Raw genomic sequence first — 72089 nt, forward strand, 5'->3', positions numbered from 1 at the left:
TAAGTAGGTAATGGAGGAATAAATGGGAGTTGTCATGGAGACGGAAAAAAATAACCTGGCAGATGGTTTATTGCAAGGTAACACAGGAGGAAGATATTTTCCAAGATGAAGAAACGTTTTGGGGACAAGTGATGCTAAGAGAAGAAATAGTAAATACAAGAGAATATTGGACATAGAGGTTCTGTCCTAAGGAGCTAAATTAGAAAAGTACTAACACTGGCTGTGCTAGTAGAGAAAAGGCTTGGGAGAAGGACTAAGCAAGGTGTGAGATGTAATCAATGGTGGCATTGATGAAAAGGTGCTCAACATCACTAATCATCAGAGAAATGTAAATCAAAATCCCAGTATCACCTCATACCTGTAAGAATGGCTTTTATAAAAAAGACTAGAGGCCTATTGCATGAAGAGATTAGTGCAATAGGCCTTCCCATCCCCTGGCTGCTGGCACCAGTTTTCCTCCGGCACCCGGAACCCAGGCCTTCGCTCTGGCCGGAGCCTTCAGTCTTCGTGGCTCCGGCCAGAGCCTTCAGTCTTTGCTCTGCTGCTTTGTGCCTACATATGCAAATTAACTGTCATCTTTGTTGGGTTAATTTGCATACTCTCCTGATTGGTGAGCGTAGTGGAGGGATGGTCAATTTACATGTTTATCTATTATTAGGTAAGATAAGTATTGGTGAGGATGTGGAGAAAAGAAAACTCTGTATACTGTTGATGGGAATGTAAAATGTAGGCAAAACCTACAATCAAAATGATGAATTTTGATATACTTCTCTCTGTATTTTTTATAATAAATAGGGCAAAATTAGTAAGAATACTAATGATTTGAATAAGTTTTTACAATTAATCTAATTGAGACATATAAAACACTATACTCAACAAATTCAAAGTATGCACTCCTTTAAAAAACATATGAAAATTTAAAAATGGACTATATGCTGGCAATGAGGTAAACTCAATAAATTTCTAAGAACATAAATTATTCAGATTATGTTCTCTGACCACAGAAGAATTTAGCTAGAAATCACTAACAACAACAACAAAAACAAACAAACAAAAAAAACCACACAAAAAAACAAACTAAAATCTTCATATGTTTGGAAATTAACCAATAGCTACCTGTAAAAAACTATGTAAATTTTAAAAGTGTATTGAAATAAATGATAATAGTACATATTAAAATTTATGGAATAAAAACTAAAGCCATGCCTACTGGGAAATACCTTAACTGTCTATGTCAGGAAATAAAAATAGGCTACAAAGCACTTATCTAAGTATCCATTTCAAGTACTCACAAAAATAACAACAAATTGAACCCCCAAAAATCAAAAAAGAATGTATAATAAAGAGAAAATATACAAATAGTCATATAATGAAGAGGATCAAAAGCCATAGTTAATTCTTTAAAAAGACTGAGAAGATTAATGAAGAAGTAAAAACATCAAAGAGACAAATAAACAATAACAGTTATGAAAGGGTAGATGACAACACAGATTCCACCAACATTAAAAAAATATTAAGAGGATATTTTGAAAAGTTGGGGTAAAAACACAGCTTTCCAAAAAACAAACAAAAAAGGAAATAGAAAATATGATCAGCTCTGTAACTACTAAATAAATTGAACTTTAAAACTCCCCAGAAAGTAAAGTCCAGAACCACAATGTTTTATCAGGAAACTCTACCTAGGATATAAGGAAGTAATAATGCCAATCATTCACAAATTCTTCCAGGTGGCGGAAAAAGAGAAAACATTTACAAACTTGTTTTATGATACCAGCATAATCTTCATACCAAAAATTGACAAGGATATTACCAGAAAGGAAGATTACAGATAATCCAGTCTTTCCAAATAGATCTATAGATTCAGTACAATCCCAATCAAAATCCAAGATGGTATTTTTTTTAAATTAACAAGATTGTAAAATTAACAAGATTATAAAATTCATATGGAAATCAAAGAACCTAGATTAGTCACGATAAACAAGGTGTGGCAAAAGTAGGTTTACAGTTGTTCATATGGAAAATAATACTATAATTGATAAATAATAACATAAGAATAAACTTTCACAGTATGCACAACTTTAAACCTACTTTTGTCCCATCCTGTATTGAAAGAACAAACTTGGAAGATCTATACTATACTCTATAGTTACAATAATGAAGACAGTGTTATGGTAATAGCACAAGGATAGAGAAATCCTATCTAATAATAGAGAAACATGGTAATTAACCGTAACTTCGCTACCCTTCCCATTGGCTAATCAGCAGGATATGCAAATTAACTGCCAACAAAGATGGCGGCCGGCAGCCACGCAGCTGAAGCGAGCAGGAGTCTTGCTTGCTCCAGTGATGGAGGAAGCCAAGGTTCCCCGCCTGCCGCACTCAGCTCTGAGCTCCGAGCTCCGGATGCAACAATGTTGCAATTATAGAAGCTAAACAAACCCCAGGTACCTGCTTTCAGCCAGCGGGGGCCTCAGAGCTTAGAGCGGCCAGTGATGGCAACAGAATTTCAATTATAGAAGCTAAGCAAACCCAGATACCTGCTTTCAGCCGGCAACGGCCTCAGAGATGGAGCGGGCTCTCAGCTCCAGTGACAGCTATAGAAGGTAAATAAATCCCAGAATAAAACAAAAAGAAAAAAAAAAGAGGCTGGGAGCTTCAGTCGCCCACCAGCCTGAAAACAGCCATCAGCCCGTCATCCATGTTGGCCAGGCACCCAAGCGGGACCCCCACCCTGATCCGGATCACCCTTCAGGGCAAACCAGCCGGCCCCCACCCGTGCACCAGGCCTCTATCCTATATAGTAAAAGGGTAATATGCAAACTGACCCTAACAGCTGAATGACTGGGAATGACTGGTCACTATGACACACACTGACCACCAGGGGGCAGACGCTCAATGCAGGAGCTGCCCTCTGGTGGTCAGGGCGCTCTCACAGGGGGCAGCTCTGCTCAGCCACAAGCCAGGTTGATGGCTGCCAGTACAGGGGTGGTGGTGGGAGCCTCTCCTGCCTCCTCAGCAGCGCTAAGGATGTCTGACTGCAGCTTAGGTCTGCTCCCCGCTGACAAGTGGACATTCCCTGAGGGCTGCCGGGCTGCCAGAGGGATGTCTGATTGCCATCTTAGGCCCAATCCCCTGGGGAGCAGGCCTAAGCCAGCAAGTGGTCACCCCCGAGGGGTCCCAGACTGTGAGAGGGCAGAGGCTGGGCTGAGGGACCCCCCTACCCCCGAATGCACAAATTTTTGTGCACCGGGCCTCTAGTAGACTAATAAAGCAGAATAGAGACCCAAACATATGGTCACATGATTCACAACCAAGACACCAATTCAATGAGGGAAATGCAGGAATTATTGGATAATCATGTGAAAAAGAACTAAACCTTGAACCTGTTAATCATACATAAAAATTAAGGTGCATCATAAATGTAAAAGATTAAACACAGTAAAACTCCTAAGAGAAGAAAATAGTCTGAATTTTCATGACCCTGAGATAAACATTTTTTTAAAATGGGACATAAAATCATTAAGCAAAAAATATTGATAAATTGGACTTCATTAACATTAAGAACCTCTACTCATAAAATGCACTATCCAGAGAGTGAAAAGACAAATCACAGTCTGGGAGAATGTATTTGTTATACATAAATCCAGCAAAAAACTCTGATCTGGAGTATATAAAAAACTCCTATAAATCAACCCCAACCCCCACATACACACACCACAAGCACACCGCACACACACATACGAATAGGAGCAAGGAACTCCTGGAGTGTCCTGTGGTTAATCTAATTACCGATCCATTAGGATCAAATAAATGCCTACTACACATAATGCATACTGAGAACACATTCCATCCTTGGCCTGGGTTCAAGGCCCTCACAGTCTGGTCTCCTCTATCCCTCAGGCTCTACCTCACACTGCACACCAGGTCATCTCTCTGCCTTGGCCATTTAATATGCCTGCACCACGTCTACCCCGGCATTTTGATGCTTCCCAGAAAACTACATTCAGCACTGTTTAGCCACAATAGACAATTAATATGCATTTGATGAGTAAAATGCATGTAAAAAATAAGTTAATAAATGCCTTCCTTCCTGTTCTCTGCCTTTTGAAATCCTACCTATCCTTTGAGGTCTACTCATATTTCACCTCTTCTGTGAAGTCTTTGCTAACCATAACAGCAAAAGTCATTTTTTCATGAGTTCTAATTCTTAACAAAACCATTCCTTTGATTCTTATCACATTCCATCCTGCATTATTTTAGCATATTCACAGATACTATTGTCCTATCAAAAGGAACATGCCTGACACCTGTTTATATTATTACAGAGTATCTGTCCAATTGCCTTGTAAATAGTGGTGCCCGGTATTTTTCAGGGATGGTATAGTGTAACTGACAAGTGCAATCTCTAAAGTTAGACAGACTTGAACTCCGGTCCTGGTTCTGCTGCTTCAGAGATGTGTGGCTCCGGGCAACTACCTGACTGCAATCGGCATCAATTTCCTCATCTGTGAGAGGCAGATAAAAACATATCCTCAAAAGGATGAAATGAGATAATATACAGAGAGTACTTAACATAAATAGGAAACGTGATAAATGATAGCAAATAGTAGCAGTAGTAGTAGCATTCACTATTGATTATGGCTGACTCTGAATTGTAAAAGCATTTACCCAGAAATCTAAGGGAGAAACAATCATGAGCACAGGACGACAACAACAAAACCAAGAATAATACACCAGCGAGGGAAAACTTCAAGCACATCAAAATGCCCAGCTTGTCTTTCTTCTACTGCAGACTATTCTACATGTGAACAGAGGTCTTTCAGGGAGTTCTGTTTCCCAACACTGCATGACTAATATGGGAGGCAACCAATTGATGTGTCTCTCTTACATCAATGTTTCTCTGTCTTCCTCCCTTCCTCCCTTCCACCTCCCTTCCACTCTCCCTGAAAGTCAATTGGGGAAAAAAAATTCTTGGGTGAGGATTAACAACAACAAAAAGATAGAAAAGATTGATAGATGAAGGCTAAGTCTAAAGTAAAGGCTGAGTCTATGTATAAAGTAACTATGCAATAATTCTTTATGAGCCATTGCTAAAATTGACATGAATGCCTGAGGATTCAAACCACTGTTTGACACTTGGTATCACACACGTAGATCTAGGATCTTAGCATGTGTTGAAATAGAATTTTTGATTGGGAAGTCCAGTGAAGGTACTTGGATAAACTGTCTGAAACTTGAACCTCCCAGTAAATGGTCTTTTATTCTTTTTGTGAACACCTCCAGTAGGTCCTTAACGTGACCCTGACTTCAAGGTAAAATAATAACATCTATGTTCAAGGCTGTGTTAGTTACAAGTGGATCGGTGTGAAGGAAATGAATGAACCCAGTACATTTTTAGACTAGCAAGATATTTACAATAGGAATTTATTCTGTATTTGTGCAGGTACACATGTGAAACTATATTTCTATATATACAAACTCCTTGAATCTTAGATAGTGGGACATGTCATGTTTTAAATTATAATCCTCAAGTGCATATTACACAATTTGGAAACTACCACCCATGACCTGAGAGGGAAGGAAAATTCTCTTTATATACACAGCCTTCGTTCACACAAGACATTTTATTTATATTACTGATTTAATAAAATCCCCCAGTGAGCAAATGTTCTCCATATGTGGAAACAGTGGGCTAGAATGCATAAAGCCAGTTCTTTGTGCTTTTCAGCTTTTAAAAAATTATGTACATATAATATTTTGCCTGTTTTTTTAGAAATGGCTGAATTTTGCCACTTTAAATTTGTTCTTGGTTAAGATAAAAGATCACAATATAAAACTCAGTTTTCAGAATCCTATTAGACCCTATATTTACTCTTAGGGGGCTTCAGTTTCTCAAGCAACATTTGTTTTCCGAACTGAGGAAAGAGTGAACAGAACAGTGACACAGGTCCAGACGCTGGGGGAGAGAGGGATTGGAGACAGGACAAAGCTGGTTCAGGAGTAGGTAAACGGTTAGGCAGTGACTGTGGAAGGACTTAGGAAGATAGTGGACAAGAATTGTAGCAGAGAAACAGAGAGTACAATGAAGGGGGTCTTTGTAACAAATGGATGTAAGACCAAATCCTGGCTGTGCCATCTATTGGCTCTATAACCTTGGAAGAGGTATTTATCTCTCTGAACTTCCATCTCCTCAATTTGGAAAATGGGAAAATTCCCATGCTCCGGAGTTGTGTTGAAAGGACCTATGTGAGACCCTGTAAACAGTGTTTCTGCATTTCCCTTTCAGCTCTTGCTTGATCCTCTCTTCCCTTAGCTAGAGATAGCCGTGATGACGATGCTCTTGATGGTGGAAGTCTACACATCCCAAAGTGATCCTTCCTTTTTTAGCCTTTTTACTATGGAGAATTTCAAATGTCTACAGGAAAAAAAAAAGACATAATGTATAATGAACCTCCATGTACATTACCCAGCTTCAAATATTACAAGTCATGGCCCATCTTTTTCATCTACATCCACTCCCTGCTCTCTGTGTTATTCGATTTTTTGTTTGTTTTTTTTGTTTTATTTTAATTGATTTCAGGAAGGAAGGGAGAGGGAGAGAGAAACAGAAACATCCCGCATGCCCCACACCCGGGACCAAGCCTGCAATCCAGGCACATGCCCCAACTGGGAACTGAACCGTGACCTCCGGGTTCACAGGTAGATGCTCAACCACTGAGCAACCCTGGTCATTTTATCTATAAACTAGTAGCCCATCCTGTGATATTGCGTGCAGTAGGCCGCCCGCTGCTCCCGTTCCCGCAACACGCCACCGGGAGCCACGCTGCTTCCACAGGAGCTGTGTGGCTTCCGCGGGAGGAGGAAGCCAGCCGCCTGTGCCCACAGGAGCCTGGAGGGAGCCCCGCCGTTTCCCGGGAGGCAGGAGGGAGCCACACTGCTTCTGCGGCAGGCGGGCCTGCCGTTTCATCTCTGGGCGGAGGCTGTGGGCCAGCCCCCCTGTCCCTGTCCATGTCTGCTCTGGCTCCGGGAGGCTTGCCAGCCCCCTCTCTCTGTCTCCATCTCTGCTCCCGGCCTCACCTGCACACACAACCTCCTCCTGTCCGGTCATGACCCATTATGGCATCCCAGCCTAATTTGCATATTTCCTCTTTATATATAGATGTTTCACTATGTATCTCTAAACAATAGGATTCTCTTTAAAATAAAGAAAAAGATGATGCCCAGATAGCAGTGTGGTGCTAGCCAGAGGGAAAGTGGGTAGGGAGTGGCTAGGAGGGGTCAAAAATGGGGGGTGGGGGGGGAATGGGGATGCAAAGAGACTTTGCTTGAGGCAATGGGGGCAGGATGCAGTGTGCAGGTGATGTTTTGTTGAGTTGTACCCTTGGAACCACTATGATTTTGTAAACCAGTGTCACCCCAATAAAGTCAATTAAAATAAATAAATAAAATGGTTAAAATAAAATAAAAATAGGTGATGCCATAACATACCTAAAATATTTGTTATTCCTTAATATTATTAAATACTCAGTGTGCTTAAGTTTCCAATGTCTTATAAATTTTTTATAGTTTACTTGAATTAGAATATAAATTATAGCCACAAAGTACAAGTTTTGTCTTTTAAATCTCTTAGTCTATTAGTTAACATGCTCTTCTGTTTTCTGCATTTTATGTAAATTAGAGGATTCATCAGGTTCAGGTTGATATTGTGGTTGTTGTTGTTTTTCTATTATTATTACCTATGTCAGGAAGTTACATCAACCACATAAATAAACCAAGTAATTTTTCCAAACTGAACAATTCTTAGAAAAGGTCTGAACAAACCAATATATTAATCTTCCTTCCATGAAAACAGTAAATAGTTACTTCTGGAAAACTGCTATGTAAAAGGTGCGCAAAAATACTTTATATTTATAGATAATAAAGAGTTAAGATTTATGCTCAGAAATTATAAACTGTTTTTCATCTGCATGAATCTCAGGCAAACCATGTGATACAGGGGAAAATTCTTTGGCAACTGAGATTATCTGCCACATTGCAGAAATCTTGCATCTCTGGCTCCTTCCACTAAATCCCAGCACCAAATCTTAATGACTTCTATTAATGTCTCCTCTTAGTGACAAAATGCTCCCTATGGGTCACTTCACCCCTGTTGCAAACCACATGCTTAGTTCAAGTAACAGGAAAAGAGGAAACTGGTTTTCGTTGCATATATGCTATAATTTGAGGGAAGGAAATAAGAAAAATATCCTGAATGGGGTATGACTATTAAAACATTTACAAAGTTAAAGCTTTCCAAAGTGTTGCTCAGTTGACAGAATTTTGTTTGTCCAAACTATGCTGGAAAATGTGAATAGGCTCTCTGATAAAACACATGTGGTCATAATGACTTCATGCTAATATATGTAGTTCAAATACAGACATTTTAACAGCCAGGAGACCAGACAGAGTTAGGGAAACTGGAATAGTGGCAAGAAATAAAAAATCCATTTTCAGTTCTTTTCTAAGTGTAAGTATACATTTATAAATCTCTCATTACTTTATTTTTGCTTTTCTTTATATTTATTTAAATTATAGTTTACTATAAATCTCTTTATGCTATATGTACATAATTGGCCCATAACACTGATAAGAAATTGCACTTCAGCCCTGACCGATTTGGCTCAGTGGATAGAGCACCGGCCTGCGGACTCAAGGGTCCCGGGTTCGATTCCGGTCAAGGGCATGTACCTTGGTTGCAGGCACATACCCAGTGGGGAGTGTGCAGGAGGAAGCTGATCGATGTTTCTAACTCTCTATCCCTCTCCCTTCCTCTCTGTAAAAAACCAATAAAATATATTTAAAAAAAAAAAGAAATTGCACTTCATCTCTGAAGAGAAAGTATACCTTCCTCTAGCTTACTTGCCTCATTATGTGATACACTTCTTGTCTTTTGATTTATTAAAATAGATACTTTGTTCATTGTTAGTTGTATTTAAATACTATTTATAGTTCTAAGATGGAAGTCATTTTCTAATCTAAATTGGAAGATGTTTTATCATTGTTCCTTGAAGTAGGAATTGTTTATTTATAATACCTTGCTTTTTCCTGCTACATAGTAGATTCTCATTTAAATATTTAAATTAACTTACCCATCCAGTAATCATTATCATATATCATATCATTGTGTGCAATGATGTACTTTTGTATGTGTTAATTTTATTCTCATGCCTCATTATCATAAACATTAAGTATAGATCGTTTACTCAAAGTGGAACCTATATTAAGTGATTTATTTTAAATCATACTGCTGACATAACTAAGAGAAGAATTTATGTCTCCTGGCTTCAATTTCACTATTTCTACCAGTAGGTTTCTTTTTGCCTTAAAAGTAAATGTTTTCTGTTTCTGCTTCCTGGCTGTTACCATGTGTCAAAACAAAACAAAAAAACAATACAAGAATTGTTTAAAATCAACATTCAAAAACAGTGATGAACTTTCCAATATTTATTGCATACTAGTTTTGAGCCTCAGAAATCCAAAATAGGATATCAAACATCCCGGTGACAAAGTTTGTCTGGTGGGAGATCTGGTTCCCCTAAAAGCAAGTTCCCTTATTTCATCTCTGCAAACGACAAAGCAGATGCAGCATCAACGTAGTCATTGTTTAGAGACTGGAACTTTGTAACTATGGAGACATTACCTCACAGTGTTCTGACCAGCAGCGTTGGCCAGATGTGAGAACTGTAGTCATAAAGATAGCTATGCTGGGTTACCACCCTGCCCCATGAGCTGCTTCGAGTGAATGCTTCACACCTTCACCTTGATTTGTCTGACAGCCTTAGCCAATAGCAGTATTGGCTATGTCAGGACTTACATATTCCCATTAGAATCCTGGTCCTGGCATCAGCATGGTAGAGAAATCATTAAGCCTGGCAAGTGCTTTAAGGTAGTTAGATTAACAGATGAGGTCACTTGACATAGAAAACCTGGCGTGAACTTCAGCTATAGTCGTGGCCTAATGTCATGATCTGTTTTCCCAGGAAAGAAGAGACTCTTCTTCTGGCCAAGATAAAAGACACACAAGCCACTCAAGAAACATCGACAGCTCTGCAGAGTCAAGTTCCTGAGCAGGAAGATAAAATGGAGAAAGACACCTCGTAAGAATGGCACAAAGGAGAGGCGGGAAGGGGCTGAGTGTTAGAGGATAGTGATGGAGCACTTGGCCTCTTGTTTCAAGACAGCTAATAAAGTAGTTAGGACCAGAATTGATTCCACACGTTTTCTAAGATTAACTATAACATGCAGTTATTTCCCACCCACTGTTTTATAAGGTTGAGTCCTTGAGGAATATAAAAATATACCTGGACAGATGTCCATCATATCAGACCTGGTTGAGGTTCCAAAGCTCATATCTAACACGTTAAAACAATTGGCAGATAATTTCCTTAGAATCACTTTACTGATCCAGGGACAAAGAATTACCAAAGAATTTTGGTTTAGGAAATGCCTGTGAGGCTATGAAATAAAAATTACAACTCCCTATTGTGACCACTAATGTAAATCATTCTATCAACTGAAGCATTAGCATTGATTTTCCAATGTTTTCTACAAAAAAAAAAAGTGACCCATTGTATTGAATATACACAATTTAAAGCCAATGTTACTTTGGACCAAGATGTCCTGTGTTTATTGCTCAGTTCAAGTTCATTTTTAAAATATTTTATCTATTAAAATAAACAGTTTAAATCACTTCTCAGGTGAACTGTGCATGGCTGTTGTCAGTATTACCAGTGCAACATCTCCCAAAATCACACTGAAATGCTGGCATTGAACTTTTGTAACTGCCTCTGGTTTAGTGCTAATCAGTTACAGAAGGAGCAAAATACCAAGAAGGGGGTTGGAAAAATTTGCATGCAAAGCAGTAGGGGAAGCTAACTACGCACTAGGATAAACCTCTCATCTTCCAAGAAGTCTGCTCGGTCTGTGAGTGCAGGGTTTTCAGACAATGGGCTGCATCACGCACATCTCTGCCTGAAATATTTCAGCTCTTCCAAAGGTATATGCAGCCAGTAGACGTTTCTTATTCAAATAGAAAAAGAACACCCTGTGGTCCTAGGGCAGATTTCTTTGATTGCAACCTTTGCCAAGGCTTATTGGGAATCTTTCGTGGAATTAAATTTATGTGGGAGCACTATTGTTTTACTGGAGGAAAATAAATACAGAGCTTATAAGATGAACATGCTGAAAGATACAGCCAGCTTGTCTGTAATGAAACCCAGATGTGAGGAACTTGGAAAGAGAGAAGTACTTTTCCTGCTTATTCTAGCCAGTGTGGGGAGAAGTCACGTCGTAAGGGCCTGTTTCAGGTTGGACAGAGATGGGATGTTTGTAATTTGACAACTGATCTCTATAGTCTCCACCCACAGTCAAACTCGAGCGTATCTTCATGGGTTTGAGCTTTTCAGACAAAGATGAGTGCTCAGGTTGTCAGCAGAATGGCACTGCTCAAGCTTAATGAGTACTGGGCCAGGAATAATACAATTTTCAAAGCCGATGCCTTCAATTATAAAAAAGAATAATAATTTGCCTGAGATGCCTGTGCCTTCTGAGAGGTACAGAGTTAGGGAAGTCTGCTTTTGAGAAACACTCTCCAGATTAATATTTCTGATGAAGGAACTTACAAATTATAAAACAAAAGGATTATGCATACCTGTTGGTAAACAGAGATATTGAGACTGACATCAGCAAGATGGCAGATCAGGAAGCTCCAGGCCCTTGTACCCTTTTTGGAAACATTAAAAAACACACACACACACAATACAAACAAACAAACAAAAAGACGGCAACAGAAAACTGGCTAAAATAACTTTATAGAAACTCTGGAAAACAAAGAGATCAAAATAGAGATAATCCATTGAGGTAAAATACTAAGTTCCTAAATTGTAGTGGATATGTGACCACCAGAAAGGGGGTCACTAAAAGCTGGCTGCTGCTTTGGCTCAGTGGATAGAGCGTTGGCCTGCGGACTGAAGGGTCTCAGGTTTGATTCCGGTCAAGGGCATGTACCTTGGTTGCGGGCACACTGCGGGTGTGCAAGAGGCAGCTGATGGATGTTTCTCTCTCATCGATGTTTCTAACTCTCTATCCCTCTCCCTTACTCTCTGTAAGAAATCAATAAAAATTAAAAAAAAACTGGCTGCTCATTTATCCAATGGTTCAGAGAGCCAAAAGGTTTTGGACCCCAGAACTTTGTTCACAACTCAAGCATTAAACACACACACATACACACACACACACACACACACACACACGGCTTTTAGTTTATTGAGGAGAGTCTCAATGGGATACATTAAATGGGGTTGTCATAAACCTTTTCATGAGTCTTGCCAGGAGGATACTGTTTTACTAGTACTTGTAAAATAATTGTACTTTAAAAAATGTTTGTGCGTTAGTTAAGAAATGCTTTTATATTTATGAAAAAGAAAGAAAGGAAAAGCTTTGTTCATAGTAATGTTTGCTTATAAAAATAGTACCTGGAAATTAAGTCTTTCTTTTCCTGCTATTCCCTTCAACATTCACACACACACGCATGCACACACACACACACAAAATACACACACATACATACATACATATATACACATGTGCTGTATTTATGGCTATTAATTTTCATAGAGTATTTGAAAGTAAACATTAACTATAGAATCTTAATATAGGAAAATTAATTCAACAGCAGAAGTCAAAGGAAAAGGATATAGTAGACAATATATTAAACAAGAATTATAATACTTTTATGTCAGTAGAAAAGGGAACTAGGATATAATGAGTGATAAATGTGGGATACAAATGGTTTATAGAGTCTCAATTATGTGTAAAAATATGCATTAAAAGGCCTACAATTCTTTTTTAAATATATCTTATTGATTTTTTACAGAGAGGAAGGGAGAGGAATAGAGAGTTAGAAACATCGATGAGAGAGAAACATCGATCAGCTGCCTCCTACACACTCCCTACTAGGGATGTGCCCGCAACCAAGGTACATGCCCTTGGCCAGAATCGAACCTGGGACCCTTGAGTCCGCAGGCCAATGCTCTATCCACTGAGCCAAACCGGTTAGGGCAAGCCTACAATTCTTGGTTGATTTTTATTTTCTTTCTATGTTTACACTTTTTTAAAACCATCTATAGTGGGAATTTAGTGATTCTTACATTTAAAAAAAATTGAGAAAATTTCTTAACTTGACACTAAAGTGTTCTATTTAGGTTGTTAACACTAGAGCTATAAGATGTTCTTGTGCTTATTTTAGATGCATAATACCTTTGAAAACCAGAACTCTAGGTAATAATGATAATTTATGCTTCTTGTGTTCATGGTCTATTCATTTTTACTTGCTTACTTTGTTTATTATACTCATTTTTGTCCACAGAAGAGAAACTACATATGCCAACCTCTCAAGGGCACACCACTCTTCAGTACGTTTCCCAAGTACTGAAAATTCCTATAGCACAGCACAGCCATTGTCACTGTCATCAACCAGTGAAACACCTCTCTGTTGCTATCTGCCTAACTTTGAGATTAGTGGAATGGCTATATTAAGGGGATCAAAGTCTTCTAAATCAGTTACAGGGGACCAATCAGAAAGCACCTTGGGTAAGCAAAGCCTGTACTGATTATTTTTAGACTATTTTAAAATTATATAGTTCAATAAGTTTTCTATGTGTCTAGAAACCAGAATGATGTTTTATTATCTGTGTTCGACAATGCTAATTTGTTAATGTCATATGACTATGCTCACTATTGATCCTCACACTGGAGTCATATTCCAGTTCCATAAATGTATGTGGCCAAGTATATCATCCCCATGATTAAAATATTGAGTTAACCAACTTACACCATACACAAAAATGAACTCAAAATGGATAAAGGACTTAAACATAAGACGGGAAACCATAAAAATATTAGAGAAATCCACAGGCAGCAAAATCTCAGACATATGCCGAAGCAATTTCTTCATCGATACAGTTCCTAGGGCAATGGAAACTAAAGAGAAAATAAATGGGATTACATTAAAATAAAAGCTTTGCATAGCAAAAGAAACCATCAACAAAACAACAAGAAAGCCCACTGCATGGGAGAACATATTTGCCAATGTTATCACCGATAAGGGTTTAATCTCCAACATTTATAGGGAACTCATACAACTTAACAAAAGGAAGATAAACAACCCAATCAAAAAATGGGCAACGGATCTAAATAGATACTTTTTGAAAGAAGACATAAGGAAGGCCAAGAGACATATGAAAACATGCTCAAAGTCACTAATCATCCGAGAGATGCAAATCAAAACGACAATGGGGTACTATCTCACACCTGTCAGAATGGCTATCACCAACAAATCAACAAATGACAAGTGCTGGTGAGAATGTGGAGAAAAAGGAACCCTCATGCACTGCTGGTGGGAATGCAGACTGGTGTAGCCACTGTGGAGAACAGTATGGAGTTTCCTCAAAAAACTAAAAATGGAACTCCCATTTGACCCAGTGATCCCACTTCTAGGAATATATCCCAAGAAACTAGAAACACCAATCAGAAAGGATATGTGCACCCCTATGTTCATAGTGGCACAATTTACCATACCTAAGACTTGGAAACAGCCTAAGTGCCCATCAGCAGATGAATGGATTAAAAAACTGTGGTACATCTACACAATGGAATACTATGCTGCAGTAAAAAAGAAGGAACTCCTACCATTTGCAACAGCATGGATGGCCCTGAAGAGCATTATGCTAAGTGAAACGAGCCAGTCAGAGAAAGATAAATATCACATGATCTCATTTATTTATGGAATATAATGAATAACATAAACTGACCCAGAGACAGAAGCATTGATCAGACCGTCAAACCTCAGAGGAAAGATAGGGGAGGGTGGGGGTAAGAGGGGGAGAACAAACAAAGGACTTGTATGCATGCATATAAGCCTAACCAATGGACACAGACACCAGAGGAGTGAGGGCATGAATGGGGGTGGGGGTGGGGAGAGACAATGGGGCAATAAGGACACATGTAATACCTTAATCAAAAAAAAAGATTAAAATACCTTGAGTTCGCATAATGGTTCATAGGTTGACTGCTTGTATGTTCTAGAATTGCTAGATAATTTAAAAATTCTAATGCATAACATGGCCTGCCCTTCCTCTTAATGCTACCAGAAAGATTAAGTAATGTCTTGGGTATTTTGTGCCTTTAGGAGATTTAGGACTTTGGTAAGGAAAAAACAGATAGGTAAGAGAAAGAAGAAAAATAAAGTAGGTAAAATTGTGGAGAAAAAAGGAAAAAGCAATAAAGCATTTGGAGGAGAGGAAAACAAGAACAAGACTATGGTAGGAAGAAGTAAAGTTGTAACAGTTGCCAACAATGCACTCAGCAATTGCAGGCTGCAGGGTGTTTGTTCCTCACCATGTACAGGAAACTTTGAGGGTGTGTTCTAATTTCCTAGAAAGACGGCTGAACTTGGAAACAGAAGACCAAGGTCCAAACTACCCCTCTACTCCCTATAGTGTGAAACATTAGGCATTTAGCATCTCTAAGTCCCATTTTCCACAACCGCAAAAATGGGGATTAAAATATCAACTTGACAGGGCTATCCTAAGGATGATTAAAGGAGATATGAAGGATTTATGAAAATCACCTACCACATAGTAGGTACTCAATAAAAATCAGTTGTGAATCTGAACCTATCTCTAAGCACCTTCTCATAGAATGGGCTAGATTGGGGCCTATAGTTCCATTACTCATCTATTAACAAGTTTTAAAACTGGAAACACAAACACACTGACTCCCCAATGCCTCCATTTCCCTCTACCATTCTGTGCACATTTACAGCCTGGCTGCTGCTTAGCTATGTTTGATTTTGTTTGTGGTATTTGCCTACGCCTTTGACACAGAGGTATCTAGGGTTTTGACCTACTGCCATTGTTGTCATATTCCCTGTGCGTCATTGTTTGCACATCTAAGGTACATTTTTTCAAAGAAGCCTCCTAAGTTCACACTGACCTTTAGCAATAACCAGATCCATATGTTTAAAAGTGAAAGTACAGATTTAGATCTAGGGAGGGAATATTTTCTATCCCTTAGCACTGTATCATCATGACATGTGTTCTATATTTGGGTCAAACTGGGAAAGCTCCCATTATTAGTGGGAAAAAGAAACAAAAAATATAGTGGCTTCCCCTTGCAAGATGAGCATTGAGCTAGGAAGTAGGCTTCTCCTTCAGTTACTGTAGGTTCTGCTGCTATTGGTGGAAGTCTGAGTTTGCTGCGACTTGTTGCATTTGGTTCATTTCCATCTGTTTCTCCTGACGAAATAATGACTGGGACTAAGAATTAATGGATCTTCTTTCCTTTTAGAATACAAAGGTGCCCCCCCCCAGGATGAGCTATTCAAAGGGCTGCTATATATTCTCTATTCCCAAAGGAATTTTAAAAAATTCAGTAAATACTTGACTGAGAATAAACAAATTTAATTCCAAACATTTATTCTGAACAAAATACTTTGAGGAATCCTCTTTAGAAACTATGAGTTTAAACCTTTCCAGCTTTCACCTCACTTTGGTTTTGTTAAAGTTACACAAATATAAATTGAACTCTAGATTGTGTTAATTTGTTAATTTTGGACCCAGGGTCACAATAATAACTATCATTTATTGAGTACCAGCTAAATACCAGATATTGCTAGACACTTATCTACATTACCTTCAATTCTCACATCACCCTAACAAGGTAGTAGTAGTTTTCATTTTTATGTTCATGAAAACTGAGAATTGGAAAGTCTAACTCAGTTGGCTTAGTAAGTGACAGATCGGGGATACAATTGCAGGTCCTTCTAAATCCAGGACATATTCCTCTGTCCACTTTGTCATCGTGCCTCTCTGTACTGTTACTTTCCCTTGGAACTTACATTATTAGATGTACTCTGCATGATTCTTTCTCTGAAAAATTACAAAGCCTATTTTGTGTTTGAATCTTAGCATGAGGATTTTAAAGGAGCTTATTTCCAAGAGGACCCTAGAATCTGAGTGAGCATTACTTTATCTGTCTAATCAAGTATTTTAGTTGATGAGAGGACACATATCTTTATCCAGCAAAATTACTAACCATTGGTAGGAAAGGACTCATTTGAAGATTAATTTATGGGTATGATTTGGAGAGAATAAAGATGTACTTATATATGACATATCCAAATTGGAGATACTCAAATGTCTTACGTACTCAAAAATTTATGATGCTTCTGGTACAAGTAACTAATCTGTTGAATAGTCATTATGTTGATGATGTAATTGATAGTTTAAAACAATCTCTAGGAATTGAGTATCACTAAAAACAATCTCTTCCTGGTTTTTTTGTAGCCTTTGGTTTAAAGTTTTTAATTATCTTTAATCTTCATTTAGATTGACAGTGACAGTAAAATGTATAAAGAATATAGTTTTATAGAAGCAAAGAATAAAGATAGTGACTTTGGGTTCTTTTAATATCCTGTTATTTACTTCTCTCTTTGTTGCTTCCCACGTTGGTTTAGAAAAAGTCAGCAGCTTCACAGCTCCAAAGAAAAAGACTCTGTTCATCCCTCCTTCGGAGCCAGCTGTGATAGGGGAAGGGGAGGATTATTTCCTATCTTTGTTTGGTGATTCAAAGAAACCTATTGCACACTCATTCAATACCAAGAAAATTTGGAAGCACTTTTCTATGATTCTTGAAGAAGTGGGCTCATCTAGATCCAGGTACATATTCTATTTTAATTATTTTATATCTTCTATTGGGATAGGAGTAATAAGTCAGTAGGAAGCAAAGTTTTAATCTGTTGTGCTGTGCCATGATTTCATCTAAGAAATTAGATAAAATATAATTGTTTCATGTTATGAGCAATTAAAAGAAATCAATATAACTTTCTAAGAAACTGAATAATGAATGCTAATTCTTCAAAGATGCTAGAGGAAACAGCAATACATAATCCCTACAAATCAAGTCAACTCAATTACTGTATTCAAGGACTTTATTATTGGCAAGTAATTCAGGTGGACTTGGTATCTTTTTTTCTTCCACTAGGTTCTTGAGTTCAATACAGAAAGAGAAATGTAGACTTTTTATATTGAATTTTATTGGGGTGACATTGGTTAATATATAGGTTTCAGGTATATAGTTCTATAATTCAACATCTGCATATTGTATTGTGTTCACCACCCAATGTCAAGTCTCCTTCCATCACTGTTTATTTACCTCTCCCACCCCCCTTCCCCTCTTATAATCACCACTAGAGGCCCGGTGCACAACATTCGTGCACTGGGGGGTGGGGAGTCCCTCAACCCAGCCTGTGCCCTCTTGCAGTCTGGGACCCTGCAGGGAGTGGGCCTAAGCCGGCAGGCAGACATCCCCCAAGGGTTCTTAACGTTGCTGCAGAGGTGAGAGAGGCTCCCACCACCGCCCCTGTGCTTGCCAGCCATGAGCCCAGCTTCTGGCTGAGTGGTGCTCCCCCTGTGGGAGCGCACTGACCACCAGGGGGCAACTGCTGCATTGAGTATTTGCCCCCTGGTGGTCAGTGCATGTCATAGAGACTGATTGTTCCACCGTTAGTCAATTTGCATATTAGCCTTTTATTATATAGGATACTGTTGTCTATGTCTATGAGGTATTTTTCTTTGCTTAATCTCTTCCCCTTTTTCACCCAGCCCGCAACCCCCTTTCTGACAATTGTCCGTCTGTTCTCTGTATCTATGAGTGTGTTTCTATTTTGTTTGTTGGTTTATTTTGCAATAAAAAACAAACAATCCAATCAAGAAATGGCAAAGGATTTAAACAGACACCTCTTCAAAGAGGACATATATGGCCAATAGACATATGAAAAGATGCTCAATGTCACTAATCATCAGAGAAATGCAAATTAAAACCACAATGAGACATCACTTTTACTATCTGAATGGCTATCATCAGTAAAGCAACAAGTGTTTGTGAGGATGTGGAGAAAAGTAAACCCTTGTGCACTGTTGGAGGGAATGCATATTGGTGCAGCCACTGTGGAAAGCAGTATGAAGTTACCTCAAAAAAATTAAAAATGGAACTGCCTCATGACCTAGTGATTCCACTTCTGGGTATATAGTCAAGGAAACACAAAACACGAATTTGAAAGAACATGTGCACCCCTAATGTTCATTGCAGCATTATTTACAATAGCCAAGATATGGAAGCAACCCAAGTGCCCATCAATAGACGAGTAGATAAAAAAGTTGTGGTACATATATACAATGGACAAAAATCATTTAATTCACTCATATGTGGAATTTAAAGAACAAAAACAAAGTAGAAACATTGACTGATAGATACAGAGAGCAGATTGATGGTTGCCAAGGAGAGGGATTGGGAGGTTGGCTGAAAAAGGATTTGGAAGTACCAATTGGCAGTTAACAAAATAGTCGCGGGGATGTGAAGCACAGCATAGGGAATAAAGTCAATAATATTGTAATAACTATGGGTGATGCCAGGTGGGTACCAGAAATATCAGGGGGACTACTTTGTAATCAACATATTGTGTGGATTAGTAGTTGTATATGATTGTCTTCTAACCACTATGCTGTGCACCTGAAACTAATACAATGTAATATTGAATGTAAACTGTAATTGGAAAAATTGTAGATATAGATATAATCTTTAAAAAGTGCCTGGCACATAGTAAGTATTGGTTATTATAATTGTTAGGGGTATATTTCATTTTTTAAATGATGTCTCTAATCCACCAAAGGGATTGTGACCCACACTCTAAGAAACACTAATTTATAAATGTTCAGCCTGGTCCCTGGTACACATTAAGCCCTTAACACGTTAGAAAGAAAAAATACCATCTTATCTCTGTAAAATATTTTGTTTGCTGAATTCTTTTAAGAATACAGTTGCTAGTCATCTTCATAGTAACTTTATCAGAAATAAACTAAAATATTTAACTTTCCTCTTGATGTATTTCAGTTTTGTGTCTCAGTGGTTTTTTGAACAGTAGGATTAACTAATGATAATTGCACCTTCCTATGGCACTTATACCTCGACACCTAAAGCACCTTTTAAGTTTTCTTTATTTTATGGGAAAGAGATGATTTTATTGCACAGATAAGCAAACAGAACTAAGAGATCAAGGCATTTGCTATGGAAATACACTATCTCCACATAGAATGTGTCCAATAGTGTAGACAGTTTAGGAATAACTTCCAAAGCATATTTATTACTCAGCTCTTCAAGTGAACTAAAGACACGCTTATCTGAAGGCACCTTGTAATCTTTATATTTTTCTAGTGCTTTTGGAGACATTAAAATAGCAGAAGTGAATGATTTATTTGTGAAGCTCATTAACTCTTCCCCTAACAAAGAACTGGAGATTGGAAATCACATTCTCCAGCAAAATATGAATGGAAAACCAGACTCTCTGTACCATTTCCCTCCCAATATCACAATTCAGGCCAATTCCACAGTAACAGTGAGTATAAGATATCAATACTACAAACTAAAATTGTACAGGAAAATCTCAATTACCCAGGTCAGATTGCGGCTCAGCACCAGTGGTTTCTTCATCACTTGCTCTCTATGTAAAATGGGGTGTATTGTTGGTGGTGGCCCATTGAGCCACGTTGTCCATCTCTGTGTGTAAGTTAATTCATACCCATAGTTAAAATAATTCCATAGCTTTCTTCAATTTGTTGTAGAATACCTTGTGCTTTTATGACTTAACTATTAAAATGAAATCCCTAAGTTCCTAAAATTAAGCAAACATAATCCTTAAAAGAAAAGTTAAGAGAGTGTTTGCCTAGAGAACAGAAAACTAGTTGATACTGGAGGGTTTTTCCTCTTTCTTGTGTTTTCCTTTAAACCACATACAGTGTTGCACAGCGTGGCATTAGATATTATATACTCATTATATGTTAAGATCTCATATGTTGAGAAAGATAACGTTGCAATCACCCTCTGACATTTACAAAACTGTTGAACTCCAATGGCATTTTAAATTAACAAACTATTTTCTTACAGGTCTGGACAGCAGCATCTGACAGAAAGCATCAGCCACCATCAGATTTTCTTTGGAAGGAAAAAGACAAGTTTACAACAAGCCCAAATTGTACAACCGTCCTGTGCAAACCTAATGGTGAGGTCGGTATCTGGTTATTAGCAATGCTTTTTAAATGGATAGCCTCCTTATGTTCTCCTCTCCTTAGCTCGCTCGATTATTTTTCCTTCCTTAAATCTTGGTTAGAACCATCACTGACTGTCATAAAAAATCAGCAAATTAACAGCACCCTCTTCCCAGTGCTAATGTGCCAAAGAGCTGCTTATACTTGGCAAAAAGAATTTTGATATCCCAAATTTGAAGCTACTTCAGATTTCAGAGTTAAGGGTGGATTTTATTTATGGTATTTAGCATGAAGAGCAGGATAAGAAAGGAAGAAACTCTGTACAGGCCCTTTCTATCCATGTATGTATTTTTCAAATGTTTGTTGAGATTCTTCTCTCTTCTAAGGGTTGCAATACCACAGGACATCTGCTCTCAAGAACTAGAATTCTAATGAAATAAACTACAATCTAATTTGTCTAACTATACTATATTCACTATAAAATTATGTGTATTAGTAATAGCTTAGTGACCAATTCTGAATATTTGACAATTTTATATTTTCACTCTACCTTTTTCCTTGGTATAATATTAGCATAAATACATACCCAAGGACTAACAGTAAAGTAAGGTATCTTTTTTTACAAAAAAAAAAATCTTACTTCTCTTATAAAACTACTAGAGGCCTGGTGCACGAATTCGTGCACCAGTGGGGTCCCTCAGCCTGGCCTGCGGGATCGGACTGAAACTGGCTCTCCGACATCCCCTGAGGGGGTCCCAGTTTATGAGAGGGTGCAGGCCAGGGTTGAGGGACCCCACCGGTGCACGATTGGGGCCGGGAGGAACGCAGGAGGTTGACCAGCAGGGAGGGACCACAGGAAGGCTCCAGGGCATGTCTGGCCCATCTTGCTCAGTCCCGATCAGCTGGACCCCAGCAGCAAGCTAACCTACTGGTCAGAGCATCTGCCCCCTGGTGGTCAGTGCACGTCAAAGCAACTGGTCAACTTGTCAACTGTCTGCCCCCTGGTGATCAGTGCACATCATAGCGAGCGGTTGAGTGGACACTTAGCATATTAGGCTTTTGTTATATAGGATTCTTTAGATTTTTAAAAAATACCTGCCTTTTTTTCTTAGCCCCAGTCTAACTTACTATGTCATACAACTACTAATCTACACAATATGTTGATTAAAACCTATTTCTGAGTTTCTTCTTGCTAGATTATACCTGATGACATAGACTTGCTAATTTATTAAGAGTCATTTAACCATTTGCCACAACTTTTTGCAGCAAGGATTCAAGATCTAGAAAAGGGGCCGTGCACAAACGAATACACTAGACAAGAAATATGAATTTAGAAGGCATGGGGGGTGGGCAGGCTGGAAACCTCCCTCTAGCAGGGAAGCTCTCTGACTTTTCGGTCCCTCTTGCTTTTATTCACTTGAATACACATTTGCCCTTTAAGAATGCAAACAGGCATATCAAAGGTGAAGTTTGGTAAATAGTAAAAGGATTATCAGGTTAGGGAATTGCCTTCAACCATTTGGCCAACAGCAGGGCAATATTATGCTGATTTTCAGCCCTGCTGAATATCACATTAATATGCTAACTACTTGTTCGTCTTAGCCTCCGGTAGGGCTTGGAAAATTAAATGGCTTGCTCAAGGTCACATGATTGGTAAAATGGCAAAACTAAAATAAAACCAGATATTCCAACTCCAAGAATTTTTCTATTGCACTAAAAATAGCCTACAAGGTTCATATGGCCAACATTCCAGTGATGTAATTATTTTATTTTATCACATTAATAGAGGCCCGATGCACAAAATTTGTGCAAGGGGCTCAGCTCTTGCAGCCGCAGCTGCCTCAACCCTTGCAGCCCCAGCTTCATCCAGAAGGTTATCCAGACAGTCATTCTGCTCTTCGGTCTTATTAGCATATTAGTATTAGCTCTTTATTATATAGGATCATTGTCATCAAATATTTTTAAGTCCCTATGGTATAGAGAGAAATAAAATATTGCTCTTGTCAAAAAAAATCTTATAATCTAATTGAGGGAGATTGCACTAAAACAAAATCATAATGTATTTTCAACAAAAATGTCTGTGAGCTACTCAAAGAGGAGAATCCCTAATTGATTACCTGAAGCAAAAGTGGAGTTTTCCTGTTGTGATCCATGAAATTGAACTTTTTAGAAAAGATTTTATCTTTTTCTTTCTCTGCCATTGGCCTAACCTACCTGAATTTGCCTGACATTGCCTTTATGTCTAGTTAATTTTCCAATCCAATCAGTGCAATCTACTCAATCCAATCAGTTTTTCAATGGTAACAGCATAAGCCAAAACTTCTAATTTAATTAACTAAAAACAGATTAAAAGAACAAGTAGACTATTAGGGCACACTTCAGTATTTAATTTTCTCATGTTGAACACAGACATAATTATTAGTCCTTACATATGATTTTCCTGAAAAAATTTGCACATATATGTTGTATAGGTACCACATATTCAAGAAACCAAAACAAACTCCAGCTTTAGTAGTCATAGGTCCCCTAAATAGTCTCACTTAGTATCTAGTCTGGAGAATGTGGTATCCTCTCTTGTCTCTGGCTCTGGTTCTACTGCTCATTTTCCCATCTCAAATTATAGTCTTAAATATTTAGCATTTTAACTTATTAATATTACTAGAGACCCAGTGCACAAATTCGTGCATGGGTGGGGTCCCTCAGCCTGGCTGGTGATTGGGGCCAATTGGGGCCATCTCACCCAGTCCTGATAGGGGCCGATTATCGGGGCCAGCCGGCCAGGGGTAGGGACTGCGGGAGGTTGGATGGCAGTGGGAGATTGGCTGTGGGAGCACACTGACCACCAGGGGAGCAGCCCTTCATTGAGAGTCTGCCCCCTGGTGGTCAGTGCGCGTCATAGTGACCGGTAAACCAGTTGTTCTGTCATAACGGTCGCTTAGGCTTTTATATATATTGATAACTACTTTTTACTTAGTATCTTAACTAAATCTCAGAACACCCTCATATAGCAGTTCCCTACTACTAGCCTCCTTATTTTGTGCCGGAGGACTCAGGTACATAACAAGTAACTACCTGGCCTGAGGATATACAACTTGTGATTTTCAGAATTGGAAACTAAGGCCAGGATGTCTTGCTACATTCTTATGATGTTTCACTAGTCCATGCACAATAGGTAAGTGACATTATACCGTTTGACTTTGAAATTTTATTGCAATAAGCCCATGTCATTTTTAAAAAACTCTAACTCCTGCCCAACCGGCATGGCTCAGTGGTTGAACATCGACCTATGAACTAGGAGGCTGGATTTCTAATCAGGGCACATGCCTGAGTTTTGGGCTCAATCCCCAGTGTGGGGGCGAGCAGGAGGCAGCCGATCAATGATACTCTCTCATCATTAATGTTTCTCCCTCTTCCTTCCTCTCTGAAATCAATAAAAAATATATATTTTTAAATCTAACTCCCATAGTATTTGATATTAATGAATCATTTCTGTTAGGCCATTGCCTGGTGCACTCCTATTCACTGGAAGCAAGCATGGGAGAAATTAGAGACTGACATTGAATTTCAGAGAAGCTCAGTAGTAAATGCAACACCTCAAAAGCACATGTTTCATTGGCCAAAAGCTACAACTACAGCTAAAGAAAAACTTAATCAATCTGATACTGATATCTCAAACTACCAGATGGAAGTAGTTCCAGTTTTTCTTAAGAGGTAAAAGTTGCTCTTTTGTGTGTGTGTGTGTGTGTGTGTGTGTGTGTATGTTGTTTGTTTGTTTAATTGAGCCCTTCCCACAATTGGTAACTGAGCAGGGAGGAATAACTGGTTCATAAGTAAATATATGATGAATAGGTAAATCAATAATGTCCAAAGAAATTATTGAAAAGGACCATAAAACCCATAATAGTTTTAAAACATAAAAACACTCATGGTACAGCCTTAGCTGGTTTGGCTCAGTGGATAGAGCATCGGCCTGTGCACTGAAGGGCCCCGGGTTCAATTCTGGTCAAGGGCGCATGTCCAGGTTGCAGACTTGATCCCCAGTTGGGGACGTGCAGGAGGCAACCGATCACTGATTCTCTCTCATCATTGATGTTTCTATCTCTTTCTCCCTCTCCCTTCCTCTCTAAAATCAATAAAAATATATTTTAAAAAACAAAACACTCACGGTACAATAAAAGCTGGCAATTTCCCATAGGCAATGAAGACCCGCCCCTACCACCCCTCGCCCCCACCACCCTGGCCATTTCACTTCTCGATGGCACTGCTGTTAGAGGCAGAGCTGTGAAGGGGTGAAGAGATGAAGTTATCACCACATCTTTAGCAGTGCAGAGGTAAAGGGAGGAGTGCCACAGCTGGTAGCTTTATCTTGGGTCAAGAGCTGGCTGTGACTGAAGGTGCAGATTTGTTACTCAGTTGTGGGCAATTGCTTCTGAGGTTGTGATGAAAGTGCTGCCCACAAGGTCTAGAAAAGCTATATTGTCTTGTCTTAAAACATGTCTGTCTTCAGTTGAGCTTTCTTTACTAATGTCACTGCATACAATGCCCTTTTAGTTCAATTTGGGTTTAATTTTCCTTTTGCAGAGAAAAAGAAATCCCACCAACTCTTTTCATGAATCGCAGCCCTTGGTGCCACAGTCCCGATAACCCTGCACATCCCCACTGTCCTCTGATTGAACCTCACGATCCCAGCATGTATGAAAGCAGCTTAAATAGGCTTCCCAGGCCTCAGTCAGCCATGCCTAATCCTAATGCAGCCCTGGTAAGTCAAACGGATACTTATTCCAGCAGAGAGTAAGAGGGTGTGTGTGTGTGTGTGTGTGTGTGTGTGTGTGTGTGTATGTGTGTGTGTGTAGAACTGGTAAAAAGGGGTTAAGTTGTAAAATACACTAAGTATTAAAAACAAGTCATATCCTCAAACACAGTTGGCTCCTAAAGGAAATATTGTAAACCATCCACTTACATTTGCTCCAGCACTGTGTCTTTATTGTTTAAATAACAGCAAAATAGCATAGCCAGCAAAAATACATAGTTCTTGAAGTTTGGTCAAAAGGACATATTGTTTTTTATTAGGCAGGATAAACTGGTCCTACAAGTTATGCTATGCTAAAAAAATATTCATCTTTTCCAAACATACTCTAATTTAATCCCAAATTCTTTTTTTTAACTGAAGTGTCTTACTTAAATTCTCTCAATAAAGCTTTTATTAAATTCTCTCAATAAAAACTTGTGTTATTAACCCAGAATCTGTGAATGGATTTCAGGAAGCCCAGGAATCTATTAAATTTGGTGAAAAAATGTGTTCCTGCGTCATGTTTTCTGCAAAGAAAGTCACGGGGGGGTCATCAGAAGCTCCCGCAAGTTAAGAATTGATTAGAAGAACACAATGCCAGATCTGAAGCTGTGGAGAAAGGCCATTTCATACAGTAGCCCTACGTTGGTGAGTTATCATAATTTGCAAACTTTTAGTTAACAGAGGGTTCTTTTTGAAATGAAATCTTGGGCAGAGTCCCAATGTATGAAATGGATAAAAGCAGACCTGCCCAAGTGGAAGAGGAGGCAGTGATTCCCATTATACCCTTCTTCTTCTTCTTCCCTCTTTCCCTGTGATCCCTGAGGCACCTCCCTGGGATCATAATATTCTGTATACAACAGTATAAAAACCAGTTCGAATGCTAACATTTTATTGGGACACAGCACCTCAAAATAATACCTTTCAGCAGTGGAATGATAGAAATTTTGTAAATTTTATCCCATTTCATAAAATTAAGTATTCCATATCTTTGTGCCTCAGTCCCTTTATCTGTAAAGTAAGAGATTTGGGTCTGAAATGTGAAGAGCTCTTTCAGCAATAAGTCTTAAACACATACTATGTACATAAATAATACATATTATCGTATACACACATGCATATCTTCAGTACACTATGACTTATCGATTTGAGTTTCTGAAGAAGCACATTAATTTATGTTTTTCTCCCATTAATGATAGCCTTCACTCTATTACTCATTCTGGACAACTTGTTTTCCAAATTAATTTGACTTTAAATTTTCTTTTTCTGATTTTATTTTTTTAAATTATAGTTTACATTCAATATTATTTTGTATTTAAATTTTCTGGATTCACCTTTCTATAGTGGTGGCAACTCACCTTGATCAATAATTTTTGCTATTCAACACAAGACATTTCATTGTATGTGTATAATCTATAATAGTTGCTTTGTTACTTTCAGGGCCTCTGTTCATCATTATATACCTTTTTCATTTTTTATTTATTAAATTTTCAATGTGAACAGCTATACGTCAGAAGTGTAAGAACTTTTCTTTGATTTCAACTATGAAAGGTGGCCATAAAGAGGCAGATATTATGAATAATTAGTTGATGATTCACTGGATTATAGCAATCCTTAAAACATCAGTTCATTTCTTTGAAAGAATATGTAACTGATCCTTCAAGGGAAAGTTACCTAGACTGTTAATTATCCAGTCTTTTTTTAATTTGCCTACCATTGAACTATTTGCTATCATTAGTGCACTTCTCAATAACTGACAATGAAAAAAGAGATAAAACAAAAATCCATCAGTTTTACTCATAGGTTCTTCAATCCTGCTCCTTTCCCCCTACACTAAAAAATAGGTTAGTTTGCTGAGTCACGGAAGAATCTTAGTTGCATGTGACTCATCTACCTGGACATCATTGCCTTGTGTTTAAGTGTGCCTCTCAAGTACATTATAGAGGAGCCTAGTGACTTAACAGTAAGGATAGTTTTAAAGAAGCATCTACACATTGTATGCCTAATCTTTATCAAGGAAACTTGTGTTTTTAAACATGTTAAACTATAGAAAGTATGGAAGAAGTCTGATATGAAATTGGAATAAGTCATTCTGGTTCTCATTTTTATATTTTAATTCTCTATAAATGGATCCATGAAACATATAATTGATGTGTTTTTAATCACACAAATGACAATAAATATAATGCATATCACATAATAGTTGTTTAATACATGTTTGATGAAGCACAGGCAGAAAAGGAGACACTGCAGGTTTTCAAGCAGGCAACCCATAGAGTTAGATCTGTCTTTTAAAGAGAATTTTGGAAGCAGTATTGAAAATGAAGTGGAGTGAGAGTTATTCTAAAATCTAGGAGGAAAGAAAGGAGGGGAAGATAGAGGAAAGAAAAGAAAAGGAAGACCAAAGTAGGTTAGGAAAAGAGACTGGTGACAAATTGGTTTTTTCCCCATAAGAACATGTTCCCAATCCATAATGGTAACAAAGGGAAGAAATACAAGTTTGAAATCAATTTTTTATGTGTCCTCCATATTATAGTATCTGTTCTGTGTATTGATGGTTCTACCCGTATTGCATTATTAAACTTATCAGATTAAGAATTTTGAATATTGTATGTTACATCTTTATGACTGGGTAGATTTTTAGTTAATGTTGTAACTAGAAATTGTATGAATTGATATATAGAAGTTTTAAACAAAAATAAAATCTGACTAACCTTAGAAAAGAAAAAGCCAATTACTTGGACCTCTTACAATCAGACTGAATAGAAAATAATGACTTGAAGAAGCACTGCAAATTGCCAGGGGTTTCTGCCCATTATTTTATTATTAAATAATAGCATCCAAAAAATTAGGAACTTTTTTTATAAAGGAAAATTATATATTTAAGGGTAATGATTTTTTTTATTCTGTTGCTTGCTTTCAGAAATTTTAGATTATAATATCTTATATTTCTGAAGACATTTCTTTTGGTAAAGAATAAACAAGTGAAAACCATTGATGTCTTCTTGAACTGTAATACAGGTGTCTTTAATGCTCATACAAAGAATTTCAAGATATTAGTCCTTTATGATTGGATCTTTGATTTCAAAACATTTCAACCTTATAAAACAGAAACATTTTAAATCAATTGCCCTTTAGTTATAAAAGATTATAATCTCATTTATAGAAATGTATATGTATATAATTAATGAGCCATTTTGTCACACAAGTAAGAAATGTTGTTCAGGAAGTCAGAGTGCCCACATTAATGTTACCAGGTTTGAATGTCTCAGGCTCAAATAATGCAAGAAGTTGCCATCACCCACCCTCTGATATTGAAACAAACACCACCACTACTACTAATCCTGTCGTTAAATTTCAAGAAATTACAGATGGGAAATTTTATAAATGTTATTAACTTTATAGTACTTTGCTGTAGAACAAGTGTTCAGGGTGTAATTCAAAGCCTTCCTCCTCAGGCTAGTCAGTCTGGAAGGACAAACATAAAATATTTACAAGGTCTGTTTCATGCCAACAAATTGCTCCAGAAGATGGGAAGTGATGGGCTGGATTTTTCCTATATCTAAGCCACTGCCTGTGCTAAGGAAAGTGTCTTGGCAGCCTACCTATATGCCAGGTCCATAACTTACTATTCAGAAAGTTTACACCATCATGTGCCAAACAGCATCCTGACTCATTGGATTCGGAAACTCAGTAGTGGCTAAGGAATAACCGTGCTAACCAGAAACACTGCATTTTTTGTTCATCTTCCTTGCAGTTCACATTCTTACATCCAGCTTCTGGTTAATTGTTTCTTTGTAATCAAATACTGACAGTCCACCTTGATCATTCTTCCTCTGAGTTGCAGAGAAAACGAAAGGATTCGGTATGGCCGAGAAGCTTTTACTGTAGTTGTTTGTTTTGTGTGGTTTTTCCAGAGAAGCTCATTGTTGTCTGTACTTAAGGTATTATTTTGCTTTCTTGTTTTTTATTTTACAGGAATAAAAAAGCATCTCATTTCTGGGGTAGAAGTAATTTGTATTTGGGAACATTTGATGGAGCATTATTTTGGTTTGATACACTAGCCTTCTATGTCGAAATTACATTTAAACTAAGTGACTTTCAATCCTTGCTTAAGTATACAGAGGCGAGGAGGCCCCATCTCTGTCACCTCATTCATCACCGGGGCGGAGTGGCTAACACGGCAGGCTCAGCAGCATCTGCCCCTGTCTACACACCATCTCGTGCAGCCCTCCCGATGCAGCCCGGTTCCTCTGCCTCCCTCCACTAGCTACTTCATCATTATGGCAGCTGTAAGTGTAGAAAGTAGAAAGCACTAGAGAAATTTTGCTGGTAAAAATTGTTCTGCAACCTCAGTTTTTAAAATATACCTTATGTCTTGAAATATGTCATTGTAATAGCTCATTGAAAACTTGGACTTAATAAACAAATAATACCTTGGGAGGGGTTTTTAACCTACTTGGTTTAAGTTACCATTAAATAATGTTCTTTTTAAAAAAAAATGATTTCAGAGAGGAAGAGAGAACTAGAAACATCAATGATGAGAGAATCATTGATTGGCTGCCTCCTGCACATCCTACACCAGGGATCGAGCCCGCAACCCGGGCATGTGTCCTTGGCTGGAATCGAACCCGGGACCCCATCCACCACTTGACCACCATCACCCAGCCTCTGCTCCCCCTCCCTCTGGCCATGACCACACTGTTGTCTGTGTCCATTGCCTCTGAATATATGTACTTTGGCTAATCTCTTCACCTTCTTGCATCCAGTCCCCTCCTTCCCCCCTCCCACATGCTCCTCCCGTTTGACCTCTGTCAGTCTGTTCCAAGTATTCATGTCTCTGGTTCTGTTCTGTTCATCAGTTTATGTTGCTTTTGGAGCCAGTTTTTGTCTTCCCTGTTGTATGATAAACTTTCTAAGGCTGCGAAATAAGGAAATGTCACGCCTTTCCTTTTTGCCCTACATTCTCATTCTGTCCTTGTTGATGGATAAGTAAGAGTGCTTGAAATCCAGAGTCCCTTTAAATACTCAAAAGCACAATTCTGCAACTATGCCAATATATTTTAATTCCCATGAGCCACAGATTACTTATAGCATAATAGAAATTATTCTGGTTAGTGAGACTGCAGATGCTCTGTAGTTATGGATCTTTTAAATGGCAATGAAAGGAAAGATTAGGAACTTTGGCTTCTGCTATTTCGTTGATAAATGGCCTTCTAGTGTTTAACTAGTCACTTCCAACATTGCCTCATCATTTTTTTTATGATAATATCAACATCTAAGTAATTGAGGAAGATCTCAATGGCTTTCCATTTTACAAGGGGTGTGTTTAAACTCTTTCCCCAAGAGCTGATGACAAGGTGATTTTTTGGTCAAGGATTCCTTTGGGAGAATATCCTTCTCTAGTTGACATTTTTTGCTGCCCTAGTCCATGACTGATACATTTTATGTTTTCTTGCTCCTTTTTCTGACTAGGCTTTAGTTCATTCCTTGGTTTAAGAATAAAGCTACAGCCACCTAATCTCTAACTTGTTAGTATCCTAGACTCTGCTGGCACAAATGACTTAATTGTAATGCTCCACAAGCCGACTGATCTTTTAATGGTCCCTACCTACATCTGTGTACCAACCTTTCCGTTTTTCTCAGATTGCTCAGATGTCTAATTTCTTTTGGCTCACCTCTTTCTAGAGTTTTTCCTAATCATCATCATCTATTTTCCGAAGGTCACCTACTTTTTTACAAGTTCACTCTCTCCATTTCTCTAGCATCGTTAGCCTTTAACTTCCAACTTCCTAAAAATGGTTACAAACTCCCCATTCTTCTGAGAAGCTTTTTTCTCAGGCACTTCTTTTTGTTTATTATGTTTTTATTGATTGGAGAGAGAGAGACATCAATTGGCTATCTCCTGCACACCCCCTACTGGGGATCGAGCCTGCAACCCGAGCATGTGCCCTGATTAGGTATTGAACTGGCAACCTCTTGGTGCATGGGACAACATTCAACCGACTGGGCCACACCAGCCAGGGCATCTCAGACACTTCTTAATAGGATATTGGGACTATAAAGGGATTTTTTCCAACCACCTCTTTTTAGAGCAAAAGAAACTGAAGTCTGTAGAGATAAGTTACCAAAATTCACCTAGTAATCAACCACAGAGCCAATGCAAATCCCAACATCTTTTAACTACAAAGAATTAGAAAATCCAGCCTTGGCCCTACTGATGTAATCTCCCAGAGGTTAGAGTTGTATCTGCACTGGTACCCGTTTCCTCCAGTGTAGCCCTGAACAGGATATAGTTGAAATGTAAAGTATGGTATGTGAAAGCTGCCACAGACATTAGCAACCAGCACTTCTGCAATTCAATTACCCTTCACTTTCTGTAATCAGAAGGGAATGTACCAAATATCTAATCTAGATATGAGTTGGAAAGGGGTCATTTTATTATACACAAAACAAGGATTTTTGTTGTTGTTGGTTTAGGTTGGAAAGATATTTTTAATCCTCTCATTAAGTATTGAATAATAATTTTGGCAAAGATTTTTAGCTTTTGTTAAAAATTATTACTGCATTATTACTTTGCTTCACTACTGTGGTCACAAATTTGTTCATTGATCCCCTGTGTGGGAGATTTGTTGGTAGGTTTGATTTTTTTTAACCCACCCTGTTTTGAAAAGTTTCAGGCCTCTTGAAATGACTTACTTCTGTCTTCTGAGAGCTTCCATCCCCATCTGGTGGTATCTTTAGGATTGACCATCAGTGTGCCCTCCGAATATTTCCTCAGCCTTTACTGGGAGCAAAATCTTACTTCATCTGTCAGGGAACAACTTCTGTATTGCAGTCAGCTCCTGAGTCTGGTGTGTCTGTTCATAGAAAATTGTTCAGAGATTAAGTCATCGTTCGGTTCTCATTGGAATTCATGACCATTTGTTGGTAACTTGTAATGCTATGCACTTGTGTAGCATTTCACGGTTTTCACATGATCTTGTTTGAGCCTATGAGGTAGATAAGGCTGACATTATCTCCATTTTATGCTTGAAGACACTAGCTCAGAGATACTCAGTGACTAAACTAAAGTCACTTAGATAGTAAATGGCAGAACTAAGACTAGAATTCTAGGTTCAAGCCAATGCTCTTCCATTCCACTCTGTCCACCAAGCATTGGCATTTGCTTGTCTTTGTCTTTATTGCTCCATTCACGACTTGCCTAAAAGGAAGAACACCAGACATTTAGAAGTAGGGCTAGAAAAAGGTATGTTTATTGACGCACCAAAAAAAGACCCACTTGGCTACCATGAAATCTTAAGACTACTCCAAACAGCAAAATATATTCAGATCCTATTTCCAAAATAGCTAATTTAACAGAGTGGCAGTCATTGGTACAAAAAAAAAACAACAACAAAAAACCAAAGTTCAATCTCTGGGGTATTTGACTGCTCCTCACATTTCTGTGCTATGACTGATTAAAACCATGTTGGGTTAAAACCATAGTTGGATTCACAGCTCTCATATCCTCTCTCTACTCAGTACCAAAGAATTGTGGGAGCTCTGCTGTGTGAGTAATGCACAGCATGGGTGAGTGCTGCCATGGAATGCTGCAGAAACAGAACTTTCCACAAGTTAGAGTCAGAGAACTCTGGAAAATCCAGGTAGTTTCCCTTTGTGTCTGCTACCAGTCATATGAATTCTCGGGCTTGCTAGGAAACAATGACAAATTGAGGATAGATTATAAAGAGGGAAGAAAGAGCAGGGCAGAATGGGACTTGGAACATATCATCGCCACTATTCTTAAGAGTATGTAATTGCATATTGCTAAGAATGCATCAAAATTGCGAACACCAGATAATAAATTCATAGTCAGTAGAAGTTCATCTACCTAGGAACCACCCTTGTATTGTGTTTGGCACTCCTAATAAAGTGCTGAATGCTTTTCCTCTAAGATGAGGAACAAGACAAGAATGCCTACTATCACCACTTCTATTCAACATAGAATTGGAAGTCCTACCCACAGCAGTCATACAAGAAAAAGAAACAGAAGGCAACCAAATTAAAAAGGAAGAAGTAAAACTCTCATTATTTGCAGATGGCCTAATACTATACATAGAAAACCCTAAAGTTTTTACCAAAAAAACTATTAGAACTAATAAGTGAATTCAATAATGTTGCAGAATACAGAATCAATATGCAGAAATCTGGTGTGTTTCTATAAACCAATTAAGTATGATCAGAAGGAGAAATTAAGAAAACAATGCCATTTATAATTGTATCAAAAAGAATAAAATATATAGGAATCAATTCAACCAAAGAGGTGAAAGATCTGTACTCTGAAAATGATAGGATATTGAAGAAAGAAATTGAAGAAGATACAAAAAATTGAAGGATAAACCTTGCTCATGGATTGAAAGAATTAATATTTTTAAAATGTCCTTACTACCTAAAGCAGTGATGGCGAACCTATGGCACATGTGTCAGAGGTGACACGCGAACTCATTTTTTTGGTTGATTTTTCTTTGTTAAATGGCATTTAAATATATAAAATAAATATCAAAAATATAAGTCTTTGTTTTACTATGGTTGCAAATATCAAAAAATTTCTATATGTGACACGACACCAGAGTTAAGTTAGGGTTTTTCAAAATGCTGACACGCCGAGCTCAAAAGGTTCATCATCACTGACCTAAAGCAATATACAAATTCACTTCAAGCTCTAGTAAAATGCCAATGGCATTCTTCTAAAAATTAGAATAACAAATCCTACAATTTATATGGAACTGCAAAAGACCCTGAATAGCCAAATAAATCTGGAGAAAAAACAAAGTGGGAAGTATCACTCACCTTGATATCAAACTATACTGCAAAGCTACAATATACAGGGTGTCCCAGAAAATGCATACACACTTTAACAGCTGATAGCTCAATTTTGAAAATAAAAGTGTATTTTGATAAACACTGCCTTTATAATTATTCAAAATGTGTATACATTTTGGGGGACACCCTGTATATACATATACAATGGAATATTATTCAGCAATAATAAAGAATGAAATCTTGCCATTTGTGACAACATGGGTGGACCTAGATGGTATTATGCTAAGTGAAATATGACAGACAGAAAAAGACAAATACTGTATAATTTTAGTTATATGTGGAATCTAAAAATGAACAAACAAACAAACAAATGAATAAACAAAATAGAAATAGAGCCCTGGCCGATGTGGCTCAGTTGGTTGTAGTGTTGTCTTGTACACCAGAAGGTGGCAGGTTCGATTCCTGCTCAGGGCACATATCCAGGGAAGAGGCAACCAATCAATATTTCTCTCTCACATCAATCTCTCTTTCTCTCTCTCTCTCTCTCTCAAATAAATTTTTAAAATTTTAAATTAATAAAAGAAATATGCCCATAGATATAGGGAACAAGATGATGTTTGCCAAAGGGGAGACTGGTAGGGAGATGGAAATAAGTTTAAAAAGAAAGAAAGGAAGGGTGTGAACATTTAGAAATTTGTCATTGAACTGGTTGCCTCAGAACCATATTGATCTTCATATTTAAGACCAGAAATATACATTATGCAAGGAGTCAAAGAGCTCTGCACATCATAAATTACCATTAAACCTGTAACCTAATCAAGTGCTCATCTTTCAGAATTGAGAAGGATTTTAAAAAATTAATAATTCTTTCATCTTGGCAAAAGTTGAGGTATCACAGAAATAATTTTCTCCCTCCTGTTATTGTTCTGCATCTCTGAGTATGTTCAAGATTTGCTATTTCCAAGTCTTAGTTTAAGATAAGTGTGGTGGAAAGACTCTTAACATATCTACTTTATACTGCTATAACAATACAATTTCACCATATTAACAGTGTGCATTATTGTATTGCCATTTTATTTTTTTGTTCAGGACAATGATACCCAAGTATAGAGAACATAAGGATGCCTGACATGTCGTAGCCAGCCTTCATCACACAGGACAGGAAGCCAGTAGCAAGCAAGAAAGTGATTTCTTTTAGAAAACATAATTCCTCAGGACTTTACTATAACCATTTCTTAAAGAAGATTATAGACTTTGTGGACAAGGTAAAACATTTTTTTCAGCTGTTAAAAAGAAAAACATTGGTCAAAAGCAAAACCAACACAGTCTTCATTTTATGCACATGAAGTTCCCCAATCAATAATTTCAGTCTTTTATACCCTGCCCAACTGTTGGTCTACAACTTCTGTCATTTCTGCAGATGCACTTTCCAAAAGCACCTGTTTCAGGAATTTTAAATCTTATGGTCTGTGGATTCACTACACTTGGAATCTGTCCCCTTAACACATGGATTAATTTAGCTTCCTGATGACTGGCAATAATAAGTGAAGTTTCTATGGAGTAACTAGTTGGGAGTTTTTAAACCTCAAATCCAGCCAAGATAATATCATCTTCCAGTTTGTGATAGTAGGTACATGGGATTTTCCCCATAGATAGGAAATGAACACCAAAGGGCCAAGAATGCTTTAATTAAATAATCTGATAGAGTTCCTTTAAAAAAAAAAGCATTCTCATTTTTAGCTTACTCTATACCTATAGAAAGTATAGAATTTGAGAAAATAACAAAATATGCTCATTTTTAATGTTGACCCTTACTGAAGTCAGAAGGTATGATTGTTTCAGTTTCTGAGCACAAATCCTTTCTATAACTTGTAACCCTGCCTAATTTAATATAATTTATTTTGAGTTGATATATGTGTATTATATAGCATATGCAAGAAGATGCGGCATATACAGTCTTGAAATGTGAGGAGTGAGAAAAGTGAGGATTTCCCCCTAATATCCGTTTTTAAAAATAAAGCAAAGAAAATTAACCCCAAAATCAACAGTGACCATTGAGTTTTATTTTAATACAAAGAAACACCATGAGCTAAAGATACTTTATTTTTAAAAATATCATGTGTCAAGGGACTCAAATATATACTTGTATACCAATGTTCATATCAACATTATTCAGAGTAACAACCCATGTGTTTTTTTTAAATCTGGTGTATACATATAACAGATTATTCATCCAATAAAAAGTAAAATTCTAATATACACTACAACATGGATTATGCTTGAAAACATTATACTAAGCGAAATAAGCTAGACATAAAAAAAACACACAAATATTCTATGATTCCATTTCTCTGAGGTATCCAGAATAGGAAAATTTATAGAAATGGGAAGTATAATAGAATTTACTAGGGGCTAGGGGAAGATAGAATAGGACATCATTGTTTAATCTCTTTTCAGGATGATGAAAAGGTACTGGTTATAGCAAGTGATGATGGTTACACAATATTGTGAATGTACTTAATGCTCCATAATTGCATACTTAAAAAATAGTTAAAACAGTAGGAAAAATCTCAATAACAGCTAATTATTATTTTTGAAATAATAAAAAAAGTCATATGCCAGTCCAAAGCACCTGAGAATACATATGTTGCTTGACAAAATAATTTGTCATATACATTCTGGTTTTATATAAAAGGGATTCACATTAATTCCTGCATAATGATGTAGCTTAAATATTTTCTAGTCACCAGGTCACACTGATCACAGTATTTCTCTTCTTTGGACACTTCAGAGTAGACTTGCACATTTTCAAAAAACTGTCAATAACACCTTATGCCACTTTAAACCATTAAGTATGATCTTGGAATCACATGTTGGCTAAATTATGTAGGCTGTTCTGGCTTTTTCATGTTACTATAGAAACTGTGTAGTCATGGTGTTGTGAGGAGACTATAAGGGTATCTGAGAGTGTACAATAAAAGTTAACTTATTCAATGGTTTATAATTTCTTCCAGCTGTCTCCATTTGTGATTATCGTGTTCACATTGGGAATATAAACATACAACTGAAAGGGCTCTGTTAACCATAGCCAATAAACAATCTCACCCGTGACAGACTTCCCTCCCAACCTCCTTCCCGCAAAGATCTGTAATAGAAACACATGAAGAAGTGGCATGTATGGTTCAGGTGTTTCCAATTAGTTCCCTCATAAGCAGAGGTTTCCTAAATCCAAAACATATTTCAGCTCAAGTCGTGTTCCTTATATTTGAAGATTGTGTAGTTCCAGGAGAATTTCATCTACGTATCTATGATTCATTGACACTTCATCAATAACATATTTCCTCTGAGCTCTTCTCCATGATCATTTCCTCTCTGGGTGGTCAAAAATATGGTACACTTCAGTCTTGCTCTGCTTTTGTGAAGCTCACTCTTAGAAAGTGTGCAACCTTTGGCCCTTGCAAGAAAAAGAGAAATAAATGCTCACTGCTGGGACTTGTAGTAGATTCCTTGTCAGTTAGGTCACCTCAGAGTGTTCTAGCACAATGCCTCCTCTATCTTCCTCCTCAAGGACTGGCAGTCTCTCTAGAATGGCACAGCTGGGGAAAGATAGACCCATCTCTGATGGTATAAATCATTACTTGTGTAAATGGTAATACTCCAGCAAGACTATTGAGGGATTACAAAAAAAGAATGTGGGTTTGGGGCATGTTGTTTTCCTAAGGTTCTGGGAGTGAAAGTTCTAAGATTGATCCTTTGGGCCTCAGCAGCCTTAGAGAGCACTGAGTTTTAGTTTATGGTCCCAGAAATATAACACTTAATTATTGCCCTCTGCAAATTAGCATCAACACTTTTTATAATTACTGTACATGAATTGTGAGGATTGTTTCACAGAGCATTTGAAAAATGAGCGTTGTTAAATAATATTCACTGTTAGGGAAACAAATTCATCTACAGATCGATGAACTCGATGAATTACAGTGCAAAAGAAATCCAAAACTTACCTACTGCTGAATACCCCTCAAAAGAGGTAAACATTTCAAGCAGATTCATATTCTCCCTCTCTCTCTCTCTCTCTCTCTCTCTCTCTCTCTCTCTCTCTCTCTCTCCATCTCTCTCTCTTACACCCACACACATACTTTATGGTTTTGGCAGGAAATAGTAAAAGATACGCGACAGGATAAACATTGTTTTGATGATGTAGTGTTTTTGGTTAATTGTCAATGAGCTTTGCAGAGGAATCCAAATTTTCAGATCAGCATCAGGGCAAGAGTTCTATTATGGGGTAAACTCCTTACTATTATTGGGATTTCACCTCAAGTTCAAGTCTAACCATCTGAATAAATTTAAAATGTGTAATAATTATATGATTTTGTACATAAGAATCATATAGATTGTGACCACTCAATTATCTTTGTTTATGAAAATACTGACTTGAAATATATCTTTATAGATATATTCACAATACATTTATAATTTTTAGAATACATTATATGAGAAAGCAGATACAAGTAGAAATTTTGTTTTATTTTTAGAGGAGTTTTACTTACTATTTTACGTTTCTTAGGCTAAAGACAGTATCAGTATGTTGAATGCCATGAAATTCCTGCTTGTTTATATTTTACCACAGTATGAGAAAATATAAAGCTTTCGGAATTGCTTGAAGCAATAGCGTCTGTTCTAAATAGGTTGTGTATGCATCTGTATTGTGGTCCTGAGAAAGAGGGTAAGTTTTCTTATGAGAGGTCAACATGATTGCCAAGTTACCAAATTTAGCCTGAATATCTATAGATTGGAAAGGTAGTAATAATAATGTTCTCTGCCTTCTACCTGCATCACCCATCATATTTTATATTAGTCAACTAATAATTAACTTGAGTTCAGGTCCAGGAGAAACATAGCAACCATGAGCAGAAATATCATAGGAACTGTTTTTTCAAGTCCAGGAACTACAAGAGGTTTGGGGATGAGTGAGGGGTGGGGAAGATATCCACTATCAACATGGCTCATTCACAGTGCGGGAAAATTGGCGCTGGCTACATGTTTATGTTCACATGGACTTCTCCATAAGGCAGCTTGGGCTCTCTCATGCAAGGTATCTAGGTTCCTACAGCAAGTGGCCTAAGAAACAGGAAACGGAAGCTACTTGTTTTTAAGATCTGGACACAGAAACTGACATAGCATCATCTGCCCTGTTCTATTAGGCAGTTACAGAGCCTAGATCTAAGGGGAGGGAACATAGATTTCTGCTTCTCTATAGGATGCCTGTCAAAGAATGTTATGGGCTTTAAAACACCACCACTATGTGTACATCACCAGGAAAATACATGCTGTTTTTCAACTTGATCTTGCCTTTTAATCTCAACTAGGAATGTCTGTGCCAATCTTGGAAAATAAAGTATATCCCTGAGTTCAGTTGATAGACCCATTGAATTCTGATGTTTCAAAGAATCACAACAAAGCTGTGACCTTCTTATCTCTATTTGGGGTATATTGTGAGTGTAATTAAAGCAAAGGAAAGCTGTTTAAAATATTGCCCTGAAGCAATAATTGGCTTCAGAGATTATAAATGACCTCTTAATTTCTTGTACCACCTTTCTAGGCCCCTCAACATCTTCCTTCTGCCTTAACTCACTAAAAATCATTGTGGATTCACTGGAGCTATATCTTGAAGGGCTTGTAATTGTCTGTTTAGTTTATATTTTGCAAACTTATTTTCCCCTGTTGTGCATTTTTAACCACCAAATATTTTTTGAGCATATATTATTATATGCTAAGCACTAGAATTTAAAAAATACATGGTACATTATGGGAGTCCTAGACCAGTGGGAAACATATTTGTAGTTAAAATAATCAAGGAAATACTACAATAAAGCCAATACAAAGTCCTGCGGGGTTTTCAGAGAATGAAGAATCCTGATAGGTGCCATGGAGCTGATTTTAAGAGAAAAGTTAGGGTGCTTCAGGCAAATGGAGAAAAGAAAGGCTGATCAGTACATGTAGCAACTAAAGGAGAGGCCCGGGTGGTTTGGAGAAACGGTCACTTATAGTGTGAGTTTACACTATTGAATGAAAAAAGGGACAGGAAATGAGGCTTGAACCGTAGACTAGGCCAAACCATGAGCTTTGTGTTCTGGAGCCAAGTACTTGAACTTGCCCTCATATGTTATAGAAGAGAAATAGCGACTCCAGATTCTCCTCTGGAATCTGGTAGTACCTTAATTAGATAGCAAGAGATGGAGATAGAATTTGTTCCACCATAATGTGGTTATTTTTCCAAAAAACCTCAACTTTGCCAAACTTGCTTTATGTAAGACTTGCTTAAGAAAAAAAAACTTCAGTGAGGAAAGAAAAGTAGTATTTCTAGCTACACATATAAAGTTACAAAACCTATAAATCATTGAGCAATACATTATTTAATCACATCTAGCTTCAGCTTCCAAGTAAAGGTCTGTCTTTGCTATCAGCATCGGCCTCTTAAAATTATTACCTTCATCATCCACTGTTAGAACAAAGCATACAACCAAAGAAGAGAGCCCTGGTTTATATGATAGGTTCCCCACCCCTTGTTCGAAATTCAATGTTAAGCCAGTATCAATCTGGACAGTGTAATTCACGTTCCCTAATTAATAAATGACATATTCTCCAATCTCCATTATGAAAATATGCTATTGGGAAATTGCCATGTTCATGGAGCTTTCTCAGGAAGTGAGGAAGGTATCCTATGAAGGGGAAAGATGAATTGAAAAGTTGAATTATTCTAAACACATGTTACAAAATTTCAGGCAAAAACTTCTTGGGGGCTGGAGAGATATTCCAATTTTAAAAAGATTTTTGGAAAATGTGCTAATAAGATTGATCACTATGCTTTTGAAACCTGTCCCACTAGTTTTGCCAAAGTGACTATCTGCACCACCGAGCTCACGTTACTTACTGCTCAAGATCCCACAATGACTCTTACTGCCTATAGTTTGAAATCTAAACTGAATTCTAAGGAGTCTTCTGGTTGATATCTGATCACAGTATATCGCCTACATTTCTACAATTACTGCCTCAGTCAGTATCTTATTTTTATGTAAATTGTCAATTTCCTAAATGTTCCTAAGGACTTCTACCCCCATCATGGAAAAGACCTCATCTTTCCCAATATCTCTGTGGATTGTGGATTGTCGCTAATGACCTGCTGAATTCTCCAGGGGCCATTCTTGTCTTGCCTTCTTCGTGTACTGTCCTTTCTCTGTATTACATTACCACCTAGAATCCTCCACAACCTAAAGCACTTCCTGCACAAGGCTGTAAGTGTCCAGCACGCATTGCCTTGAAGCAATAGAGAGGATTTATTTTTTTTAATATATTTTATTGATTTTTTACAGAGAGGAAGGGAGAGGGATAGAGAGTTGGAAACATTGATGAGAGAGAAACATCGATTAGCCGCCTCCTGCACACCCCCTACTGGGGATGCACCCGCAACCAAGGTACACGCCCTTGACCAGAATCAAACCTGGGACCCTTCAGTCCACAGGCCAACGTTCTATCCACTGAGCCAAACTGGTTAGGGCATGGATTTATGTCCTTTAGTCTACAGCATAGCAAGTAACTTAGTATTGAACATGTGACACCTCTGTTTTGAAGTCTTTTAGGCATTCTCAACTCTGGGAATTTCTCAAGGACTTTTCCCTCACAAAAGGCATGTGGCCCCATCAATCTTCCTTCTTAGCCCTATTTCTTTTGCTTCATAGTCCAGTTCTGACTCTCCACTGAACCCACCATCACATTTGATCTTCTGGTTACTTCTTTTATGCAAGGTTCATCTTTCTAGATTTTTTTTTTTGTTAGAGTGAATCTTCCAAAAGGAACACTGATTTTAGATTTATTAAGTAACATCGTCTGCACAATACATTGTATCCATTGGCGTCTTCTCTAACCAGCATTTGACTTTATCAGTATAAAATGCTGAAATGTTATTTGGTCATGTTCCCTAATAGTCTCACATAGAAATTATTTTGATAGAAAGAAGAGGAAGAAAGTTATTGAGCACCTACCTTGTACCAGCCACTGAACTAGATACTTTAAGTTTTCATTTTATCCTCAGGCAACATCGGGCCCCCAACACCAGCCCGCAGCTAGAGTTCAGTCACAGTTGCTCCATCCAGATCCAGCCAAGTGCTCTAGGGTTCACCTTGGGCATCGGTCGATTTCACACTCACAAAGGCATGCAACTTTGCCTTAGGTACTCTGGAGTAATGCTGGTCAAAAATTAATCTCTGGAACAGTTGTGTTGTATCACCTGGGAGCTTCTTAGAAATCCATCACCTTAGCATCCATTCTATACCTGCTGAACTAGAATCCACAGTTTTAATTCTATCCCTAGGTGGTTAGTAAGCACACCGAAGAGAAGCACTAGTCTAGAGAACTCGGGATGTCACCGAACCCCAGCAGCTTCACAAGTACTTGCTGATGAAGGTCTGTGTTCAACTAGGACTGCTGGCTCAGCATGAGAGGGTGTGGACGACACTGTATCCCCAGAAGAAACGGCATAGCTTGATGCTGCAAAAGTAAAGAGAAAGGAAAGGCTTTAGTTCTGAATTTAAGCTACTTGCCAAAACTTAGAAAGTGATTTTCTGTTTGTAGTGTCCTCGCATACTCCCATAATATAAGGTTTCCTTTTTGCCAAACCTATGTGTAAACTCTTCACTTGTGACTTTTATGAATTTATTCACTTCATCTACATAATAGATTCAGTACTTTTCTTCATTGGCAACTAAAGAATATACACCTTGTTAAGATTTGTAATTGCAAGTGTTTCGGAAATGATGTCCTTGAAGGAGGTATTATGGTTTAAACTTGACTTAGTAGGAAAATTGTGTAAATATAAACCCTCTTTGAACTTGCCAAATGGAGTTTTTGCTAGTTCTTCTGCAGGTAACAAAAAATACTATAGAGATCTGTGGTGACCCATAATGTTTCTTTGCTAGCTGCAGATTTGTTTGCTTGTGTCGTGCTATCTAAAAACAGAGCGATTGGGAAAGAAGATGGGATAGTGTTACAGAACCATAACTGGCCTGGTAAAGGCCTATTCAGAACCTTTAAATGTTGAACAAATTGGGGATCGGGATCATGGAGCTCAAAAGATATTCGTGGAACTGGCTTTTACTTAAACTCAAATAGTTTCAAAAGAAACTAACCTTTCTGGTTTCCTTTAGATTTTATCAGCAAGGTTTTTAGAGTCTCTCCTTGGTATAAAAATAAATCTTTCTAATATGTTACTTCAAATTAAACTAATAAACTTATAGCTACAGCATAAAGAGTTGGAAAGCTATAGAAGTAAGTATAATTGAAATTAGTACATGCAATCTTTATAATCTGGTTTTATATCCTTTTTAATAAATATCATTAAATTTTCTTTTATAATTTTACCATAAGCATAAGCATAGTTCATGTTGCTTCAGGCTTCATAAAATGGACTTGGGTCAAATCTCATTATTTATCTATTCATTTATGGGACATTTATTTTCTAAGTGTTTTCTATTGTAAATGGTGCTTTAAGAAACATATTCAAAATTGGTAGTTACAAAATAGTCATGGGGCTATAAAGTACAACATGGAGAATATAATCAATAATATTGTAATAACAGCCAGGGGAATACTTTGTAAAGTATGTGATTGTCTCACCACTATGCTGTTTATCTGAAATTAATACAAAATAATATTGAATGTAAACTACAATTAAAAAATTAAAAAAGAAATATGTTCATGCATATTTTTTTCTACACATTGGATTATTTAGTATTTAAAGATGTTACTGACTATATTTATAATAATAATAATAATGAAAATTTAGAGAGAAGAATTTAATTGAAAATGCTAATTGAAAAAATATGACTATTTTCTAAATCTGATTTTCCCATTCTCAACTTCAAATCATTCATTTTTTATATTTTTATTAATTCTCACTCAAGGATACTTTTCCATCAATTTTTAGAGAGAGTCGAAGGAAAGGGGAGAGACAGATGGAGTGGTTGCTAAAGTAACTATCTCAGTAACTTAAACACTTTCCCTTTTTTCTGTTACTGTGCAAGTTTCAGGTTAATCCCCTTCCTGGCTGAACTTTGCTCTGTGTGAGAACGTACAGCCTTTAGGGTTAGTCAGTCCAATTACAGTCCTATTCAGCTCTTCAGATATATATGTCAGGAAAGAATTGTTTTAACCACGAGGTTAAATTGATAGAATTCTAATTCATAAATTTGGCAGAGTTACTACCAAGGAACTTTAGCTTCACGCATTAACTATTCATTCTTAGAGGACCACACGGATCTTTCTTATACCCACTTGATTCTCTGCTGTTTGTCTTTCCTTTTTAAGTGGTATGTCAAAAATCTAAGGGGGAAACTTTCTCAAACAAACGATGAACAAACGCTCTGAAGTTAAGAAATGACTAGTGAATTGTGTGGCAACAGTTTTGCAAAGATATTTCACTGCTTTGAAAACCTTGAAGACACTTTACCAAACTAGATGGGTAGTGTAAGTGAACACACATCCTAAAGTGCAGTGTGGTCTGGCAGCCTTCCCTTCCATGAACACAGAACTTCTGGGCCTCAGAGCGCTGCTGGCAAATGATAATTAATTTAATTGTGAACAGCTGTTCCTAAGCCAGTGCTTCTTCAAGTGAGGAGACTGAACATAAACACAGCCACCCAGCTAAGGCATGGGAGTTCGGCGAACACGCTATGCTTGCTCTGGAGACATGAGAGGGGCATCTTCTAGAAAAATTGAAATTGTGATAGAGGCCACTTCCTGGGTTTTTTGGGGGGGATGTTTTGTTATTGTTTTTTGTTTGTTTTTGGGAGGAGACACTTGTCTCTACCTCTTGAATTGTATTGCTAATTTTCACTTGGAAACATTAGCAAAAGATCTATCCAAAATGTTACTGATTTCATTCATAAGAAAAAGGGATACCCCCCAACTCATTGGTAAAAGTATCATGAGTCAATAGCTAAATAAATACTAATAGCTCCTTATTGGGGCAGTTACATTCTGTTATGTCCTAGGTTTTAATTTTTTATTCTATGAAAATAGATTGCTTTAGAACTTCAAGATGAATGATCTCTGACAACTGTAAAATAACTACGAGGAAATGTAAAGTTAAAGATGGTGAAGACTGTTGAGGCTAATGTGGTTTGGGATCGATATGCAGTATTATTTAGTCTCAAAATGTTACCTTCCATTGATTCTAATCAAATTCGATCAATTTATCACTTAACTCATAACCTTCACGTTTACTGCTGACAACACATTTTATAGCTTAAAGTTTAGAATATGAGGAATTCTTTTTTGTTGTTTGGTTTCACCTCCATTTTATTCTCATAAGAGCCGTTTTCCAAATTATTTCACTTCTATCTAATCATCTAAAAGCAGCTATCTTTCATTACCACAAGAGAAAATACTAATGAGGAGATTTGGGTTAAAAAAAAAAAAAAGCTATTGTTTGACTTAGGGCCTTTAAATAGAAAGCAAGAGTAATTTACTTTCAATCTTCTTTAGATAGATAGATAGATAGATAGATAGATAGATAGATAGATAGATGATAGATAGATCGGAAGCAATATATTGATATATGTTGGTCACTTAAGTATGTATCCACTGACCTATTAAATGAACTAGGTGGTTACTTAAGTTCTGATTTGAAGAAGTTTTGAAAAATCTGACTGTTGAGAATCTCTTTACTGTCACACCAGATATCTTTTTAGGGTTTAAAGGATTTCTGTTGGGATTTAGTGATTATGTGGGATTTAGGCACAGGTTGGCCATGACAAGTTCTTGATTTTACACGACCATCCTGATTTTAAATCACTGTTCTATTGTCTTGGAATCATCAAAATGTCTCCCCCCAAAAATGAAGCATTGGTGCTCAAACCCTATGTCCAGGTTGCACAGACATCTGGAAGTGACTTATAAATGTCAGCTCAACTTTTGGTTTAGAATATACTTTGGTCATTGTACACATGCTCTGAAAGAGTAATATGTGAAGCTATTTGCAGGCATTACATTCACCATAAAATGACAGAGTGCCTGCTCTGTCACTGTCGTTGAGGGGGTAGCCTCTCTAACTTCTCCCCCAGGACCACACTTGGAAGATTATTTGAGTGATTTCAAATTCTAGGTTTCCACCCATCTGTTTCTCTTTTCCCATCTTTTCCATTTGCTCCCATGGACTGGCAGAGAGCCTCAACTATACTTCCATCCCAGTCACTGGCAGCCCTAAACAATATCTGTGCAGCAGCCACTGGTGGTGACAGGTGCTGGCTTTAGCAGAACAGATTCTAGATGTGACAGGTCAATAGTGGTTTATTAGCCTAGTGGTTTATTACACTGTCACTTTAGCTCATCTAAAGAAGTTACCAGATCAACCAAAGGACTTGTATGCATGCAAAAAGCAAACCCATGGACACAGTCAGTAGGGGAGTGCAGGGGGAGAGGGGAACGAGTGGGGATAGGTCAATGGGGGGAAAAGGAATTATATGTAATACTTTAAACAATAAAGAATTAATAAAGAGCCCTAACCGGTTTGGCTCAGTGGATAGAGCGTTGGCCTGCAGACTAAAGGATCTCAGGTTCAATTCCAGTCAAGGACATGTACCTTGGTTGCGGGCACATCCCCAGTAAGGGGTGTGCAGGAGGCAGCTGATGGATGTTTCTCTCTCATTGATGTTTCTAACTCTCTATCCCTCTCCCTTCCTCTTGGTAAAAAATCAATAAAATATATTTTTTAAAAAGAATAAGAAAGAAAGAAAGAAAGAAAGAAAGAAAGAAAGAAAGAAAGAAAGAGAGAAAGAAAGAAAGAAAGAAAGAAAGAAAGAAAGAAAGAAAGAAAGAAAGAAAGAAAGAAAGAAGTTTAAAAAAATGAGTCTGAGAAAGAAAGAAAGAAAGAAAGAAAGAAAGAAAGAAGTTTAAAAAAATGAGTCTGTTAAAGCCTTGGCTTTTAAAGGCCATTATTATTATTGTTGTTATTATTATTATTAACTAGAGGCCCAGTGAACGGATTCGTGCACTGGTAGGGTCCCTCAGCCTGGCCTGCACCCTCTCTCGATCCAGGACCCCTTGGGGGATGTTGGACTGCCAGTTTCAGCCCGATCCCCGCAAGCCAGGCCGAGGGACCCCACCAGTGCACAAATCTGTGCACTGGGCCTCTAATATGCATATAAGATCTTTGGTTAATCTCTTCCCACTCTCCCCTCTCCCCCTTCCCTCTGAGATTCATCAGTCTGTTTCATGTTTCCATGCCTGTGCATTGAGCATCTGCCCACTGGTGGTCAGTGCACATCATAGCTACCAGTTGAATGGTTGGGTGGTCGCTTAGGCTTTTATATATATAGATGTTTCCTGCCCCCTTGCTTTTAATAATTGAGAACAGGGCTCTAAGAGCTTCCATAGCCAAGTGCAGAGGACTCAGAAGGGCATACTCTCATCCACAGCAGCATCTCTCAAAAGCCTTGGGACACTGGCACGGGTTAGGAAGGACAGACCAACAGTGTCTCAGGTGCACTTCCCTTTTTCAGGGAATGAGGAGAGGACTTTGGCCTGCAAAGCTCTTCCCAGGGGTGCCCTTATTCTAGCATAAATTCCTCTGCTGACAAAATGATGTGGTTGACATTGTGGCACAGAAAGTGGATTGCAAACATGTCTTGACCTTGGAATCCTTGATGCAAGTACATTTAGGTAGAAGGGGCTGATCTGGTTGAAGAGGAGCCTTACCACCCAAGCTGCTCCCCTCCATCAACAGCTTAGCAATGGAGTCTGCTGGGTCACTTGGACCCACTGCACTGAATCTTTGTCTATAAAATGGTATAGTTCACAGACCCTGGAAGAACACTTCCCAAATCAAATTCTCCAATGAATGCCAGACTGGTTGCACAATAACCAGTTGGGGAGTTGGTCAGATTTCAGATTTCCAGGCCTGATTAAACTCAGGTGTGGGATTTGTGTATTTACCAAGGTCCCAAGGTAATTCTGATGCATGGACAAGTTTGGGAACCATGGTTATGGCCTGGACAAAAACCTGCACCTGTGCTCCTGAAGGGGAGGAATAAGGACCACCTGCAGCAGAATCACCTGCATGTCTGAGACGTGCACATCGGGACATGGAAAGCTACACTGAGAAATGGGGCGTGGGAGCTACTTCAGTTGAGGCAAACAAGGGTTCGGGCCTTCACAGTATTGTAAGCAGGATGCTGTTGGATCTGAAAACATTTCTATGTGAGTCAAAATTCCTATCCACAGTTTCTCTGATAGGTTCTGAACTTAGAGTAGGGCCAGTGCCCTTGTAGGAGGCCCACCAGTATGTATGCTCTATTTGCTTGCTTTCTCTTCCCCCATCCAAGAATCCTTTATCTAGATTTAGGGTTAGAAACATTGGCTCAAACTGACTCATGTTCTTAGAAACCTCTCATTGTATTCTTGGATCTCTGTCAAAAATAAAGTTCTTTTCCTCTGTGGTCTGCTGACACCGTTTTCCCCAGGATATGAAGGTGGAAAACTCCCACTGCTTGAGGCAGAGAAAGTTCCTCAGACAGAGTACACGCAAATGTAGAGGAAATACATACTGGTTTGGTAACTTTATGTTTCTTGAGCTGGTGTTAGGAACACAGGTATGTTCAGCTTATAAAAACACATTGATTTGTATATGAGTACACTTATGATTGTGTACTTTTCTGTCTATTATACTTTAATAAATGTCGTGATGAAAATTGGTTACTATTCTAAAACTTTATTGTGGTCATAGGTCAATTGACAGGTCAGTAGAGACAAAGATAGAGATACAGATATATTCTAAACAAAAATTGGTAATAGTTGTCTCAGTATTGTAATTACAAGTGATTTTTTTCTTCATTTATATCCTTCAGATTATCTCTCACAAACACCTTTAAATGTTTAAATTTCCTGAATGCTTCTGTTCTCAACGAGGACAATAATTAACAGCAAAAGCAATTTCCCCACCGTGCTACCGGGAGATGACCTTCGGGGCTGCCCCAGCAGTGAATTTTGAGCATAACTTTGTGGTTGTGGAGTTCATTTGCACAGGGACAATTTCCACCTCTGGATATATCTGTACACACTTGCTGAAGTGAAAAGCAAACTTAAAAGAACTTAAAAGAGAGAGGATGCTTTTCAGAGACCCTTGCAAAGTCAGAACTGCGTAAGTGTTTATATAAGAAGCCACTTAATGTCTACTTGACTGATGAGCCCTTAAATTGCAATAAGACTGCAGCTGAATAGAAAGTAAAGTGTTTTTAAAGATGAAGAGAGACAATATTCCTGTACGCTCTCCCCGGGGGGCAGCATTATATGCCATCCATGCCAACAAGTCATCCGGAGGTCCTTCTGAGTGGCATTTCCAAGGCTGGCTTGAGAGAAATTGGAAGCAGGCCCAATTGTCTCTGCTGACCAACCAGTTTCCCTCTAGGAGCCCCATCCCCCCCAGCCTCTTCCTTCTGCCACTCCACCCCCAGCCCAACCACACACACCCTTTGGCTTCCTGTTCTTTTTCCCTTTCTTGCTTTCAGCTGGATGACATTAAATTCAACCTTTTCCAATCTTTTCAACAAATGCACATAAAGCAGCGACTCCGAGGGATGAAGTGGTGTTGCCTGAAGAGGGTTTCACATGTTCCCTGTGTCCTTCCCTTTGTAAACGGGAAATTCTGAAGACGAGGTTGTTCGGGCTGGTGGTCGGGTGGATATTTCTGGGCACAAAGGAGCCATCTTTGCCTCACCTCAGTGTTGTACTAAGAGGCGTGTTACCCCACAAAGCCAGCTCCATCCCTGTCTCTTTTGCTCTTATCAGTTCACAGGAATGCCAGGTGCCTGAGGGTTGGGAAAGCATTCCTCTGCAGTCTCCCCTGGTGATAGGCTCAGTGAGATGGCTTTGGCATTGGCTTCCAGGTGAGGGGCTCTCACCACCACCACCCCACTTCTGCCCCTCTGCAAACAAGTAGGGGATTGGCAAAGGTTTAGTAACCCACTCTCCCCTCCCAGACCAGGCTGCTGCCTTCTGATCTACAGCCCAGCATGGAAACACTGTCCTTGGTTGAACCCTGTGCCCCATACCACATCCATCTGGTCCTTCAACAGTAAGTCCTGCCTTGAAGCAATGGGTGCTTAACTTCTCTGTGCCTCAGTTTTCTCATTTGTAAAATGGGCAGAACAACCGGGATTATCTTATAGCATCATTATGACGATTAAATAAGTTAAAACGCAGTGCCTTGCGAATAGTATTTAATGCACCTTAGCTGTTTAAGCACCTAAAACCATTCTTTTCAGAGAATTCCCCATGAGATAGGGGCAAAAATTCCCAGTTAACACCTTATTAGTATTTTGTATTAAGACCTACTTCGAGTGTCCTAGCTACCATGCATGTGCTCACTACACCCAGGCACCCTTTACCTGCACCGTTTCCCGAAGCCTCATGGCAATCCTCCGAAGCAGGTGCTACTGTTCTCCCCACTCGACAGATGACAAAACTGAGGCGCAGGGAGGTTAACTAATTGCCCAAGGATACACAGCTACTAAATGGCAGAACGAGGGTTAGAATATGGCAACCTGGCTCCCTGGTCCATGTCTTGGTGACTATGCTATGTCACACCGCATGGCCTACTGTGTGCCTTGGGCCAGAAGATGCAAACACAGCTGACAGTCTGAGAGGTGGTCTGGCTGTCACAGGCCTGCTTCCTGCCCTGCTCCAAGCTTGCACTCAAATGATGGCCCGTTGACTGAAAGTTTGACGTCTTGAGCACTTTTGAAATTTCAAATATTTTAACATCCACATCTATAAATACTTCCCTTGGACAATCAGGAATAAAAACGGCATAGCTTTTTAATAGAGAATACTTTTAACAGTTGCAGGGAGGTAAAAATAATTTCCCCTCTATTGTGTTAGGTTCTGTGGCTGAGACCGCCCCCTGTAATAAAAAAAAAAAACACAAATTAATAGGAGGGTATAAACAGCAACAATTTTAAGTATGTATGTACAGGAGCCTCATAAAGAATATGAAACTCAAAAAGCAACCTCACAATCGAGGTCATATACCATGAGCTAAGGAAAGGAATAGGGCGCAGGGATGAAGAGGAGAAGTTTGGTAAACAAAGGTTGCCTTGCCTGGCAGATGAGTCTCTCCGGTGAAAAGTTGCCTCTGATAGTAGCTCTTTCCCCATCCAGGTCCCCTTTCTTATGTAAATGTCCCTTTTACTCTGTTTTCAGAACTTCTCCTGTGTCTGCAGTTTCTCAAAATAATCCTTATGCCAAAGAGGCAGATTTTGGGGTGGCATACTCTGCGCTCTCACAGTTCATGTGCACTGGGAATTGGGCTACGTGCTTTATAATGATTCTATCGCTTAATTTTTAGAAAAACTGTGAGATGGATATTGTGACTCCACCCACTTGCCAGAAGTCACATAAGCGGTGATAGCACCTACCTGGTAGAGGGGTTGTGAGGACTAAATGGGACAAGGCACACAAGCAAGTCTTAGAATAGAGACCGGTGCATTGTTTGTGTCGTTCCCAGACTGCTCAAAGATTCTTTGCCTCACTCTCTTGGGAGAGACCATTCTGACTCTGTCAACATGAAAATGAACAGCTAAAACAGCCACACACGTTACCAGCTGGCAGGAAGATGTTAAAATCAACTGCCTGTGAGAAATGTCTACATTCATCCGTTCTCCTTTTAAATGAAATTAACTTTCGGCTCCCCAACGTATTCCATTTAATGTCTCTAAAACTAGGAATTTTATAAACTATAGTCATAACCACATCAGATATTTCTTTTTTCTTTCATGTAATAACGTTCTTGTTTAAAAGTTTGGGGAAAATTATATTTTCTGTCTTGAAATAGGTCGGTTCCAACAGAACAGACACTTTACTGACACTTTTTCCTTTTCTATCCTCTGCCCACCCAATGGCTCCAGCCGCATCCCCCTCACCGCCACCTCTCCAAAGCCAGCCAGACCATTGTTCCTGGTTCCCATTGGGGATGTAAACATGGCTTCCAACATCCCCAGCAAATACCTGACCAAGGAAGTTACTAGAGAAGCAAGCCTTCCTCTTCATAATATTGACCACCTCGCCCAGTGTAATTCGGGTGTGTGGTCAGGTTAAAAGACTCCTTCCCCGTCAGGGGTGAGGCTGGAGGGAGAGAGTGCAGAGGAAGAATGCCCTGTCCTGCCACAGTCCGAGTTACCCTTTCTCAGTGAGAGGAGAGCCAGCGCACAAAGCCAGGGCAGACGTTGAGTTTGGCTCCTTATTCCCTTTTATGGGAAACTGTCTCTAAACTCCCAAGGTTTTCAGAGGATTGGCAAACACACTTGTAAAGGTCTTTATTCTCCCTGCCCTCTCCTCCCCTGAGATCCTTTAAGCAGATCTTTCTGCTCAGTGGAGTCAGTCAGAAGGCACTGCCTTCACATCTGCCCACCAGCTCTGAGAGATGAGGAGAGGCCGTGCCAGTGAGTGGCATGGATGGTGTGTTAGTCACTCCATTGTCACCCCACGTCAAGGGAGAGGGCCAGTCCTAAGGTTAAGAGGATGGCCAAACACATGACACCCAACATTGGACAGGTGTGATCAACAGCATCTATTAGCCACATACACTCTCAGCCTAGGGGAAGAGGGCAGAGCAGCCCACACAGGGTTGCACTCAGGGGCAGAGTGAACAACCAGAGGCTGTAGGGGCAGGCTTTGTAGTATCAAGAGGGTGGGGTGCCCCCTGGTTCCCACAGGAGGATGTGATTGGCTTGTTTGAATAATTCCACAGGCTGGCAGGGAGCTAAAATCCATTAGCCAAGGATAAGCAGAAGCTGTGCCTGGTCCCCTTGATAAGGATTGTTGTTTGGCTAAGGGGCCTTATCCGGGAGAGCAGCGTGGGGAGGGGAGCTTACATGTAGGCCATTCAAGGCCCTCCCAATTTTACCTGCTGTCAAAGCAGCCTGTTATAGTAATTGTAGGGCTTACACTACAGACAGTGAGTACAAAAGGGAGTCTGTGAAAAATAGCTTTTGGCATACATGGCTAGATGAGGAGTGGGTTGAAAACTTGAGAGACAAAGTCTATCATGCAAGCCCGGATGTTGCTCTCAAAGCTAGAAATAGAATGTGATGTTCAAGAGCCCTCCATAGAAGCAAAGCTCTGCTTTAAGTCTCCAAATACTCAAGTATTAGCTCACTTTACTTTTTTCTCTATTTTCATAAGATTCATGGGACTTGTGTTTGCTTTCTATTAAACTTAGGTAATTATTTGGGAGAAAATATATGGTTGGGAATATATAAGATACATAATATATGGAAAGCACACAAACTATAAAGCCTTATATGAATGGAAGGTTACCGTTTAAGCATCTCAAGAATGACAGCAAGATGCCCAGCCAGTGGTGGCTCCGTGTTTGAGCGTCCACCTGTGAACTGACAGATCATGGTTCTATTCCCAGTCAAGGGCACATGCCTGGGTTGTGGGCTCGATCCCCAGTGGGGGGCATGCAGGAGGCAGCCAATCAATGATTCTCTCTCTCATTGATGTTTCTATCTCTCTCCCTCTCTGAAATCAATAAAAATATATTTTTAAAAAAGAATGACAGCAAAAGCTCCCATTTTCACTGAGAATTTGCTGTGTGCTTTACATACACCGCCCCTTGGTTCTCTCATGCCTGCCCTGCAGAATTCATAGTATCCTCATAAGGAAAAAGACCATAGGGCAGACAGTTACCAAGTGACAGAGCAAGAATTTTCCCTCAAGCCTGCATAGATCTAAATAAAAAATTTTTGAAGTTTTACTAATATGTGTCTAGTCTGTGAGAATAATACTGTACCTTTAAACTTATATTAAAGTTAGGGAGACCAGTTATTCATTTAGGCATTCAACAGAACATGTTTGACTCTCTACTGTGTGCCAGGCCTTGTTCCCACTGGTGAGAAGTACCGTAACTTCATGATCCAAAGAATAGTGTGGAAGTATGGGATGTTCACTTTTGACCAGGAAGGAGTCATACGCTGGAAAAACTAAAAAGTAATGAACAAAATATACGTAACAATGTTTTTTAGCTACTGGACAGCAGGCAGTAGAGGGCAGTGACCCTTAAAGAAGGGAAATAAAGAAAGGGGAGCCCTAGCTCAGTGCCCAGTCTCCAGGCCTCAGCATAGAGAGAGGGAACCTAAACAAGTCCCGGCATCCTCCCTGAGCTAAAGGGACAGAGTTGAGAATTTGGAGAGACCAAGCCAACTGAGCTGATCGGAGAAGAAGGAGTTGCACAGAGAGAATTTTCTGGAGATTCCTTGAGGGTTCCGCTTGAGTCTTCAGCTGAGTACTGATTGCTGCGTGCAGGTGAAGAAACAAGACGAAGAAAGGACACCTCAAGACACAGGCAGGGCCATTGCTGGGCCTCACACAGGATGGAAGTACTTTGTGTTCCCACCAGCCAGAGGAAAAACCTCGTCACATGCAGGGAAGACAAAACAGTCCTGCCTCGGGAGTGGGCCTAAAAGCTGCTCTGGTCCTACTCAAAAGCAAGCCTCAAACTATTTTCAATTAACTGTAGAAAAGGGCTCAAAAATATTTCAAGGAATATTGTAATGGCCAATAAGCAACAAGGTAAAATGTACCATATCTGACATCCAATCAAAAATTACTCAATATGCCAAAAGGCTGTTGTTCTTGGTGTGCTTAAATAGTGGCTTTGCATTGATAGAAGGTTTTATGATTCCTCATGTGCTTTGTCCCTGATGAGGAGAAAACAATAATCATTCAAGAGAAACAGTCCCAGAAATAACACATGTGATAGAATGTGTAGACACGGACATTAAAACAATTATAATAAAATTATAATAAATATATTCCATATGTTTAAGATGGAAGATAAAAGATTGAGCTTATTAAGAGGAGACATGGATGATATGGGAAAAAAAATCCAAATTAAACTTTACCACATGAAAAATACGATGGGTGGTATTTTGGGTGTCCCAGGACCACCCACATGTTGGATGACTCACTAGAAGGGCTCACAGGGCTCATTATCACCGAGGCAGCGTAATCAAGCCAGGGTCTATTATAGCACAATAATACAGAGCAGAGCCAGCGGGGGACAGTCACATCAGGTGGCCTCTGGAGGAATCCAGGCACGGGCTTCCTGGTGCATTCCAGAGCTGGCCTGGCTCCACAGGAAGGCCTAGTCTGTTGCTTGGCCACACACACATCTCCAAAAAGGCCATATGGAACCATGGAGCCTCAGAAGATCAATGGGAGGATGAGAGAAGGATTTATGTTCTGGCTCTCTTCTGTTTCCTGTCCAAGTGGGCTGCACAGCCCCTCCCCTGTTCTCTGGGCTGTTTCCCAGTCTGTTAAGACAGCTGCTAGGAAAGCCAGATCTCCTATCCCATCACATGTACTGCCTCTGAACCCAGAAATGGCCACAGGAGCCAGAGCCTTTGTGACAGACTTGGTCAGACAGGATGCACAAGTGGTCCTCACCCAGGACGGGCTGAGATAGCAGGTGGGGGAAAGTGGCCAGGGCTCCTCACTGAGCAAGGTGCCAAGGCCTGAGGAGCAAGTGGGGCACAGTGAGTCACGGAGATGCATAAATGAGTATGGTACACCCACCTGACCTGGTCCCACCGCAGGCCATCATTTCCTCATTTCCTACAGTCCTTAAGAATGAAACTACCATTTCTAATATGAGGGTTTCACGGACATTGCTTTGAACTCTGTTGACTTTGCCTACCAGATGTGACATGGCAAGTCACCTTCTCTGGAATTTCCAAGTAGAATTTTATTTCATATAAAGCTTTTTCCTCATTAAATTCCTCTTCACATATCAGAAGGGTGGCATGTTACCACTGAAACCAGTGAAATAATGCACAAAAGGAAAATTAATAAGCTCATCTCCCTACTTAGTTCCCTTCTGTGTCATAAACCAATATTTGCAATCTGACTTACAGGTATGTGCTTTGTAAGCATGGAGAAAGATGTGAGAGTTCCAGGCCTTCTGTCCTTATTATTTACAATGAATCATACCACCTAGTTAGTCCAAAATTTGGTTTTCTTAACTATAGAGCAGAGACTTCTCCCCAAATAGATACAGTACTAACTCGTTCAAGTATAGCCTTCAAGTTAATCCTGAGACAGACTACAATTTTTATTTTTATTTGCAAAAATATTCTGTTTCATTGAAACTATCTTTAGGTTCTCTTCCTCACATAAAATAGAGGCAATGTAGCATAATGCTTAAACAGGCAGACCCTGATGTCAGAATGCTTGAGTATAATTCCTAACTCCACCACTGAGAAGCTGTATGACTTAGGACAAGTTTCTTCATCTCTCTGTGCTTCACTATCCTTATCTGTAAAAGGGATTATAGTACTTACCTCCAGGATGGTGATGGAGTGATGAATGAGTTCATACAATGCAATTCTATGTGCATAGCACATAAGAGGCACTTGGAGGAACAAAGTTGGAGGCATTCTGTTCACTGATTTCAAACTATACTACAAAAACTATGATAGTGGCATAAAAACAGATAGAGATTAATAGAAGACAGAAATAAATCTACACATATATGGTCAACTAATTTATAACAGAGAAGTCAAGCATATACAATGGAGGAAAAACAGCCTTTTCTGAACAGCAGCATGCCAAGGAATGAAACTGGACCACTATCTTACACCATACATAGAAATTAACTCAGATGGGTTAACGACTTAAACATAGACCTGAAACCATAAAACTCTTAGAATAAGAAGCACTCAGTAGGTGTTCACTATTACTGTTATAACTATTAGCGTCTCATAGTGCCTGTATAAACAAGCGCATCCATTTAACAAAGTAACAAAAGTGAATTGAGCCCTACTATGAGTCATGTGTATAAGGACAATCGAGACAGGGTCTCTGCCCCAGAAGAATGGTAAAGAAGATAAATATAGGGAGTGGGAAATTACAATATCACATGATAGATGGTGTAATAACAGTAGAAACCAGCAGCTGTGGGGCTCGGTGGTGGAAATGAGTAATTGTGTCTCAGGAAACACTTCAGTTCTGAGATGGATCTTGAAAGATGAATAATAGGAATTTGCAAGTCAGAGTGGTGGCATTAGAGTGGGTGTTCCACATCGAGGGAGCAGTATATGCAAAAATGAAGCTATTCCTCTAGGCAACTGGCAAACATGTTCCATGGGGAGATAGTAAGATAGCACAATTTTCTTCCCATTTTCCAAAATGTCCTATCTCAGGAGTTCAAGCCAGAGCATTTGGTCATCAGCCAAGCATTTTATAAAATGTTTTGGTTCCAGTGACTCATAACCACCATAGACTAATCAACTACTATGACTCATCTCAACCCTCTTGTAAGAACATCTCTGCAAAGCATATATTTCTGCATGAAGCATGCCTTCAAGTGAGTAACTAAATACCCTTATTAAGGACTATACCAGACAGTCACTAAGGATAATTCTCACTCTTACTAGATTCTGTGCTTCAACATTGATTTCTTTACTGCCAGGGAATTTTTCAGGGAGCAAGAAATTGACATTGAACCTAAGTAAATGTACAAACGAGCAAATGGGGCAAGGAGTCTCATACTTCTACTTTTTTATGTGGGCAAAAAAGAGGTACTATAAAACAAATGCCACAATGGCACAATTTAAAAGCCAAAGACACACAAATACTTATTAACACTGATGATTCTTTTCTGTCTTCATGATTTCATATAGTCAGAAGGGATGGAGAATTTGAGAAAAGTCTGTTCATCTAAACTACCTCTTTTGTTTTATCATATAAAATCAGACTTTTCTCAGTTTTTAGAGTGAATAGACCCTACCACTGTTAAGCGGGTGTCTTATAAGAAAATCACAAGGAATAAAAAATATTTTTTAAAAATATATGTTGTCTTAGCTTTCTTAAACTTCAAGACTCAGAAAGCATTCAAAACTAGATGAGTTTATTATATAACTGTTTTAACGATAGCATAAAAATTTGGATAAAACCTAAATGCCTATTAATAGGGGAATATATTAATAGAGTAATACAATGTGGAATAATCAATCAACATGAAACACTATGAAGGAGCTGAAGCAGTTCTATGTATATTTAGGTCAACCTCTAAAATATGATGCTGAGGAAAAAATGCAAGTTGGAGAGTATGTACATAATCCATTATTTATATACTTAATGTGCATGTAATATATACAATACTAGAGGCCCGGTGCACGGATTTGTTCACTGGTGGGGTCCCTCAGCCTGGCCTGCACCTTCTCTCAATCTGGGACCCCTTGGGGGATGGGGCTAAAACCAGCAGTCTGACATCTCCCGAAAGATACAGTAGTATGTGAAGCGGCAGGCGGCCAAGAGGAGCCGAAGCCCAGGCTGGGCGCTGCGCTGCTCCCGCTCATCTGGCCCCACTGTGCCTGCTGTCTAGGTAGCACTGTGCACGGAGGCAGGAGAGGCTGGCACTGCTGGAGCTGTGCTCACCAGCTGTAAGATGTTGTCTGGCTCAGGTCAGTCAGCTGAGTGGCACTCCTGCTGTGGGAGCGCACTGACCACCGGGAGCAGCTCCTGCATTGAGCATCTGCCCCCTGGTGGTCAGTGCACATCATAGAGACCTGTCAAATGGTCAACCAGTAGACCAGTGGAACAGGTGCTTAGGGTTTTATATATATAGGTCATAAGTATTATATAAATATATAATTAATTATTTATATGTTATATATAAAATATAGATTGGAAGTATATAAATCAGCTCAATATAGTGGTTGCTCTGGGAAACAGAAGGGATTGGGAAATGATATGTGGGGAGCATGAAGATTAAAGTAGACTTAGCTTTATCTTTTTTATTTAGTCATTATTTTTCATATCTGTAGATATGTTTATTTAATTTTTTTAATCTTTATAAGTGAGAGTATTACAGGTGTCCTCCTCCCCCGCCCTGTTGACCCCCTCCACCCAGTTCCAGCATGCCCCAGATCTTTACCACCCTATTGTCTGTGTCCATAGGTAATGCATATATGCATATAAGTTCTTTGGTTAATCTCTTCCCTGTCCCCCTTTCTCCCTTCCCCCTGAGATTCATCAGGCTGTTCCATGTTTCCATGCCTCTGGTTCTATTTTATTCATCAGTTTATTTTGTTCATTAGATTCCTTGTTCATTTATTTTGATTTTTAGATTCAATTGTTGATAGCTATGTATGTATTGCCATTTTTTGTTCATATTTTCTTCTCCTCCTCCTCCTCCTCCTCCTCCTCCTCCTCCTCCTCCCCCTCCTTCTTCTTCTTCTTCTTCTTCTTCTTCTTCTTCTTCTTCTTCTTCTTCTTCTTCTTCTTCTTCTTCTTCTAGAATACGCTTAAACATTTCATGTAATACTGGTTTGGTGGTGATTAATTCCTTTACCTTTTTCTTGTCTGTGAAGCTCTTTATCTGACCTTCAATTCTAAATGATAGCTTTGCTGGGTAGAGTAATCTTGGTTGTAGGTCCTTGTTATTCATCACTTTGAATATTTCTTACCACTCTCTCTGGCCTGCAAAATTTTCTGTTGTGAAATCAGCTGATAGTCATATGAGTGCTCCTTTGTAGATAACTAACTGCTTTTCTCTTGCTGCATTTAAAATTCTCTCTTTGTCTTTAATCTTTGGCATTTTAATTATGATGTGTTTTGGTGTGGGCCTCTTTGGGCTCACCTTATTTGGGATTCTCTGAGCTTCCTGGACTTATATACCTATTTCCTTCACCAAGTAAGGGCAGTTTCTGTCATTTTTTCTTGCCCTCTCTCTCTCCTCCTTCCAGTACCCTCACTTGAATTTGTCCCAGAAGCTCCTTACACTATCTTCAGACTTTTTTTTGCTCTTTTAAATGGATGTTTTTTGCTTCCTAATATTCCAAATTGTTGATTTGATGCTTGGCGTCATCTATTCTACTATTGATTCCCTGTAAATTATTCTTCATTTTAGTGTATCCTTGATTTCTGACTGGTTCTTTTTTACAGTTTCTCTTTTTCTTTCATGCTGTTGAAGTTCTCACTAAGTTCCTTGAACATCCTTATAACCATTGTTTTAAACTCTGTATCTGGTAATTTGCTTGTGTCTATTTCATTTAGTTCTTTTTCTGCAGATTTTTCCTGTTTTGTTTTGTTTTTTCATTTGGGGCCTGTTTCTTTGTCTCTGCATTTTGGCTGCTTCCCTATGTTTGTTTCTCTGTATTAGGTAGAGCTGCTACATCTCCCAGACTTGGTAGAGTGGCCTTGTACATTAGGTATCCTGTAAGGCCCAGTTGCACAGCCTCCCTAGTCACCCAAGCTGGGGATTCCAGGTGCATCCATGTGTGGGCTGCATGCACTGTCCTGTTGTAATTGAGTCTTTATTGCTGTTGGCGTCATTGGGAGGGATTGACCCCCAGGCCAATTGGCTGCAAGAACCAGCTGCTCTACAGTAGAGGAGCTGTTGTGCTGGACTTGCTTCAGTGGGCCTTTTGATGCTCACCCAGTCTGCCCCTTGAGTGTGTCCCTTGTAGAGGTGTAGGATTGTAATCTGCTGTGATCTGAAGCTGTCCACTGGGTGGGTGCACTAACTCTGGGGTCTCCTTGGAGGTACAAGGTCAGCCATCACCTGTGCCCTGTCTGGGGGTCATGCAGCACAGGCTACAGAGTTATCTGCAAACAGCTGTTACTTTTACTGGGCTTGGAGGTACCCAGAAGAGGCCAAGCTGTGCACCATGGTGGGCTGCCACTAGTGCTAGGCCTGCACCTACTTAGCAAGAGGCAAGGGGTATGTAGATGCCAGATGCTGCTTGTTTAGGTGATTTTAGAAAAGTCTGAATCATGAAGCAAGAGAGGCCAGTTTTATGGAAAAGCCACTGGAAACACCTTAGATAGGTCTACAAGTTGGGTGGGGCAGGATCTCAGAGAATCACCAGGGAGGACAAACAGTGTGAGCCAGGTTGATGAAGACTCAGATATGGCACCCTCCTATAGGCTGAGGGGCAGAGAAGGCAGAGGGAGAGGTTGGAGCGCTGAAGGAATATTTGAATAAATCATGTATGGGCTCTTTAAGAGGAACTGCCTGGGACTCCAGTAGCCCTCTGTCTCATTCAGCCACAATCCCTGCTGGTTCTCACAGCTAGAAATTATGGGGACTTGTCTTCTTGGCACTGTAACCCTGGGCTGAGGGGCCTAGTGTGGGGCTGGAACCCCTTGCTCTCAGGGGTGGGGGGGGACCTCCTGATTTTTATCTGGCATACCTAGATGTGGAACCAGTGCATTCAGCATTTCTGCCCCTCCTACCAGTCTTCATGTGGCATTTTCTTTATATCATTAATTGTAGAACTTCCATTCAGCTAGATTTCAGGTGGTTCTGCATGATGGTTATTCTGTAGTTTAGTTGTATATTTTTAAAGTTTTTATTGATTTTAGAGAGAGGGGAAGGGAGAAGGATATAAAGAGAGAAACATCTATGAGAGAGAAACATTGATCAGCGGCCCCCTGCATGTCCCATACTGGGGATCGAGACTGCAACCCTGGGCATATGCCCTGCCCAGGAATTGATTTAGTAACCTCTTGGTTCATGGGTCAACACTCAACCACTGAGCAACGCCAGTGGGGCTAGTTGTATTTTTGATGTACTAGTAGTTGTGGGAGGATTTGAGTACCACATTTACCTACACCACCATCTTGATCAGAAATTTAATTTAATGAACTTAGCTTTATCTTTGAGGTTAAAAAAAGACAAAATAGGGTGGCATCAGGGTTGGATGGAAAGGACTTACATTCTGTCTTCAGCCTCGCTACTCACTAGCTAAGTGACATCAGGAAAATCACTTAGCCTTCCTAGAAAGATGAAGTATATCATTACTCAGTGCTTTCCTTCAGAAAACAAAGTCTGAGAAACTGCCGTAGCCACAGTAGTCTAAGGAGACACAAGAACTAAATGTAATGTGGTATCCTGGACAAGATCCTAGAATAGAAAATAGACATAAGGTAAAATGCAAAGAAACTGTAATACAAACTATGGACTCTAGTTACTAACAATGTATCAGTACATTAATTGTGGCAAATGTACCATCTCTATATATATAAAACCCTAATATGAAAATAGACCGAACAGCAGAACAACCAAACAACTGAACAACCAGTCGCTATGACGTGTGCTGACCACCAAGGGGCGTGTGAAATATGGTGGGTGTTGGCCGCGGCAGGATGGTGAGCAGGTGAGCAGGGGTGCCAGACCAAGGTGGGGCGCCGTTCATTGGGGCAAGCCTCTGGTGGTTACTGAAAATTTTTTGCTCCCGCATGCTACAGTCCCGCCCAGCACTCGCACCTGCTGCCAGCCCTGCTCTCACCTGCAGCCGGCGCCAGAGCCACTGCTTGCACCCGCTGCCGGCACCCAGCACCGGTCCTGATGGCTTGGTGCCATCAGCGGGTGCAAGTGGCGGCTACCGGCCCATATCACCCCTGAGGACTTCTCCACCTCCCCCTGCCGCTGAGGGGCAATTGGGGCAGCAGCTGCCACTCGCACATGCTGCTGACACCGTCCCCAATCGCTCCGCGCTGTCAGCAGATGCCAGTGGGAGGGGTGGCGGGAGCGGGGCTGCTAGCAGACAGGGGACCAGGAGCCACGGTGGGAGGGGCTGAATGAGGGCTCGGAGGATGGGAAAAGACCCGCCCCTGTGCCCACTGCAGCGTAGCGGCCCACAGTTCCTTTCAAGGTGCACGAATATGTGCACTGGGCCCCTAGTACTAATATAAAATATTAAGAATAGGAAAAACTGGATATAGGGCATATAAATCCTCTGTGCTATCTGAAACTTTTCTGTAAACCCAAAGCACTTCCAAAAGTAAATTTTTTTTAAAAAAAAAGTAATGTACAGTACAGGAAACAAACAAAAAAATTCTTGGAGAATCATTCTAAATTAAGATACTCAGGATTTGCCTTAAAATAATCCAGTTGGGTGTGAAGGGGTTGAGGAGGATAAAAAGTGGGAGAAAGTATAGATAAAACAAGATTGGCCAAATGGTAATAATTGATTAAGCTGAGATTGTGGGTATGGCGGGGAGTCACTATATTTTTCTGAGGTAAAAGCTATGTTTTTATATTCCTAATAATAGGAACCCCTGATCAGCATTTATTTATGTAACACTGGGATGATAAATGAAGTATGATTTTTTTGGTCAAGAGTAGTCACGTGTTTCTCGGTGAACATTTGGTATTCAGGAGCAGAGAGGGACATCTGACTCTAATACACTAAACCTTCCCACTCAGCAGGTCCTGGTCATGAAGCTTTCAAACCACACAAAGGACTCCTTCTACCTCAAAGAACTCCTTCTACCTCAAAGAACATGGATGTTCATTTACTCTGGAATTTCGTAGGCATCCCAGAAGATCCTGTGGAAGTCAATTTGATTTTTAGTTCATCAGAAATTTTATATCTTGCATCTTACCTAAATTAACACACTCTAACACATTTCCTGAAGCATACATATTTTATAGGTTTTATTTTAACCTTTATAGTTAAATTGAGATAAAAATATTACTATGAGGTAGTGATGCCTAATGATTCTACCCTAAGGAGAAAATACTTCTGTTTATGTGACTTCTGTCTGGACAGCTATAAATTTCTCAGTTGTTGAACTTTCATGTTTTTTTTTTTATATAAGAGACTTCTCAAGTAGCATTTTTACATGTTGCAAAATGATTTATTACTGGTATGAGTACAGCAACTTGCTTCCTAATTTAGGTAAGAGCATGTCTTCTAAATCAATATATTTTATTATGGAAACTATTTTCTTACGTGTCCTTTAAAAAAAAAAGACATGGCCTAAAGTAAATTTATTCTAAACATTCAGTTAATGCGTGTTTCCTCTACAGGGAATAATGAAATTAATAAAATTTAGCACTGTAGTCTTTTGTCAAATGTTTTGGTGAATTATTACAAGATAATGCATAAATGACCTTTAGAGTGACGGAACCAGCAGAAGCTGGGAGGCAGAATAATGCAGGGGTGTTCTGTGCAAAATGTATTCCACATAACTCTAGTTCTGTGAACTGTTAATACATGTCATTTGCTGAGGTGGGGAAAAGTACTGAGGTCAAGGAAGTTTAGAAAACATTGTATTAAATAAGTTCTTACTATAGGACTTTAAACATGCTGACATATTATGAATCTTAAAGAAGGGGGGAGAGCCTACAGAATTTCTTAGATTGATTTAACCACAAAACCCTTCTTTTTTTTAATGCTGAGATGCCTTTCAGCGCTGCATTTGTAATGGAGAGAGTAAGGGAGCAGCTTGGGGAAGGGTAGTGAGCACGTGTGTGAAGGTATGAAAAATTCAACCTGCACTGAAATTCTGATCCTGCTGCTTACAAATAGGATGTTGGGCGAGTGATCCACTCTCAGCTTCATCTTACTCTGCACATAAAAATACCTAATTTGCATGCTTCATATAAGGATGACAAACAATTTAGATGAGTTGTGTTTTAGTTATGATGCAAAAGACGATAGCAGGCAATAGTTCTTACAATAACAAGTAGGAAAAATGGATAAACAAGTTAATTAATTAATTAATGGCTGCAAAGAAATATGAAGGAATTACATTCCAGACAGGGGAGAGCCTTTTCCTCCCTGGTTACATTTGCCTGATGATTTGGTAGACAACTGAGCTTGTAAGAAAGGGGAGTCTTCTTTGGAAGCAAAGGAGAACCTAACGGAGTCTAAAATAGCCACATGAGCATGAGTGATATCTTGGACTCCAGAGGAACCTCCAAAAGAATCAACGGTCTCACCCCGGCTGGTTTGTCTCAGTAGTTAGTGTGTAGTAGGCCCTCTGACCAAAGGGTTGCAGGTTTGATTCTCAGTCAAGAGCATGTACCTTGGTTTCAGGTTCAATTCCCAGCCCTGGTCGGGGCATATGGGGGAGATGGGAGAGACAACCAGTCCACGTTGATCTCTCTCTCTCTCTCTCTCTTCCTTACCCCCTCCTCCTTCCCTTCCACTCTCTAAAGATCAATGGAAAAAATACCCTCAAGTGAGGATCAAAAAAAAGAAGAAGCAGCAGCAGTCTCACTCGCAAGCTTTTGATGAATGATGGTCAGTTTGTGAAGCTGGAACACTGGGTTGAAAGGTAGAAATCTCATAGAGATTAAATCCCAAAGTCAGCTAGAGAAAACAGCCTGTTGGACACAGGACAGATCTCATTCTCTTTGAAACCAGATGGGAACCAAATAAACCTGAAATTGTAACCTATTCCCCTGCCAACTCAATTCTTTTTTTTAATGTTTTTATTGCTTTATAGAGAGAGAGGAAGGGAGGGGGAGAGATAAAAACAGCATCTGCTCCCTCTCACATGCCCCCTTCTGGGGATGGAACCCACAACCTGGGCATGTGCCCTGACCAGAAGTCGAACCAGCAACCTCTTGGTGCATGGAATGACACTCAACCAACTGAGCCACACCTGCCGGGGCTAACTCAATTTTTAATGGAACTGAAACGACTAGCCCAGCAATCTGTGTGTATAAAAGCCTTCCAGATGCTTCTAATGAAAACTAAAGTTTGAGCCCCTCTGTGCTAGACCTGGAAAGATAGTGGAGAGGGAAATCCTCCCAGTGGTAGGACTGTGAGTGGTAGAATGTGTATTACTCACTATAGGTAGAGGGAGAAGTGACCCAAGGTGAGAACATACCTAAATTCCCTGGCAGTGGCCAATGCCCTGATTTTCTGGTTAGGAAACTGGGAAGAAAAGAGATAAGGAGGTCTGTGGATAAACATCTGGGTGACAGCGTGAAGTGTGAAGACTTGCGTGTGTTACATGTGGATGCTGACCAGGAAGCATCTACCATGGTAAAAATCCTGAACAACGGCCCTGACCAGTTTGGCTCAGTGGATAGAGCATCGGCCTGCGGACTGAGGGGTCCCGGGTTCGATTCCAGTCAAGGGCATGTACCTTGGTTGCGAGCATATCCCCAGTAGGGGGTGTGCAGGAGGCAGCTGATCGATGTTTCTCTCTCATCGATGTTTCTAATTCTCTATCCCTCTCCCTTCCTCTCTAAAAAATCAATAAAATATATATTTTTTAAAGAATCCTGAACAACGAAGGAGGTAAAATGACTTGACATTAACGAGTCTTTGTCATCGGTTACCCAGTACAGATGTGATGGACACATAAACAGAGTGGACATGATGGCAGAAACAGAAGCCATGTGTGAGCGCAAGAGCATGGACTCCACTTAACAATGCCAATCTAGCCACTGCTGCCGTTAAAAATCCAACTTGTTGGCAACAGAGACCAGCACTGAACCCCCAAAACAGCACTATTCATGGAAGAAATCAACCAGCCACTTAATAGCAAGCTGACTCTATGGAATCTCTCCACCCTGGGAAAGCCAGCCATTCCTCCTCCAGGGATAGACACGTATTCCAGGGATGTGCTTGCCTTTCCTCAGCCAGCACCACTCTCAGGAGTGTACGGAGAGCCTCAGCCACAGGCCTGGAAACACCACAAGGCATCTCACCAGGAGACCTCCTCCACCATGAAGGCAGCTTGGGAGTGAGCCCATGACCAATGATCACTTCACATTTGCACCATCCACACGTAGCTGGCTTCATAGGATGCTAGAACAGCCTATGCTTAGGTAACAAAAAACAAACAAACCCTATTGTCATGTTTACTCATTCGAATGGCATATTTTGCCATGGGGATAAAAGAAGTGGAGAATATTGATATGCAGAGAGAACTGAATGAAGTAACAACCTAGAGAGAAGCAGGCATAAGAGAATGGAACAGATTGTGTCCTGTCAGAGCTCTAGTTTCCAGTTCTCATGTTAGCCACAGCCCATGAGACATGTATTTCCTGACAGGAAGTCCCCCCATTTTTTGTGCATAGGCATGCCTGATTTGATTTCTGTTATCTTATCGAATACAATAAGTACACTTTTCTATTAACATGAAGAACTTCCAATAAATAATACAGTTGTCCCAAAATGGAAAGAACTTATTTTATGAATGTGTAGAAGAGACTTCATCGATTATAAACAGTCCCCTTCCCACCCTAAGATCCTCTGAGAACTGTCAGGAAAGGTATGATTTGGAAAATATAATTGTTTCACTAGTTGGAAAATAAACAACAATGAATCCCCAAGTGTTCCCTAACATTCCAAAAGAAGATGTAAAAGAATGTATAACATTATCGGGGGAAGGGGGGGGGGAATAAACAGATTCTATATTTAGAATTAGTTAAAAATCTGTAACAGAAATTTAAATTAATGAACAAAGAAAAAATCTAGAAGTTAAGTATTTGGGGTATGGAACGTAAAAACAAAAATAGCTAAAGTAGCTCTCTAAAGTACATAATTATTTACGGTCTGAAATAAAAGTTGAAAAAGATCTCAAAAAAAAAATTAGGCAAAATTCTCTGTTTTGCTTTCTCTTGATATCACTGCCAACAATGCCCTCTAGTGGTAAATCAGGTAGGCACTCAAGAATGGGGGGGGGGGGGGGCAGAGAATGAAATGTAATTAAGCAGGCCTGTGAAACTCATTGCTAAGATATTCATGAAAATATGAACTTTTACACTTCCAGTTAGTAATTGAATGTTTTACTTGGCAAGAAAATGAATCGCTACAAAGTATCTCAGCATATACCTTGAAGCATGAGCATTTTCAAAGCCGATTTTCCCCTGTGGTTTTCCTGAGCCTATGCCAAGCAGCACATGAAAATAACCAAACTAACCATCTGCAAAGTCTTATGGGGGCATTTCGGGGTCACAGTTTCCACTACGTACCTTACAGAAAATCAGATTCACTTTTATTGAAGATGAAATCAATCTCCTAAATACTTCTGCTTTTAAACCTAATTACCTCCAAGAATTATAGTTTTAGACAACAATAATGACTCTTGTTACCACTTTCAAGATCTTATCTGAATTCTGAACTCATCAACCAGACAAAGTCCCTTTGCTTAAAAATTCTTCAAACTACAGCTCTCAGCGCTGGGGTAAGCCAGTCAAAACAACAGTTACAGTTACAGGAATGGAATTTCTCCAACTCCGGCTCAACAAAGAGCTCCCCAAAGGAACTTCAGCTGAAGGAAACGAAAGAAGACAACATATACAGCGCACTCCACTTTAATTCAAACCAGCCAATTGCTGGCTTGAGTCTCTGGCTCAGGATTTCTTTGTCTCTGCAAATGTTCTCCTTTCTCTCCCCTCCAAGCCTCCTTCCCTCATACTTTCTAGGCATCCTATACTCCCTTCAGTAATTGATTATGGGTGTGATTTGGAGAGACATTCTTAAGACCCTTTTATGATAACTCTATTTGCATGGGAATATTTGCTCCGAATAAGACTAAGGCATTAATATACTACTCGGTTCCAGGAATTCATCTATTTAAATAGAAACACATCTTCAGATAGCTATGCTGTAAGTTGACAAGAGCCATCAATATTAATAACAATTCCCTTAGAAAGGCTGAGATGACCACATTCTATAACTGCTAAATAGATCCTGTTTCTGCACTCCTCAAATTGAATCCAAATACGAAGTAATAAGTCTTCCGAGGACTTCATCAACCTTAGACAAAGTCTCACGAGGCAATCTTACCTTCAATACTACTTTCTCCATTACCACTTCTGCTGCCCCAGAAAGAACTCAGCTTTTGGAGTCAGACTGACTGGCCTAGGTATAAACCCCAGCATTGCCACTGGCTTGGCTGTGTTGCTCAGTAAGTCATTTACACAAACGAGTTACGGCGTTCTGGGGGGACTCACAGAGGAACTGGCTGACAGTTTCGTTACACCCAGCACTAGGACAAATGAAAAGACAAAAATGAGTAGATCCCAAGATGATAGCACATAGTACTGTGCTCTACCAAGTCTGCTCTCTGGAATGATCCCTAACTTATTTGACCACGGAACACTATTTTTTTTCCTCAGGGCATTTCAGAAAACAAAGGTCTAAACATCTTTTTGGGATATGGTTGTCAGCGTAAGAAATATTCAAGCCTTTAGAGAATTTTTATGAGTTTATTAGAGGCAAACTGATGGCACTTACCAGTAAGCAAACTCTGAATGGGTTGAGAAAGTGCCCTGGAAAATGGCAGTTTGACCACTTATTTTATACATCAGAGTCGAGGGGAAGGTGTAAGGGGGCTACATGAAATTCATTAGTGATAGATTAGGGAGGCGGGCAAATCAAATGAGGAAATCTCTGGTATTGGATAAAAAGTAAAACACAGGCACATACTGCTTTTTCCTTGGTGGGTACAGCGTAGTTAACAATCCACATTTACAGCACAGAGAGATGGTATGCAGGGGAACACGATAACAATGAGGGGTTCTGTGTTCTCGTGTTCTGGTGGGAGATTGTGCCCCCGGGGGACCTGGGAAAGGGGGATCACTCTGACATTCCAAAGGTATGTTATCTGAGATATGAAAAGACAATAGACAGGCTCAGTTAAGCTAAAATTTTACCTTTGTCAAGAAAGATACCGGCCTCGGACATGACTCACTTTCAGTTAGGAAGTTTTAATTTCAGACCATCCAATGTGGTTACTTTTGGTCTCTGAGCTTCCAAGGCCTGACATGCAGGCCTTCCCTAAGCTTGTCAGGGTTAGCAGGTGGCCCCTTTTCATCCACACGGTATAGAATATTCTCTAGAATTTTTCAAATTCAAATTCTAGCCCTTAAATTTCCTCAGTTGCACTAGCCACATTTCACATGCTCCATAGCCCATGTGACAATGGTTACCACATTGAACAGGGCATTCCATCATTTCAGAGCATTCTACTGGACAGCACTAGTCTAGAATTTTTCTTATAATCTTGTAATCATATTCAATCTTCAGCCCTTAAAAACACTCACAAAAATAGTAACTTTACAGTAGACAAAACTGTTAAGCAATCCCTTAACCAAATAATCAAAGATAACCCAAGTAATGGTCCAGATAGGCATCACACACCTGCTGCAGTGCACACTGAGACGACCACAACATCTCGTCAGCGGCATTCCTGCCAACAGTACATAACCTGAATATAATCATTAGGAAACATCAAACAAATACAAATTTAAGGATATCCTACAAAGGATATCCGGCCTGTGTTCTTTATATATCAAGGTCCTAAAAGAAAAGAAAGTTAAGGAACTATACCAGATCAAAAGAAACTAAAGAGACATGGCAACTAAATTAAATGCATGGTCCTTGAATAAATCCTTGATCAGAGAGAACAACAACTATACAGGAAATTATTAAGGCAATTGAATATGGATGATGGGTGAGATAACAGTATTATAAAAACATTTCTTGATTTTGACTGTTATAACGTAGGACTACAAGAGAAAGTCCCTCATCATAGGAAGTATTACACTAAAGTATTTAAGAGCAAAGAAGCATTCTCTGGGTTTCAAGTACCAAGGAGAAAGCATCCCTTCCACTGAAGGTGGCTGAAACTCTTGGAGAGAATGCCTGGAGCAAATATATTGGGGAAGACAGACAGACTCTGAGAACCACTAAACTGAGGGTGAATTTCCCTTTTCTTAAAATACAGTGTCTCCCAACCTGAACTCAGAGGAAACCTGAAATTCAGAAGTTTGTAATAGATGCAGACAGAAAATGCTCCAAGATATGCCCTCTCTGTCTTATCTGAGGAGCATGAAAATAGCCTGTCCGGGGTCAGAAAGATTGAAGGAAATCGCTTAGGGGTGTTTTCCCATCTCAGGGCCCAGCCTCTGGGTAACACCACAGTGGCACAGAAATGATAGACAATAGCTGAGCAATTTGAAGGTTTTCCTTTAAAACTTGGAGGGAGGAGAACCCTTCTCTCTGGCCAGAGGTACCATGGATCCAAGGGTGAAAGTAAATCCTGTTGCTCTTTTCTCTCTGGCCTCTCACTGCTTGGGCCAGGTAACAGACACAGTTGCAGGACGTGCGTAACAGACCAGGGGAACTAAAGTCATGACTATCTAGTTGGAAGACCAGGAAGAGGGTGCCTGGGAGCAGGAAATAGTTCACTGAGGGAAATCCTAAAGATAAGGTACTTCAAGAAACTGATACCATAAAATCATGTATGAACTCCTGTACTCATCCCGGAGCTGTGCATCCATGGATCTAACCCGACAGGATGGACCACTGCTCGAGTCCCAGAATGGTCACTGAGTGTTACAGACATGAGACAAACCCAAGTAACACAGCAAAGGTTTTAAAAACTGAACTGACTGAAATCACAGACAACAGAAGGCAGGGTAAGGAGCTTGCAACCTACACGTAAACTGTTCAATTGCCTGCTAAAACAAATGAACAAGCAAACATTCCCCATAGGATTTAAACAAGACCTTGAATCCCATAACATAATATCTAAAATGT

General features: G+C 39.3%; 1 protein-coding gene across 1 annotated transcript; it reads left to right on the forward strand.

Annotated features, from left to right (window-relative positions):
- The first annotated feature begins 9887 nt into the window (after window positions 1-9887).
- On the forward strand, window positions 9888-41741 carry LMNTD1 (lamin tail domain containing 1). Its single transcript, XM_023755541.1, has 9 exons — window positions 9888-9925; window positions 10020-10136; window positions 13406-13629; window positions 17555-17756; window positions 20311-20491; window positions 21040-21159; window positions 24637-24851; window positions 25722-25899; window positions 41517-41741. The coding sequence occupies exons 1-9, from the start codon at window positions 9888-9890 to the stop codon at window positions 41739-41741; spliced, it is 1500 nt and encodes a 499-aa protein (XP_023611309.1).
- The last annotated feature ends 30348 nt before the right edge of the window (window positions 41742-72089 follow it).

This window comes from Myotis lucifugus, unplaced genomic scaffold (assembly GCF_000147115.1).
Source record: "Myotis lucifugus unplaced genomic scaffold, Myoluc2.0 scaffold_78, whole genome shotgun sequence".
NCBI classification, from domain to species: Eukaryota; Metazoa; Chordata; class Mammalia; order Chiroptera; family Vespertilionidae; genus Myotis; species Myotis lucifugus.

Excerpts from the sequence above, each read along its gene's own strand:
- LMNTD1 (XM_023755541.1), top strand. The coding sequence starts at position 9,888 with ATGGTAGAGAAATCATTAAGCCTGGCAAGTGCTTTAAG. Across the intron at positions 10,137-13,405 it reads AAAATGGAGAAAGACACCTC|AAGAGAAACTACATATGCCA; the intron begins GTAAGAATGGCA and ends TTTTGTCCACAG. Across the intron at positions 17,757-20,310 it reads GTGGGCTCATCTAGATCCAG|TGCTTTTGGAGACATTAAAA; the intron begins GTACATATTCTA and ends ATATTTTTCTAG.